Source organism: Primulina eburnea, chromosome 10 (genome assembly GCF_022965805.1).
Source record: "Primulina eburnea isolate SZY01 chromosome 10, ASM2296580v1, whole genome shotgun sequence".
NCBI classification, from domain to species: Eukaryota; Viridiplantae; Streptophyta; class Magnoliopsida; order Lamiales; family Gesneriaceae; genus Primulina; species Primulina eburnea.
Window position 1 is genome coordinate 36,470,948 of NC_133110.1, and position 72,089 is coordinate 36,543,036.

At 34.3% G+C, this 72,089-nt stretch overlaps 5 protein-coding genes and 1 long non-coding RNA gene across 6 annotated transcripts; 4 read left to right on the plus strand and 2 right to left on the minus strand.

Annotated features, from left to right (window-relative positions):
- The first annotated feature begins 10,199 nt into the window (after positions 1-10,199).
- LOC140803413 (uncharacterized) lies at positions 10,200-11,567 on the plus strand. Its single transcript, XR_012111865.1, has 2 exons — positions 10,200-10,547; positions 11,141-11,567. It is a non-coding gene; the product is annotated as an uncharacterized lncRNA (long non-coding RNA).
- Positions 11,568-13,399: 1,832 nt separating this feature from the next.
- On the minus strand, positions 13,400-16,051 carry LOC140803412 (uncharacterized). Its single transcript, XM_073159283.1, has one exon. It carries the CDS (start codon positions 15,147-15,149, stop codon positions 13,872-13,874), a length of 1,278 nt encoding a protein of 425 aa, XP_073015384.1. The 5' UTR covers positions 15,150-16,051; the 3' UTR covers positions 13,400-13,871.
- A 12,738-nt stretch (positions 16,052-28,789) lies between these two features.
- Positions 28,790-29,416, minus strand: LOC140802902 (uncharacterized). The gene has a single exon (XM_073158519.1). It carries the CDS (start codon positions 29,414-29,416, stop codon positions 28,790-28,792), a length of 627 nt encoding a protein of 208 aa, XP_073014620.1.
- Positions 29,417-33,624: 4,208 nt separating this feature from the next.
- Positions 33,625-38,221, plus strand: LOC140803414 (ubiquitin receptor RAD23b-like). The gene is made up of 12 exons (XM_073159284.1): positions 33,625-33,862; positions 35,964-36,125; positions 36,248-36,286; positions 36,356-36,420; positions 36,502-36,546; positions 36,676-36,853; positions 36,934-37,068; positions 37,151-37,216; positions 37,437-37,484; positions 37,573-37,682; positions 37,775-37,853; positions 37,946-38,221. Exons 1-12 carry the CDS (start codon positions 33,797-33,799, stop codon positions 38,060-38,062), a joined length of 1,110 nt encoding a protein of 369 aa, XP_073015385.1. The 5' UTR covers positions 33,625-33,796; the 3' UTR covers positions 38,063-38,221.
- A 1,521-nt stretch (positions 38,222-39,742) lies between these two features.
- Positions 39,743-41,335, plus strand: LOC140803415 (uncharacterized). Its single transcript, XM_073159285.1, has 2 exons — positions 39,743-39,873; positions 40,860-41,335. Exon 2 carries the CDS (start codon positions 40,887-40,889, stop codon positions 41,196-41,198), a length of 312 nt encoding a protein of 103 aa, XP_073015386.1. The 5' UTR covers positions 39,743-39,873; positions 40,860-40,886; the 3' UTR covers positions 41,199-41,335.
- Positions 41,336-45,743: 4,408 nt separating this feature from the next.
- Positions 45,744-50,220, plus strand: LOC140803416 (uncharacterized). Its single transcript, XM_073159286.1, has 6 exons — positions 45,744-46,049; positions 46,632-46,886; positions 46,977-47,150; positions 47,261-47,367; positions 47,806-48,128; positions 49,445-50,220. Exons 1-6 carry the CDS (start codon positions 45,930-45,932, stop codon positions 50,044-50,046), a joined length of 1,581 nt encoding a protein of 526 aa, XP_073015387.1. The 5' UTR covers positions 45,744-45,929; the 3' UTR covers positions 50,047-50,220.
- Positions 50,221-72,089: the final 21,869 nt, after the last annotated feature.

The window sequence follows — 72,089 nt, forward strand, 5'->3', positions numbered from 1 at the left end:
CATATTCACAATAAAAAGTAATACTCTTAGCATAAAAAGTGATACTTTTGCATGGGTGACCCAAATAAGAGATCCGTCTCACAAATAAGATCCGTGAGACCGTCTCACACAAGTTTTTGCCTATTTCAAATTGTTTAAGTCTTTCATTTACTTTTACCATTATGGTATAAGTATCATTTAAATATAATAATTACAAATTGCATTATTGACTTATCATTACTTTTTGTAATTATGATATTAACTCTATTTAAATATAAATAAAAGTAATTTTTAATAAACATCGTACAAGCACGCAAAAAATGCGCAATTACACTATTAGACATTAAATCTCCCCATAGAAGGCTATATTTTCAATTATAAACATGATAAGCACAAAATTGAGTTTTGAACATAGAACTATATCATATCCATAATAATCATTTCATTTATGCGAGTGAACAAAAGAAGGAACTTTACAAACAATTTAGTAAATATTCATGTATCATATTCATGTTCAGAACCAAGCTAGATACTTTGATTCTTTCACTGCTATGAATCTCTAGAACTTTGTGATCTTTATTACTCAATGTTTTCAATTTCTAGTTCACTTTACATTTAATGTATCCAAGTTTTCTGAGTTCTGGGCATTTTGGAGTACCCATCCGAGACCCAGTTCCCTTGTTAAATTATATCTTTCTCTTTGTTGTTTATGCTTACTTTCATTTGGAGTGAGTCCAGTTTAGTTTGAATGGTACAGGGAAAAATGAGCAGTTCATTGATCAAAGATATCGATGCCGGATTTGGCTGATTGGTAAGAAGCTGTTTTAAACTTGAAACTTGTAAAGGCTCTGCCGACTTTCGTACTCAGCTCCATTGAACATCTCTTAGAATGTTACTTCAAGTACATCATGGTCTGTTGTACATGTGATATCTCTTGTCCCACATGGTAAAAATTAAATATTTAACATAAATTTATAATGGGCTTACAATGGACTTCTATAGCTTAATCATTTTCGTAAATCGAGGACGATTACAAAATAATTATTATAAAGGTTAATTGTGCAGTCACGCAGGCGTGGGTCCGAACTCGATGTGTGACAGTACGATTGGGACTCTCATCGATATATCAGATAATCCTACAAGAGTAAGTATAGGGCAAGAATGGGAGAGAGCCGGATATTGCACACATGATTCCCATTATTGTTACTGGAAATGACCTCAGGACTGTTTATGCTCCGTTGATTCGCGATGGAAGGATGGATAAGTTATGCTGGTACCCTCTTATCTTAATGACTTTGTTTGTGCCTGAATTTAACAATTAATTCTCACCGATGATACATATGATGAATATTGAATAGAAACCATTTATTATGTACACAGATGCTAATCCATTTAATATGTACACAGATGCTAATTTTAATGATCTTGCACATATAATATTTGTAGGATTGCAATCAAGAAAACAGATTTCTCTCTTCCCACATGTTGCATCTTGCAAAACACATCTGATTTTGTATACGTTAACTTATGACATGTGAAATGTTGTTGTTGAGCCACTAAACTTAAATTCATACTCTGCAAATAAATTGAGTAAAATGATGGGTAGGATCGAATCCACATGAAACAAGGATGATTTCTTTCAAGGAAAAACAATTATAAATGAGGGATTTGTTGGATAAAGAATAAATAAAATCCTAAAACTAAAATTACCAAGTAAGGAAAATTAATAAATTTAAAGAGAATTAAATAATATAATCAAAATGATGCATTAAAAGAAGAAATTCAATCTTATAAAATTTTGATTAGTTTCACTATTCAATTGTATCACACTTTATCGATTAACATATTATTTATTCATCCAGTTACATAACCTTAGAATTATATATATAGCTGATAAAATCCTTGTGTTTTCTTAATTTAATTGACCAAACCAAGCATCCCGTCAAAACTTATCAATAATTAACTGGGCACGATAATGTTCCATATTGATTTAAAAAACATTTTCATTTTGTGAAAACAGTTTATCCTAAAATCTAACAATCGAGATAGCTGCAACTGATAATTTTAGTTTTCGTCGATTTATTTAGACTAATTATGATATGATAGCACAACACACCTAATCTAGCGCTACTAAGGTACCAATCGTTCATGACAATTACAGATTGCTGAATTCTTAGATAGCAGTAGAAAATTTTATATCACATAAATTGTCATATTAATCAACATACATATCCCTTAAATTAGAAATTTTTTTTAAAAAAAAAAACTTAGCCTAGAGTTACGGAGATAAGATAAAAAATTCCTTGTGTTTCATGTCGAAAAGAGTGGAATTATGTGTAATTTTTGTATCTCCTTGCTTTCACGTAGATGGTTAATTGGGCCAAAGAGAAAAGCTCATTAACTAAAAGAAAACTAATGTTAAAAACATATCAAAAAAGAAAATTAACCATAACTTAAGGTTCTTGCAGAAACTATCAGTGATACCTAGGGGATCATGGACGATGTTACTAGACGCTTTTATCATGATCCGGATGATGCAATCGGAATTAAGGTATTGATGAAAAAAATGAGGTTAATTAGGGTAAGCCCGAATAATAATAAATGTTATTTTGAATCACATGTAGATATAAACCCACAACTAGATGTATCTATCATCTATGAACTATTGAGGGTCACACAAGTATCGAATTTTGTGTTGCCGTTGAGAAAGTCAAAGTTCAATGAATTGAATTTGACGATTGTATTTTGATGGACATCAAACATAATGCTTATAAAGGGGTTTATAAGTTGATTCTATAAGATGAAATGGAAGTTAGCTTGATTTTTAATTGAAAAAGGAGAGAGGAACTGTCTGTATTCGAAATTTTAAATTTTCATTATATGAACAAGATTTGTATCGTTGGTACATCGTTACTGTCGGATCGTCGATCTATGCATATGAGACACACACACACACACATATATGTATGTGAAAATGTCATGCATTATCAAAATTTGATTTACGGATGATATAATCACATGAAGAATTTAAAATAATGGAAATTAGAAATCCTGATGGGAGAGGGATTCCTTGTGAGATCAGGAATCACACTCTATAAATATTTCGTGAAGGGTCAAATGAAATAAGAAAATTTTTGCGCATTGTGTGATGCACAAAATTTCACCTCTCCTCTTCTATAAATATTTTCTCCCATCACAAAATATTTGAAGAAAAATTTCGGCCGTGCTCTTCCTTAAGCTGCCGCCTCGTTGGTTCCGCACCAACTCTGGATTTTTGAAATTTGTGAGTCCTAGTCTCAACGAAAAAATTATTTGTGATTTTTGGTGCAATCCAAATGAGAAACACAGTCTTTGATTTTGGACTTAATTTAACGATAAAAAGAAAGAGATTCATTCGAAAGGACATAAAAGAAAGATCAACTCTGTTAATCTCAGATTGATTTGAATTTACCAAGTCCGGACATATTTGCTCCTGTCTTGATTTGAATCCTTACCCATTTGACTTGAAATAAATGTTGGGATCCGACTTGCAAAAGGGGTAACTAGGAATTGCCTCTACAATTTAATACCTTTTAGACTGATTATTTACAATTTTATTTCATTTACTATAATCTGAATCCTTTCTTTGACCAGTTGTGCATTGTGATTTGGCCTGAGATCAAGGATGATAATGTGATTCATTAACGACGACTTTTTGAATTCCGTCGCTAAATTGAATTAATTTTGTAGTGGTAGAAAAACAATATGTTATGATAGAAGAAGCATATTGCCAACAATAGCATAGGAAATAAAAAGCTAATTGAGATCGACGACGATGAAATATTGGGCGGTTGTAAGAAAATATAAAAACAAATGTTGTCTTGTCCAAAAAAAAACAAATGTTGTATCAAATATCAGGATAGTACTCGTATATTTGTTAAGATAAAAAAGAACATCCAAAGTATATATATTTATGGTCTTTATGTTATGAGTAATATTAAAAAAAACCCATTATTAATATTGTTAATATTATCTTTTTTCTTCGTTATTAATATCGATAATATTAATATTTCATTTATAAAATTTGAATAATGTATATTTCATTTATAAAATTTAGGTTATGATTTCTATATATGTATTCTCGAAACTTTTGGATTGATTGCAATGAAAAATTGACGTGTAAATATGAGGCATAAGTGAGTGAAAATGGGTAGATGAGATCCTACTTATGTAGGCACTACCCTCACTACATTTCAACGGGTAAGATCTTGCCACACATACAATTTAAAAAAAAAAGTGGGCAAATCTTGGTCATCCATCCTATCATGGAGACAATGTCCATAAAAATAGGATGAAATAAACCGTGAAAATGACCTTTGAATGGAAAAGAAAACGAAAGAAAAAAGGAGTTCCAATTTAAAATGACACTTTCTTCTCCAGTTAAAACATTTAAACCTAACTTCTATGTCTTGTCGATAAATGATCTAAATTTTGTGCCGTCTTCAAATTGACTAACACTATGTAATAGCAATATTTTCGTAATCACATATGATCTAATCAGTTTATCTTAAAATAATGGTTCGGCTTGGTTCAACCAGACGGTCGGATCGAACACTGTTATATTATATAAAATAATAATATAATATATTAAATTCTAAAAATCTTAAATGTTTATATAAATAATAAAAAAATTATAAAATTTGAAATCTAAACAACCACTTATATAATCAAAATATCAAATATAATCACATTACAAATAAAATAAACTTTAATACTGCTAAAATTATATTTTTAACAAAGTTCAAATTCCACATAATCATATATATAACCAAAAATAAAGTTTAAGATTTTAAATATAAGAAATAATTAAATTCTAAAAAAAATTAAACCGTTTCGACAAGTTTTTTATCGGTTCACAGGTTCATAACAATTTCAGATATTCGATCAAGAATTGATCGATTTGACTGTTAAAACGATTTTTAAGTATGACGCAAAACAAATCAATGATAGATTCTTGGTTGAACAGGCCGGTCCAGATGTAATTGAATGAAGACGTAATTGCTTGTAACTTATCCGAATAATGTATCCATTTTTATCCAAAAAATATATTATCTTAATAAAATGGAAGTATGAAACTTTTATCCATTTGTTTAAAAAATATGAATTTATGTACACTATTATTGACACGTGTTAAAAAACAAATGATTTTAATCTTATTTGCTAATCAATATTTTTAGCGTGCATGGTTGTGGAAAAATTCGTTTTTTCAACACATAGAGATATCCATTCTATTTTTTGTTCAAAAATTTATTTTATTTGCAGCCAACTAATCTTTTGTGTGTATTGTATAAATCTTTTAAATAATATAATAGCTTGCAAATTTCGTTAGTCAGGTAAATCACATTTGGAAAGTCATGTGTGACAAGATTACTCGAGAAAAGTGTTGAAATGAGGATCGAACTTCTGACTATTGATCAAACATCAATCTAGTCCACCAACTCAAATATCAACTGACGCTTCTTATACTCTTTTTTATTATAAAAGGGCCGAGTTTTTTGCATGGCCTATAACTCGATACTCTTGACTTCTAATTATTACAAATAATTGGTTGAATTAATGTAATGTAGGACCAAACGCTTTCCGTTTTACCAAAAATTATAGTTTTTGGTAACGGTGCAAATCAAATTTTTTAAATCATACATCATTTCAAGCACCACATTTATATTATACTACTTAAAAGAAACAAGTAATGCACCAAAAAATGTCTCTCTTAATAATTATATTCCTTGTAATTAATAAGAATCGAACTTGTGACATTGACTCCGATATCAATTATTGGACCGAGCACTTGTCGTTTTACCAAAAATCATAATTTGTGGCAGTGATGCGACTAAAATATTTTAAAATATAAAGTAGCTCAACATTATATTTTGATTGTTTTATCTAAAAGAGACAATTATTGCACCTAACAAATAATAATCAATTTTTTTGTCATAAATTTAGAGGTAGGGATGGCGAGGTAGGGAATCTTCGTTTTTTCTAAACGGGTATTACCCATTTAATCTTTGCAGGAATTAAATCGCCATCGGGCTCCTAACTCGATTACCTAATTGACTTGAAAATATCCATCGCGACTACATGAATATTAAATTTTTATCATAGTCTTCATCTTCGCTTCAATAATCTAGATGTAATAACGATGTGGACCGTATTTGTCATCATTATCTTGACATGACGTGAATTAAACTTCCTCATCACAGCTTCAAATATCACTTGAATTAAAAAAAAGTTTACAAATTCCCTTAAAAACTTAATATTGATAAAATAACTCAATTATATATAAATATTAATATCACATAAATAATACAAACTTTTTTCATTCATGATTTTCACAAAAACAAAAAATGAAACCACATAATTATCACGAACGAGATTTGAATGTTATGAATTTGAGTTTTTTGTTAGTTATTAATTAAATTCATTATTAGTAGTAGTAATGATATTATCATTAGAGGGATTGAGATGTATAGAATGGAGATATCATTTTCATATTCTTCTATGGTTTGCTTCGGAGATTTGAAAAACCTCAAATCCACCTCATTTCGGGTTCGCAGACAAAATTGTCATCCTTATTTAGAGGTTAAGTCACGTTATTATTATTATTATTATTATTATTATTATTATTATTATTATTATTATTTGGAAAAAGGGTTAAAAATAAATTCCTATCTTTTAAAATATAGACGGTGACAAATCAAAACCCATTTGCATCCCAATTTCAAAATTTAAATTTCATTTGATGCCAAGCATAGTGTGCTCTATTATTATTCAGCCTAAACAGCCAAGACGAGAGACAAATTTGAATGGTACACTTGAAATTTGAAATTCATAAAATATTATGGGACTGAGCGCTTACCGCTTTAAATCGCACAGCAGCTCACGGTTCGATCGCTCTACCAAACAAGAACAATTATTGCACCCAACAATCTTCCTCCCAATAATTGCACTCTTTGCAAGCAATGTGAATCGAACCCGTGACCTTGGCTCTGATACCAATTGTAGGGCCGAGTACTTGTCGCTTTATCAAAAGCTACAGCTAGTAGTAATGATGCAACTCAAATCTTTTAAATCCCACAGCAGCTCAAGTACCACGATTCGGTCGCTCTACCAAATAAAGACAATTATGTATCAAACTTAGGGAACGTCATATACTTAATATATAATAATTGTTGATATTTAAAGTGAGATAGGTAATGTGGAAAATCGAATTTTAGATAATTAAATGAATAAAACAAAACAAAAAAACTTGTGATGTATTGGAGGGAAAGATTCTAGTGGAATTGAATTTTAAATCTTTATTCCAAATTTAACCAACTTCTTTGGACGATTTCATGAATCTACGGATTTGAAATTCTTCAAATTTTAGTATTTTTCGTAAATTTCATTCGTGACAACGGAAATCAATTCTTTCTAATATTATATTAAAATCAAATCCTCTGGTCGAAACACCGATCTATCGTTAATTTCATAATTAATAAATCATCAATAGCCGATGGATCAACTTGTTGTTAAGTTGTTATAATCAAACATATGAGAGAAAGCATTGTATTGATTAGGGATCATTAATTAAACACCTAATTATAATTATAGGCAAAAACTTGTGTGAGACGGTCTCACGGGTTATATTTGTGAGACGGATCTCTTATTTGGGTAATCCATGAAAAAGTATTACTTTTTATGCTAAGAGTATTACTTTTTATTGTGAATATGAGTAGGGTTGACCCGTCTCACGGATTAAGATCCGTGAGACGGTCTCACATGAGACCCACTCATAATTATAATGGCCATCCATCCACATATGCTTCTACGGCACTGTCGGTTGAGGATTTTGAATCAAACATATCTTTAAAGAGTAAGTCTCTTGTGAGACAGTCTCATAAATCTTTATCTGTGAGACGAGTCAACCCTACCGATATTCACAATAAAAAGTAATATTTTTAGCATAAAAAGTAATATTTTTCATGGAGGACCCAAATAAGAGATTCGTCTCACAAAATATGACACGTGAGACCGTCTCACAAAGTTTTTGACATGCGTAAAATAGGTGTGGTTATTTTTTTTAGACATATAATATATATAATCTCGAGTATAGAAAATTAATAATTTTTATAGAATAATTAATAATGTTTATTTATAATTGATATTATTCAATTGACGCATATAATTATGTCATATGATTTTTCTCTATTAATAATATGTATTTGGCACTTTACTTATCTTTAAATTTTATAATTTTTAGCACTTGAATGTCATTTGAAAAATATATTTTTAATTAAATAATATTTTATCACGATCATTTTAATTGTATTAAAATTTTAAACTGATAGATTTTCTTGCATTTTTAGGTCTTTAACCTTATTAAATTTGTAAAATACATATAATTTCTTAGATGCTTTGTTAAATGGTTACTTAATTTAATTAGGACTCATTTTATAATATAATAAAATTATTAATCAACACCTTTTTTATTTAATACAAAATTTACAAAGCCCTTATATATAAAATTATGAAAAATCTCAATTAGTAATATGACATTATAAATAATTTATATAATTATTTTGATGAATCTGTTGTATTTTGTAGCAATAAATGAGATAAATATATATTTATTTATTTGGGCATGGTAATTATTCATTTCATATACATGCATCAGGTGGAAAGACAACGCTAACCCTGGTTTTTTCTTTTTCTTTTTTAAGTTGACTAAGGGTGGACCACATCGACCCTGCCGACACACGATGCCAAATCTACCGCGTAAGCTTCTTTCATAAAATATTCTATCTTGATTTTAAAAATCAATTGTAACATTTTTTTTATTTAATATATATATTTGGCCTACGTTGTTGCATTGTATTTCCACTTTGAATATAAAATATAATTTTATGTATATATAATCATGTCAGGAATAAAAAATAAAATGAAGAAATATAAGGTTAAAAAATCAAACGTAGAGAGAGTTAAACAAAAACTTGTGTAAGACGAACTTACATGTTGTATTTTGTGAGACGTATCTCTTATTTGGGTCATCCATGAAAAATATAACTTTTTATGTTAAGAATATTACTTTTTATTGTGAATATTTATAGGATTACAGATAAAAATTCGTGAGATTGTCTCATAAAAAAAATTATCAATAATCTTCTTTTATGTCCGACGAATTCATTTGTTTTTTATAAAAATAAACAACTGGAAAAAAGGGGTAAAATTTGGTCAATATTTTATTTTGACTATATAAATTAAATGTTCCCCGTTAAGGGTAACGCCAAAGTAGAAATATTTGACATTATTCTCTCTATTTTCAATTTTCGTAGAAAATAATGTATCGGCACATCATATTCGATCCATGTTTTTTTGGCACTTTACAAAATTATTTATTTTGAAATGTAACACTAATTATGTGTAACTTCTAAGTCGACATTCGACAAGACGATATTTTAGATTCAAAATTCTATTATAGCAACATTTTCTTTGGACATCAAGTTTTAGTATTATCATCGATTTCAAAATAATACTTGATACTCAATGAAAATTTAGGGTTCGGTTCCAACATGTGATGGCAATCCGAATGCAGACCTCGAATTTTACTATATGCCTGAAATCACGAAAGTGATCGTTAAAAATGGGCCAGAAGGGTGTCCCGACGTAGCCCCTCCGATACTCAAGTGATAGACTGAGAATATAATTAGAGAGCAACAAATGGTGCTGCTGAAATTCAATATAGTGAATGGATAGTTAGACTTTCAAACTTGATATTTATAAGAGAATACACGACTTCTATCATGGACCTTCTACCTTAGCTAAAAATGGATCGAAAATCCAAGATCTGATTTGGGTTTAATCTTGATGGACTCATTCGTGAGAGATATCACTATTAATACACACTAATCTTATTCTAACATGTCAATTAAAATCAATAATTTTATAGAATAAGAAAGTCTAACTAATTTCGTTACACGTCGATTATACAACACATTTTGCCGCTAGAAAGTTGTAATTTATTTTCAAAGTTATGATTGACTATTTCCCAATGATCCGACGACACGTTCACTTTCAAATTTCCTCGAAAATGATATCTCAACAGTCGATAAATTTCGAATCCGAAGAAAAAGACTAAACCCACACGTGGACCACGTGTCCAAACTTTTTATTAAAAATCCATCGATACCGTCACGTGTCGGTGAGGCAATGACATTATATTATATTATATTATATTCATTCCTTTCCAAGTGAGTGCACCCAACGGCTAAAAGAACAAGCCTGGAAATCGAAAGAAAATTCAAGAATTCCTCGAAAACACACTCTAGGTGTGTTGTTGTGTGTTTCCTCATGTTGATATAGGTGTGTGAGCTGAGGTTTTGGAGGGAGATTCTTAGTTCTGGCCGGGTTAAGGGTGGTTCTGAGTCGACTCGGCGGTGTGAACCGGCGGCGGAAGGTGAAGATTCAGGTGATGGAGTGGTGGCACAGAATGATATTCCCTGTTAGAAGGGCTTGGTTTTCGGTGTCGAATCGTGTTAGGAACCGTAAAAATGGTAAAAATCGCCATTTTTTTGATCGTTTGATGGGGTGATGTTTGTGGTTTTCGAAGCTAATTTTGCTCTCCAGAATTTAAAATGAGATATAAATTTATTAGTCGGAGTGAAATTTTGTTAATCTGAAGTTATTTCTCACAAAAATTTTGGATTTTGCTTACCAAATTTTAAGAATGCAGGAAGAAAATTTTGATCTTTTCATTTGGGGGATTGAGCAATTGGTGGTTCTTTGATCGTTTCAACTCCTTTTCATACGTTGGCTTTGATTCCTAGTATTCTAAGTTTTGACAAGACTAAAGTATGTGTTCTTTTCGTAGGTTGGCTTTGATTTATTCACTATTGTCCAAAGATGAGATAATTGTGTGTATAGCAAGTCAAATAATTATCTATTAAAGTTCATGGGATTGGCTTTGTTTTCTTGAATATCATTTCTGCTGTTTGTTTGACAACAGATTATGCTTTCTGTTTCATCTGCTGAATTCTTACTTCTCGAACATTATGTTCATCCCCATCACATCTATCTATAATTCTATTGATAAAGTTTGTTTCTCGCCTCTTATCTTATGTTCTTTTTGGACTTTTGGTTTCTTCAGGTGCCGGGCTTCTGAAACTGCACAACGACATTCAAAGTTGTGGATACGAGGACGTGCAGATTATGTGGGAAATGTTGAGAAGAACAGAATCACAAGTAATGTCGCGCCATGACAAGCACAAAAGTAGATGGTTTTGGAGGAATTTTTCATGGTCCAGCACCCATTCAAACCATGGTGCAGCGGCAGTTTCCTTTTCTTAAAAATCAAACTTGATGAAGAAAAGCTCTCCATCTATTGCACAATAATATTATACATCCACTCTACCCTTTTTGGAATGTGGTGGATCAGTTATCGATATATATCACAGATACTTTAAAATAATGGAGTCGTTTGTAAATATGCGTGTCATATTTTGTCATGATTCTCAGTGGAGATTTACGTTGGAAAGAACTTTTGAATCAGCCAATTTAATCCAGTTCCTCGGGTGGATCATGATTTTTACTTAATTAAAAATTTATTTTTTGGTGCTTTCAATTAGACATAAAACATAAAAAGAGTAGGAATTAATAAAGTTCTTGGTATAAAAATTGCAAGTGACATGAAGACAGGTTGAAAATGACTCGTATAACATAAAATTTTACCATTTCAAAAAACTCAGAATGAGAAATTTTCTACTGATATAACACGAACATCTTCACCTCACCCATTCCCTGTCCGTAGAAGAGAAACCACTGTTTCATGCCTCTTCAGTGAAGCTTCATGTTAAGCCGAGGATCCTGAACGATTCTTCCCATATGGATCCGAAGTCACGGTCATATCTCAAGTCAAATCTTGATTATAATGCAACACCCAATCGATTTAAACAGTAAAACTTTCCCTCTCTGGTTCCACTGTTCAAGAAAATCTGGCATGTGGCAAGTTTCTTTAGAACTTGTACATCCTTAAGTCTATACTATAGCGACTTTCTGCGTAACACAACTTGGATCACACAAGTCCCACGTAAATCGAGGGACAGACAAATGTATTGATTAATCCAACGTATCAACGCCTTACAAATGTATTGTTCATCACCTCTTTACATAGTATTCTGGTGTCATTAGCATACCACAGCAACAAAATACTAGATGTTTTCGTTATTTGTCTTGGATAATCTTTTTCTGTAAAAAAAATCTTCGTCATTTCAATAATCTGTGATCAATACAATTTTTCAGGGGCATAACATTCTATGAGATATAAAACATTGGCAACAAACTGAAAGGCAACTAAGAAACTACTTCAGATAAACATTCATTCCTCAAGACATGAGATACACGCGGGGGCAGTAATTTGAGTTTGCAGCCGTACAGATTCTTTGACAGTTGATTCACCAGCCATAGAACCACCCCGAAATTAAATGTGACAGTTGATTCACCAGCCATAGAACCACCCCGAAATTAAATGGATGCTGCTCGAGGAGATAGTGGTATCCGTAATGACAATGGTTCTGAAGGAAAAACTTACAGATGCAATTACATGGTGCAGATTATTTGTCTAACAGAATACTATTGACAGAAACCATGGCGATCTGTCGCGAAAACATATATCAGCACAATGATGCTGCAACAGTGCAACTGGGGTAACAATTGGCAATCTTAATAGCAAAATACGAATAACAATAGCAATGAACGGCATACCTGGTACAAGAATCAAAGATTGACATGGAAGGATACTAAAGGCATGTTTTGGATGGTAGGAGTGGGTAACTCTCAGCCCTAAACAAAAGGAATTGGCAACAGAGGAAAGAATATAAACAGCAAATTATAAATGATCTTAGCAGGTTACCTAAACTGTTACATCTGAACATTTCATCTGAAAGTATGCCATACCAGAGGTAGTATAACTGCAACCTACACAGGTCCAACAGAGAAACCGAATTTTTCGGAAGCAGTTAAATTGTTTCATTTATGAGGTGCTGTCAACGCTTCTGAGTGAACTAAAAGGAGTATGCCAAAAAAATAGGAATAAAATAGTATTAAAAACCAAAGAGTAAATTTCACTTCAACCAAACAATTTCAAACCTGTACTTCAATTCAAGTACAGGTATATTGAAAAAAGAGGTCTTCACCCTATCCCGAGGAAAGAGTCATCCTTCAACAGCTAACACTAGCTTCTGTGGATTGAGAACATCTTTAGCCACAAAATTTTAAAATTAGCAACTATTTGCATGTTAAATTCAGAGAGACGCAACAACATGCCATGTGATGCAATTTGGCATCTGAATTACAATACGCAACAAGCGCCAAAAGCAGCAAGATATTTGTCTTAACAAAAAGAAGCATGTAAAACAACTGGTCAAAGAACGGTGTTAATATTAAGATTCCGATCAATTTTGATGGTTGAGGTACATGCACATGACTATTGCATCATGCATGTGTGCCTTTCTTCTGAAGTACCGAACTACATAAATTATTCATGCAAAACTGTTCATGAATTACTAATTGACTGCAAATTACAAGAAAAGGAAAAAATATGAAAACTGGGCATAATGCTAATCATACAACAGCGCAACCGGATTTTATGTTATGCGTATCTGAATGGTCGCTGATAGTGGCTTCCTATTAAAGAAAAGCCCCATAGCAGGGTGGAATAAAGATTCCCTGCTCCGGTCCCTGTCTTCTCGTACTATTCAAGAGGCCATGCATGAAAACATTTAAAGCCATGTTGAGGCCAGAATACCAACACGCAAAGCATGCCTTTTGATCCAGCAGGAACCAATTCATTCGGTTATGAAACCACAGGCCCATATTCCGTGTTATTCTTCAAAGGCACGAGTACATATTTTCTCGAGCAACAATGGCCAGTCTTCACCAAGTTGGCTAGGATTCAGCTCCATGGCAACTCTGAAGTCCTGTAAAGAAATCGGGTAATGGGTCCTCTGTTCTTGCACTTCCACAGGCTTGCCACTTCCAAGCATCTGATAATGATGAGCTGGTAGGACACCATTAATAAGCTTCATATGGTGGTGAAGCTTGTGGGTGTTATTCCTTGTCAACTCATGTCCTGACCTTGATCCAACAAGTCCAACGCAAGACGTAATTAATCTTTTCAGATAAGAATCCAAACCATGGTTCAGTATGTTGGCGCAATCGACTGACACCCCTTCAATCTCCTGCGTCATAGTAATTTGCTCCATTCTTTCCCTTAAGGTAAGACTGTCCAACAAAGCACCATCACTGAATGTACCAATACATCTAAGGGTGCTCTCTGGAGGCAGCGTTCTTCGTGCCCCACCAACGCTAACTGAACATAATGGAACCCCAAGAGGAGCTTCAAGTGAAATTCTTGATGAAAGCTGTTTTCCATCTTCTCTGACCACCAGCTCCAAATGGTCTTTGTTATAGACGGGAGACAGACCATCTGACGATCTCCTTACACCCGATATTTTAGCCTGCTGAGGAACATAGATCTCATTTTCATTCTTTTCCAACTGCACAAGTCCTTGATGATGCTGCACAGGCCGACCTATATGCGGTGGATTGATATCCCCGTTCTCTAAAATGACGTTAAATTCATTTGATTGATTGGATGTAGATACCTGTGAAGCAAAATTGGTCTTCCCATTTGGTCCAAGAGCACTACGACGCTCCCCATTTCTACGATCACGGTTACCAGATCTGGCTTTCCGAGGAGACACAGGTAACACGTCACCTCCATTTGATGAACCTGGTGAACTAGAAGCCTGAACCATGCCGATGTGGGACCCATTCTGGTAACCATCTGCAGATATCGCCTTGCCACCAACTTGTGTCTCGTGCTTCAGAACATCATCTTTGTGAATGGACGGTGGTGGGCCACTCTGGCCACAAGCATTTCTCAGAATAGAACGAATAAACTGATTGTGGAGCGGAATATTTTCCCGCCCGATAATTCCCACACAAAGCTTATCAAACTCGCCTTTGCTCACTTTTAAACTCAATAATTTATTCAAGTAATAAAAATACTGCTTGGACCTCTCTGCCCCAAGTTTCTTCACTATCTGAGCTTTCAACTCAACAAGATTGATCCGTGAATGCTGATATGGTGGTCGCATCTTTCTGCACCCTTCTCTCCTTCTAACAATCAAAATCCATACAACAGACACAGTAGTTCCACAGAAGATACAGAACCCCAATCTATATTAGGGTTGTTTTGCCCCAGTTCCACAAACACATTTTCCTAACAATATTTAATCCATCAAACCACGAACTTAACAATGCAGAACTAAAACCCATCTCCAAAACCTCGATTATTACACATAATATTACTCGGAGGATCGAGTCCAGACCCAGAGATCTAAAACTTTCAATTAAACCAACTCTCCCTCCAAAAACCTAAATTTTCCAACACATTAAAATTCTTCAACACCAAACTCAAAGCCAAAAACTACTACTAAAAAACGGAGTCTTTGTTAAGTTAGACCACCGAGAGCAAATAAAGATACCTCCCTGACACTGAAAGCAACACCGCAAACAATTTATTTTCTGAAAATTCAACAATAACCCAAATGCCACTTCCCCTAGAAACGATTCGAACTTGAATTCCCAACTTCAAGTTCAGATTCTTATGCTTAGAATCAAACTTGATAAATGAATCGTGAAAGAACATAAAGATACAAACTTGAAGAAAAATATGAGTTCAAAACAGGCGCAGAAACGAATGGGCTGACCTTATTGCAGCTACCCAAAATTAGATTCACGAGGAAAAAAACGCAATCACGAAACACTTTTAGCTTTAATTTTCCTTATCTCTTTTCTCTTCAATTGCTCTCTGAACCCATTTTGCTCGTCGAAATATTTCTCCTTACACCTTCAAATTTTTGCTTCGAGCTCTCCCTTTCGTTCTGCTTAAATCCCACAATTTTTTTTTTATTTTTTTTCCTGAATCAGAAAATGGAAGACCCTTCTCTTCGTTTTCTCGGATCGCTCTGCCCTTCGATACGCCCTTTCTCTCTCTTTGTTCGTTTTCTGTCTGATTAAAAGATAATAACTTGTGTCAGAGTACAACTTACGCTGCACAAGGTACGACAAAAAAATGTTGTACATTGTGTTGGGATCGTTGTAACGGTTCTGGCAGTATAAAATTAAGTCTGGCATTATAAATTTCTCTTGATAGAGGCCTTATCGACGTCACGCGACTCGGTGATCGTGAGGTTCACTTGCCGATTTACTGGTTAGCTACTATTGTCGTGGTTGCATTTGATTGGTTTTATGCATTCCTCCTCTAAATCGTGTTTTTTCAATAGCTCAGTCAGCCAGAATTAACGATTTTGAGAGGGAAGAACAAATATCATGGCAAGGGTGAATACAGGATTAACTGTATTCTCATCTAATAAAGTGTTGTGATCAAGAATGTTTTGAGACTCGATGGCAAATTAATGTATATGCCGGATCACGACAATGTTGTTGATATTCATCACGTGATCTATGAATATGTAACAGTTAATATATCTTATTATACTTTCATAACAAGTATGATCATTTATACGATTATTCAAGAATACTAAATATGGAGAAGATATATTTGAAAACATGCCATGCATATGCTAATTTTTGGTATATAATGTTTCAGAGTGGGTCTCTTGTGAGACGATCTCACGACAATGTTATTTTGACATTCAAAGTGTTCATTGAGCGTCGTATGATCTAAAACATCCATATGATGTTTAGATCTGTTTACCTTTGCGTATTTAATGTTAGACATCAAACCAATATGAGATTAGTCGAGTTATCTCTTCTTTCAAATCCTTACGAATGGATCTTCATCCTCCTTCGATCGTCAAATCAAATCAGCGATCAGAAACTTTGTTTCTAATATAGAATTATATTAGAGATTTAAATAAAATTTGCATCGAGATTCGATCATCGGAATTTTACAGATTCGGAAGGTTTGTAACAGCGTCGGGGCGGCGCATGGTGGAAGGGGTGGTGGCCGAAATCTCCTTGTGAAATAAAAAGGGTTGGCCGAAATTTTGCTTGAAGAATGAGATAATTTTGTGTATCTTTTTTGTATGGTTATGTTACATGTTATCAACATTTGATAACATATTAATAAAAATATATTAACCCAATGCTACTAGGATTCTTAATCATAATCTCATTAGGATTGCTTCAATATAATTAATTAAATTCTTATATAGTATATATAATACAAAGTTAACTCTTGATAATACATGAAATATTTATATACACACACACACATACATACACACACGCACACACATATGTATATACATGTAATTTGTAAAACTAAATAACTATTATTTAATTTCTTATTTAATTTTTAATCAATCAATTAATCAATTATAGATCTCTCTAAAATATTTTATGAGAGCCATGTAAATTAGTAGTAATCAGTACGGACATTATTATTTAATAAGTATATTCTAAATTCACTAAATAAATAATTGTGAACTCATTATAACCTCGATCGATGATCAAACTGCATCAATGTATCGATGGTACAAATCTTGTTCAGATAATGAAAATTGAAAATTTCGAATGACAAAATTTCAATTGATTCATTTTTGGCAACTACAAATTTTTTATGAACTCCTTCACTAAAACGGTTTTTTTATAAGCAATCTGTTTAATTTTCATGAAACTACAATCGTCAAATTCAACTCCTTGAATTTGACTATCTCAACGGAAATACAGAATCCAATACTTGTGTTATCCTTAATGGTTCAGAGATACGGTTAGCTGCAGGTTCACAACTACATCGTGATTCAGAATAAAATTTATTCTTCTCCGGTTTCATCAACCCGTTGATCAAGAATGTCAGAACTCAAGTATGATCGCAGTCATCGGATCATGTAAGAGCGTCTAATAGCATCGCCTCATGATCTCCTAGGTATCATTCATAGTACCTACAAGAATCTTAATTTAAGGCTAGAGTATAGTACGATCCATTCAACCCATATATAACGATAAAATCTGCAACCACTCGAGAGTTGCAAATGAATTCGATAGTGATGTGATATATCTTTGAGTAATAATAGTGACATCATATGTGCAACTAAAGAACCGTCTTCCCTAAAGCACATATCTATTATTGTTATTGTTGTTATTATTATTATTTAATTATAACATTAGTATAATTATTTTTAAAAAATTTCAAAAAATAATCAAAATTTTCATCTAATAAATTATTTTTTAATTTTTTTAAAAAAAATTATTTATTCTTTAAAATTTTGTTACACACAGTGTTCTAAATGGCGGCCGCCTAGGCGGTAGGCTGCCCTCGACCGCACCGCCTATGGATGAGGCGGGTGTCGAGGCGGGTTGAGGGGTGTCGAGGCGGGTTGAGGCGACGAGTAGGCGGGTCGAGGCGGCGAACAGGCGGGCGAGGCGGCGAGCAGGCGGGCGAGGCAGTAGTCAACAATTTTTAAAACTTAGTCAACAATTTTAAAAACCAAGTCATAGTCAACTAATTTTAAATATTAAGACTATTTAAAAGTCTTACTTGGAGAATGGTAGTGGAGGCCTCAGGAGCGGATGAAGTGCTACATCCAAGGAGGAGTGCAAGGAACATCCCCATTAGAGAACTTAATGAATATTTAGAAACATCGGAGGAGGAGAATGAAGAAAACGTTGATTGCGTCCGATAATGAGAGGATCGTGGATGTAGTAGATGATGCATATGTAGATGATTTGGAATATTAGTTATGTTTAGTCTACTACTTGTTCTAATGATGGATAATTGATTGAAACTTTGAAAACTTAAACTTAGTTTTTTGGTAAAAAAAATATATATATATTACTCCGTTAGCATAATAACATTAATATAATGATGAATCTTTATTGATTGCACATTATCTAGATGATATTATATTTTGTACTTAAACATTATTTAATTGCACATTTTACATAAAAATTATAATATCACATGATTATCTATAAAAAAATTATTTAAAAAAATCCAACCGCCTAGGCGGCCGAGGCGGTAGGCGGTCACCGATCGCCCCGCCACCGCCTCCCGCCATTTACAACCTTGGTTACACATATAACATACTATTTTTTAATATTTTTTTAGCTTTTTATTAGTAACAGTTCAACTCAATCAATATATCGAATGCAATGGTAAATAATTCAATTTGATAGCATGACTATTATCCTTACTTGAAAACGTAATAATTAAATATATTCATTGTGTCAATAATTTTAAGTAACTATTCAAAAGCTCATATTTATTGATTTCAATACAGAGATGAAATACTAGTTTAAATATAATATAAGTATTTAGATATAGAAAGGATAAAAATGGGTAGAATTTACATATAAACTCAACGGCCAAGATTTAGGAACTCACTAGCAGCTATTGACATACTGATCCACTCTCTCGCTTTCATGTTCCTCCTACCTACTCAATATCTGAGACACTTGTGGCCCTGCAACACTTTCACAGTCACTGACCAATCTATCACATTGAGATATGTAAAACAACATGCTTCTATAATCCCCTCTACCAAATGCCGAGGCCGCGTTCTCGAGTTTGTATGTCAATACCTTATAGTTACTTTCACAACTCTGATAACAATTTCATATGTCTTTATCGGGCTCACGAACTTTCAATATTTGCATGACTGTATGTGTGCTTTCTATCAATGATATAGATTCACCTAGAACTATATAGCACAATCTTTTAATATCAATATTTGGAGAGTAGACGCGATTATGGAAAAAAAATGATGACAAATTTCAAATCTCGAGCTCGACTAAAAATTTGATTGATCAATTCCTCTGGATCACTTGAGGATGGACAAATCAAAATAGAGAGCACCACCACAATTGAGAGGAAGGTAAATGATCTTGGTATAGCAGCCATTTTGCAAATTTTCTCGACCTCTTCTTTTTTCCTTCGCCTCTGATTTTCTTTTGAGAATTTGTCACACACAAAGGAATTCACACACATTCTCTCATTGTAATCTAGAAAATATTGCATAATTTTGACCACCAAAACACAGATTATACAACCTAATAATCCAGTTTGGGTAATTTTGTGATTTTGACTGGATTGAATGTAATTCACTTATTATTTTTTTACAAATAGAAATTTGGGTAATTTTGCATTTTTTCCAGTCAAAATAATTTTGCAGTTTTGCCCCTTGAAGCTTTAAAGAAGTAAAAGATATTTAATAATCAACAGTAAAAGTACATAAAATATTACTGTCAATTGTGATAATTCTATGTTATATGATATTTAATTGGGATAAACAGGGAAAGATATATGATTTTAGACTTGAACATTTTCAATTTTAATTTAGAATTTGGGATTTGAAATTTTCAATTTAAATTTAAATTCGTGTTTATTTCGAATATATGATATTTTAAGATAAAAGTAATCCAACAACATCGTATTGTAGATCTGCCACTCATTGATTACTTCCTTGTCCTTGAGACGTGAGACGATATTATTACAATTTATGTGTTTTTTTTATATAAAGCTTTTATAACTCAATCCCTAGAAAATGTTATATATAGTTCCTCAGATCTTACCACATAATCATATAATATGTTACATAATATGCATAAAAAATTCGACTAGTTCATAATATAATGTATATACGACAAAATAGTCCAATCAACACATTATTTATATAAGTGTATCAAAACAATATAATCATTACACAACATATAACTTTAATTCAAAAATAAACTATAAGGAGACCTCTGCTAGCTTTGCAATAGGGGGAATGGTGCGCAATGACGAGGGCCAACCTATGTTGGCGTTTGGGAAGAAAATTACTAAGCCACAGCCAGTTCTTATAGCTGAACTAACAGCTATTGTGGAGGGACTCTCATTGGTGCAGGATCATCATCTTCAACTTCATCAAATTTGATCAGATTCTCTTCTGGCTGTGCAAGCAGTCACACGTCCAAAAGAGGACTTCAGCTATGTTGGCACTTTTGCAACTGATATTAGACGACTTATGAGTAATCATACTTAACGTTGAGCCATGTGATGCGCTCAGTTAATAAACTAGCACATTCTTTAGCTTCTTTTGCTATTTCTTCCTCATCCTCGTTTGTGTGGATGTCAGGAACTTTTCCTGTTTGATTAGTAAATCTTGTAATCTTGGATATTGACATTATTTGAATAAAATTACAAGTTTTACTGTAAATAAAGAAAACTATATTTTCTCGATCAATAACATGAGTTCTCTGTCTGAATACACATAATCTTTTACCTTTTATCATGTCTCATCATTATTTCTATAACCTATTAAACAAAAATAGTCCTCAAAAAGTTAGCATATGCAATAAAAATCATCTGTTAATTATTAAGGGTCCGTTTGGTTTGAGGGATTAAGTGGGATAGATTATTTTATCCCACTTTATCCGGCGTTTGGTACGGATGATTAGTTAACCCACCTTATCCCTCCTATAAATGATTATGTTATATTAGGTAGGTTAAAATAATACCTCCTCACCCCCTAGGATTATTTATCCCACTCTTAATACCTCCTATTTTTCCAATTTTACCCTTCTCCTAAATTCAAACTCACCACCACTTCCCGCCACCACCGCCGCCTCCACGACCGTCGCCGGCCGACCACCGACCGACAGGCGACGAACTGCCGACCGCCGGTCGAACACTTGACGACAGCCAATTAGCGACGGTTTGTAAAAAACCGTCGCGCATAGCGACGGTTTGAGACAAACCGTCGCCGATCTAAACAAGATCGGCGACTGTTTTTGAAAAACCGTCGCTATTCGCGACGGTTTTTTACAAACCGTCGGTAATTTTCCGGCAATCGTTTCCGGCCATCTCACCCGCCGACCTTTTCCGGCATACCATTTCCGCCCGGCCGCCGGCCGCCGCCACCACTGTCGCCGTCGCGAAGAGGAAGGGCAATTTCGTCTTTTCATCAAAAAATTCAAAATTATCCTACACTTAAAAATCTTACCAAACATAATATTATTTTACACCATATATTACAATCCTACCACAATCATTTTCTTTATCATTTACGTACTAATCATTAGTTTATCCTATCCTTCCAACCAAACGCAGCCTAAAAGATATATTAATAACCTATCATCCGATTTCTCTCATTGTACTAAATTTTGACAGCTAATTATTAGAATATTGAATCTAGTACACAACATGATTTGACCAATTAATTTGCAAGTTGGCTTCCATGGTTTTAAATATCAAAAAGAAAATAACCTATTTTTAAATTATAATTTTCCTTTGATAATATTATACATATTAAATTATATAATTTTGTTTTTTAAATTATTAAGATCTTTGATAAACTCTAAATATAAATATTTATTTTTAAAAAATATTTTTTAATAAAAATTCTTGTTTCCATATCGTGTGAGATTCTATTCAAAGAATAAACTATATGACAAGTGAAACTTATAAATAATCAATGATAGATGTTGTAATGAAGAGATGATGAATATAGACACCGCATGAGAGCAATGACAAAAGTTGGTGATTTACTTTGAATAGATCAAGTGCTCAAACCAAGACGTATTATTATGTTTCCGTGGAGTGCTGAAGATACGCTTACACAATATCTAACCACGATATGTTAATTATTGTGTTAATCATAAAATAAAATTCATCAAATAAAGTTTCGGCTTCACAAACGTTGCATTAGTAGTTTTGGTTATTTGATTTAATAAGTGTTTTGGATTATTTTGCTCCATCACTTTGTTAGTTAGTTTTTCTTTACTCACTAGTATTGGTTTGTAAATCGACAAATTTTTCCAGTGAATCTTTCGCCATGAACCAGCATACACTTGTGCACGATTAATTATGTCTTATTTTATTCATCAAAGTTTAACTGTGTGATAAATTATACCATTTCACTGCATGTTATGACGTTAAGATGTTACAATAATGTACACAATACTTACATATGATTCACACAATCTCCATCTTTTTAGTACTTTCATGTCAAACAACTCTTTCAAATATACCAACCTAGTAATATCTATGCCTTATGTTAATCCAACTGGGATCTTATTTTGTGATTTTGACTACTTTGAAGGTAATTCACTTAATATTTTTACACATAGTAAGTTGGATAATATATATATATATATATATATATATATATATATATATATATATATATTATTTGAATAATTTTTCATCTTAGTCCTATATCTTTCAACTCATAAATAACTTACCACGCTCTCTCTTTCACCAACAACTCTTGACAATCAAGGTAATATCATTTCATTTTCATTTCGGGATAGTATCATTTTTAATTTTATATATTCAGTAATACGAAGGCGACACACGCACACACGCACAAATCAAAATAGTATTTGAATAAATTTTATGGTTTAATAGAGTTTTATAAGTGAAAAAATTTAAAATATATGTTTGGATAAATTATTTTAATTTTTTAAAAAAAGAAGTGATACAATTTTTAAAAAATAACGGATATGTATTTTTAAATATATTTTTAGAATCGTTATTCTAAATACATGTCAAACAGTTAATAAATCTGGTCTTGTTTTAAAATGGATAATTGCTTTTCCCAAAGCTCCCTCCGATTAACCCCACTTTTTTCCAAGCTCTTTTTCATGAGTAGGTTTCTTATAAGACGATCTCACAAATCTTTATCTGTGAGACGGACGGTCAATCCTACCGATATTCACTATAAAAAGTAATACTCTTAACATAAAAAGTAATATTTTTTCATGGATGACCTAAATAAAGATTTGTCTCACAAAATATGACTAATGAGACCGTCTCATACAAGTTTTAATTTTGTCCTTTTTCATCCCAACCCGCTGCCGCGTCGTCCAAACATTGTCAGTTCGATCTCTGGCTGATGTGGTCTCCATGGATCATACGCTCCATTTCTTACCTAGTCAGTTCGATCTCCTGCAATCTCCATGGATCGGTTTTTCTTTCTACGAATTGCGTTGAAACAATGTCATCTTCTGAGGATTTGCCAAATAGGCTGGAGTCCAAGCACGATTTCCTAAAAAATATTGCTCAGAAATTGTATCAGCAGTAAAAGGTGACTTTTTGTTTTATTTAGTTTGCACAAGTATTATAAGGGCCAAGATCTTGATTCTGTTAATATGAGATTTTAATTATATTAACATGAGATTATTGAAGTTGAATTAATGTGATTATGACCGGGCCATTACGAGACCAAATCGCACCAAGCATATAAATTACATAACTGGGGGACAGAGAGTCTGGCGCCCGAGCGGTAGTTTTTGACCGCCCGAGCGCCAGTGTTCATTAAATATATGTCGCGGGCAGAAGAGGCCAAGGGTGCACTTTGAAAATGCTTGGGCAGAGAGGGCCGCGCCCGAGCGGTAAATTACCACCGCCCGAGCGCCCACCGAATTTCAAGAAAATGTGCCACGTAGTCTCGGACATGCAAGTTAGTATATATATATATATATATATATGTATATATATATATACACACACAGATAAACACTTGCAAATTTTCAGAAGAAAAGAGAAGCACCGAGAATCTCCGCGAAAATCCTTACGCCTTTATATTTCAATCCGTCCGTCTGATTTTGAATCCGACTTCGGTATCGAGTTCCTAACAACGTAGGCTTCAACTGGACGTAAGTTTTACTACGTTTTAACATATTTTGAAATTATGATGTTGTTAGAATTGAATACACGTCATATATGTTGTTCTTGACATGTTAGACAGCGTAGAATCGAAGTCAGATTAAGAAACGGACTGAATATGGAATTGTTATGAATTTCAGAGTTGAATTGACTGAGAAATGATATCAGATTTGTACGGTGGTTGATTGTAAATGTTTAGAATAGATATAGACTGATATGGTATTATCAGTATCGCAAGATTGTACTGTTGTACTGTCAGAATTTGATAAAACAGAGACGTTGTGATTTGATTAGAATATTGATATTGTCATTGCCAGATTGAACAGTGACAGACTTTGAGTCGAGATTTCGATTGTATCAGAACGACATCAAGAAAGGTATAAATAAATGTTGATTCGGGATTGCACAACTCGAGTTAGGTTTGACTTGAGTTTCCCTAAATCACATACTTTATTTTATTGAATTGATATTTGCAGATTATCAGATTGGTATGTTAATATATTGACTTAGAGCAGAGTCAGAGTCTAGGGCAGATTAGCCTAGCTAGGGCAGAACCGCCTAGTCTTTGTCAGAACCGATAAGACTCTAGACTTACGGTGTATCGATGAGCTTTAGATATAGATCGACGTCTATTGTAGACACTCGATACAGCATACCAAAGTCTAAATTTAGATCGGAATCTCTAGATTAGAGATAAGATAAGATCAGATAACGAGTCTGTAGGACCGAGTGCTTACCGCTTTACCAAAAGCTATAGCTAGTGGTAATGGTGCAACTCAAATCTTTTTAAACCGCACAACAACACAAGCACCACGGTTCGATCGCTCTACCAAGCAGGGACAATTATTGCACCCAACAATCTCCCTCCCAATAATTGCACTCCTTGCAATCAATGGGAATCGAACCCGTGACCTTGGCTCTGATACCAATTGTAGGACCGAGTGCTTACCGCTTTACCAAAAGCTATAGCTAGTGGTAATGGTGCAACTCAAATCTTTTTAAACCGCACAACAACACAAGCACCACGGTTCGATCGCTCTACCAAGCAGGGACAATTATTGCACCCAACAGAGTCATTGATTCATGTAGTCAGATTAGTACATGTTTTGATGTTTGTTTATGCTTTTATATATGTTTTATATGATTGCATTGATACATTGTTTATACTGGGATATTTATATCTCACCGGAGTTATTCGGCTGTTGTCTTGTTTGTATTTGTGTATGACAACAGGTGGGACATGTACATGGTCACAGAGGTGAAGACAAATCGAGATTAGAGTGGTGATTCCGGACTTGGACTAGAGATAGGGTTTAAACACTTGATAGTTAGGTGTTGAACCTGACATGTAAATTATTGTATGATGTTTGAGATTTATACTTTTATACTGATATGTATAGGAGTTTGATTCCATTACCTTCCGCATTTTAAAAAAAATTTTAGACCCTGTTTATTATAATTGATTAATTAGTCTCAATCACGATTAAGAAGATGATTAGCGTCCGGGTCCCCACAAGTATGATTTGTAAGAATTTTAGTTTCTTGATCTTATTAAATTGGTGCTATAAGGGAAACTTTGGTGCTCTGTATATATGTGTGAACTTGGATCTGCTCTGTTTAGACTGAATGTGAGAACCTTGAATTTCTAGCAACTAGTATTTTTTGCAGCAGCTAACAATATTCAGTAGCAATGAAAATTCCAGCAGAATCTAACAATTCCAGCAGCAGCTTATATTTCAGAAGATGATATTTTCCAGCAGACAGAATCCAGCAGCAGAAGAGTTCAGTAGCGCTAGATTCCAGCAGACAGTTACTGATTCAGCTTATGACTTGTAACTGAAACATTTAACATGGAATAAAAGCTGTTAATGTCATATTATGGTCATTAATGGAGAGGCTAACAGTCAAAAAATTTCCTATAAATAACATCCTCAGATATCTGAAATGGTGTTACACAAATCCTGAGTTATCACTTGAAAATTTGAGTTAAGAGAGTGCTTATTTTTAGAGCAATAGGATCCAGTAGCGAGACAAGCAGATTCCAGACTTCAACAACCGAAACTTCTAGCAAATTACGGTAAGTGGGCGTATGTATAAATATCTTGAAATCAGTTTGATAAATCATGTTTTAAGTATTTCTGATCTCTGATTTTTGAAGCACTAAAACTTAGTGAACTAATGGTAGGAATATATATTCTGAATATTACTGATTACTGGCCTCACCCCTTAGAGGAGAGAACATATAGGGGACTGATATCAGTTTAGTCATTAAATTCACGAACGTGCTCAGTGCTTACTTGCTAAATTTCTGAATACTGATTCCTGAATACTGATTGCTGTTCTGAAAATAAGAATTTATGTATATATTAGTATTATTGTTTCTGTTGAAAATGATTTCGAAAATTGGGAGTTATTCCTGCCCCCTTTTACTGAGTGACAACCATATCACTCACCCATCAAACCCATCTCAGATAAGAACGAGGAAGAATTGTTAGAAGAAGAAGAGCAGACTCAATTTTGGGGCTGGTGAAGAAGACTGTTCTAAACTATGTTCCGCTGTATCTGTTAAGCTGATGTTATGTTTGGTTTTACATTTCCGCTGTAAAACATTTGTTCTTTGAGTTGTATCAGACAATGAATATTATGAATAAAAGACCGGTTTCTGAATTTTGTACTTCTGAGGCTTGTTGTTGTCGTAAATTTAAGAGCAACGTCGGTGTCAACCAACCCTCGTCCCAGGCCATGACACCACCACTGATAAACACCTGAATAAGCGATATTGACGGGGCTAGGTGCACCCCCTCAAGTAAAAGCTTCCACTGCAAAAATGAGGATCCGAAATTGCAAGAACAATAGATCTTACATGTAAAGGGTCATGTACCCATGATTCAAAATTTCCTTGCCAAGCTACATGAAAGAAATTTCCCGAAGTCCACAACTTAGAACAAATTTTTAAATATTTTATATAAAAAAAATATTCTTAAAAAATATTTTACAAGTATTTGTCCTGAATCTAACATAAACATGTGAGTGAATTCACTATTGTACTTTGGTAACAAATGTAATCTTATATGAATATTGATGATATTATCACTTTACTAAACGAGTAAGAATACTTGAAAACCAGTGACCAAGAATATAAATGTAGTAACACTTCAATCATAATTCTGATTTTATTTGATTCTCTACTTGTTCCAAAGATATTTGATCTATTGAATTTAATGTATATTCTCCTGCAAGGAGAAGTTTTTTATTCCGTTTGTATTCGTTGTGACATGTTTCTGTTTTTTTTCTTATCTAAAAAAATGTTCTTTACAATTTTTGTAGGAGTGTCAAAATCCGACACGACCCACCAACCCGACACGGTTCAACCTGAAAAAAATAAGGTTTGGGGTTTTCGGGTTCGGGTCAGATCGAGTTGGACCCGATAGCTGACCCGAAAAAAATGATCGGGTTGGGTTGGATTCGAGTTGACCCGAAAATTTAATTTTTTTAAAAAATATATATATAATTAATAAATATTGCTTATATTATATATTTTATGTATGAAAAAATAGTTATTCGACATTTATATCATAAATTTTTATAATTTAAGATTTATTTTGAACATTTTTTATTTTTTAAATAATTGTTTATTTGATTTATTAAATATACTTTATTTTTCTACGATTAGATTTCCAAATTTAAATCATATATATGAGGAAGTTTTATTATTATGTGCTTAAATTAATATTATTTGAATTTTATTTAATTTTCTATAACAAATTCAAAATCGGGTTGATTCGGGTTCGGGTTGAGAGTTTTCGGGTTGGCTCAGGATCGGGTTGAGCAATTTTTGAATAGTACTGTTGCTCAACCCGATCCGACCCAACCGAATTGACACCCCTACCTTTTTGGATACAAGGAGAAGCTTTGGTTCTGTTAGGTTCCATCTTTTTCTCCATCTACTCTTGACTATTGAGATTATTTCAATTCGTTTTCATTTCGATTCTATTGCCTCTCAAGAACTATTAACATTTTTTTATAATTCCATCCCAAGAATATATTATCGACATTTAAATAAAATATATTTATTTAGGATTTAGAAAGGATAAAAATGTGTAGAATTACATATAAAACTCAATGGCCAGCATTTAGGAACCCACTAGCAGCAAGGGACATACTTATCCACTCTCTAGCTTTCATGTTCCTCTTAATCAATTTTTGAGCCGCTTGTGACCCTATAGCAATTTCACAGTCACTCACCAATCCATCACATTGAGATATGTTAAAAAACATGCTTCTATAATCTCCTCTACCAAATGCCGAGGCCGCGTTCTCGAGTTGGTACGTCAATACCTTATAGTTACTTTCACAAATCTGATAACGATTTCGTATGTCTTTATCGGGCTCACGAGCTTTCAATATCTGTATGACTGTATGTGTGCTTTCTATCAATGTTATAGATTTGCCTAGAACTATATAGCACAATCCTTTCATATCCATACTTGGAGAGTAGACGCGATTACGAAAAAAACGATGGCACATTTGAAAATCAAATGATCGGATACAAATTTTATTTATCAATTGCTCTGAATCGCACGAGGATGGACGAATCAAAACAGAGAGCACCACCACAATGGAGAGGAAGGTAAATGAGCTTAATATAGAAGCCATTTTGCAAATTTCCTTGACCTTTTCTTTTTTTCCTTTCTCTCTAATTTTCTTTTGAGAATTTGTCACATATAAAGGAATTGACATACACATTCTCTCAATGTAATCTTGAAAATATTACATATTTTTCACCAAAATTAAATTATAAAATATGGTCCAAAAATATTTGAGCAATTAATTTGCATACTTGATTTCACGATTTTGAATTCAATTTGCAAGATTATTAATATCTATGTGTTGGTGTTCATCCAATTTGGATTTCATTTTGTGATTTTTACTGGATTGAAGGTAATTAACTTAATTATTTGATATTTATTTATAAATTTTGGCAATATGGCATTTATTTAGTAAAAAATATTATATTTTTACGGTTTATCATCCTACCCATGTGGACATTGCCCTCATGATATGATGGATGGCCAAGATTTGACCATGTATATATAGGACCCACTTTTATTTGACCATGTATATATAGGAACCACTTTTTTTTGAAATTGTATATGTGGCAAGATCTTACCCGTTAAAATGAAATGAGAGTAGTGCCAACATAGATAGGATCTCATCTATCCATTTTTACCTTTTGAATCTTTAAAGAAGAAAGACATTTAATAATTGTGTCTCAATCATTAATAACAATATATTTTATTTTAATCATTTGTTTTAGTTTTTTTTTCTTTATGAGTCCCTCCCAATCCATCTGGTTCTCCATACGCACTTTCACAAATAATAAAGATTTTGTATGACCTTGTCATGTTTGCGAGCTTTCGATCTTTGTATGAATGTTTGTGTACTTTCTATCAATGATAAAGATTCATCGAGAATTATATGACACAATTTTGTAATATTCATAGTTGGAGAGTTGACGCGATTATAAAAAAAAACGAGGACAAATTCCATAATCTTGAGGATGGATGAATGAGCACCACCACAATGGAGAGGAACGCAAATGAGCTTAGTATAGAAGCCATTTTGCATATTATTTTCACCAAAGTCCACGAAGAATTTGATCGTCGGATCGTGCTAATTCGATACGTAAAGCGAGCTACTACGCATGCAACATTGGTGCTAATCCAATTTGGATTTTATTTTGTGATTTTGACTCTATTGAAGGTAATTCACTTAATTTTTTTACAAATAGAAAGTTGGGCGATATTGCAGTTTTTCAGTAAAAAAAAATATGGATTTTATTTTGTGATTTTGACTGCTTTGAAGGTAATTCACTTGGTTTTTTTATAGATAGAAAGTTGGGTGATATTGCATTTTTTTAATCATAAAATTAAAAAAATTGGATTTTATTTGTGATTTTGATTGCATTGAATGTAATTCATTTAATTTTTTTTACAAATAGAAAGTTGGGTGATATCATATTTTTTTCAATAAAAATAAAATCGGATTTTATTTTGTGATTTTGACACTACTTTTTTACACTTTTTCAGTAAAAAATATTGCATTTATTCCACTTAAATCTTTAAAGAATTAAATGTCTTGAAACTCTGTGCTCACACAACCTTTTACTATTATTATTTGCTTCATTTTTATGTTTCATTTGGACGAAATTCCTATATTTTATATTCATGATTATTCTCTTTCAACGACTTATATTAAATATATATTTATATCACTTTTAAAAATTTTAATATGTCCAATTCTTGTTCACAATATCAATTTTTATCATAAAATATATATTTATTTGATTAAATATGCTATTTGAATTACCAATACATTGAACTTCTGGTTCTTATATGGAAAGAGAGAAATATGATTCGTAAACAAATGTGATGAGATTCAAAAATCAAAAGAGATCATATTATAAATTGTTTATGATTCTTTAAAGAGTAAGTCTCATGTGAGACCGTCTCACGGATCACAATCTGTGAGACGGGTCAACCCTACCCATATTCACAATAAAAAGTAATACTCTTAGCATAAAAAGTAATACTTTTTCATGGATTATCCAAATAAAGATCCGTCTCACAAAATACGATCCGTGAGACCGTCTCACACAAGTTTTTGCCTTCTTTAAAGCTTCAAAATGTAAAAATAAAATATTTTTGACCCAAAAAATACCATATTATCCAACTTTCCAATATAAAAAAAATCAATTGAATTACCTTCAATCCAGTAAAAATCACAAAATGAAATCCAAATTGGATGAACACCAACACATATATATTACCAATCTTGCAAAATTGAATTCAAAATCGTGAAATCAAGTATGCAAATTATTTGCTCAAATCTTTTTGGACCAGATTTTATAATTTAATTTTGGTGAGAAATATGTTATATTTTCAAGATTACAGTGAGAGAATGTGTATGTCAATTCATTTATATGTGACAAATTCTCAAAAGAAAATTAGAGACAAAGGAAAAAAGAAAAAGTCAAGAAAATTTGCAAAATGGCTTCTATACTAAGCTCATTTACATTCCTCTCCATTGTGGTGGTGCTCTCTGTTTTCATTCGTCCATCCTCATGCGATTCACAGGATTTGATAAATAAAATTTGTAGCCGAGCTAGAGATTTTGGAATTTGCCATCGTTTTTTTCATAACCGCGTCTTTTCTCCAAGTATAGATATGAAAGGATTGTGCTATATAATTCTAGGCGAATCTATATCATTGATAGAAAACACACATGCACTCATACAGACAATGAAAGCTCACGAGCACGATAAGGACTTACAAAATCGTTATCTGAGTTGTGAAGATAGCTACGAGGTATTGACATACGAACTCGAGAACGCGGCCTCGGCATTTGGTAAAGGAGATTATAGAAACACGTTGTTTTACATATCTCAATGTGATAGATTGGTAAGTGACTGTGAAAGTGTTGTAGGGCCGCAAGTGTCTCAAATATTGAGTGAGAGGAACATGAAAGCGAGGGAATGGATCAGTATGTCACTTGCTGCTAGTGAGTTCTTGAATGTTGGCCTTTGAGTTTATATGTAATTCCACACATTTTTATCCTTTCTAAATCCTATGTAAGCTATGAGCCGATCGTCTTTTTCTTTAGTCCATGCACCTTTGTTTTTGGGGTACTGTTGATAGTGGATATAGTGTTTTTGTGTGTGTATATGTATATAATTTTGATACACTGCAAACCTACCGTGCACACCTATGTGAGCATCGATGAGGTGTCACTCAACCATTGGATGTGATGAACTATAGAAAAATTGCGCATCCAATGAGTGAGTGACACATCATCGATGCTCACATAAACCTACACGGTAGGTGTGCAGCATACATATACATATATATATATATATATATATATATATATATATATATATATATATAAAGTGAGCAAGTTTGGTTGTGCTAGAGAATGAAGGACGGCCAATTGATTTACAAATAAAAAGTTGGGTAATTTTAATTTTTTTCAGACAAAAAATATTGCATTTATTCCCCTTAAATCTTTAATAAGGAAGTAAATGTCTTGAAACTTTGCGCTCACACAACCCTGAAAATTACTATTATTTGCTTCATTTTTATGTATAATTTTAGGGATTTTCAAATTTGGAATAAAACCGAAAATCTAAACCAAAAAACCAAACATCGAACCAAACCGAAAATCGATTTTTTTTTAATTCGAACATAAATATTAAAACCGATATTTATTTGGTTTGATTTCGGATTATATATATCAAGACTCAACCGACCGAAAAAATCAAAATTTCATTAAATTAATAATTTTATTTATATTGTACATTTTTTATATGATATTTAGTGAATGACAAATCATTTGAATAATTTTTAGTTGACTGTTGTTTATCTAATTCTTTCAGATTTTATATTTAATGTTTTACTTAGAAATAATGTAAAAAGATAACATATTTTATTTTACAATATATTTATATTATTGATTTAAATAATTGTATCAAAACATGATTAACCGATTGAAATAACCGAACCATTTTAGCATAAAACCGAACCAAACTGAAAAAAAAAATAGTTCGGATATCGGATTATATATTTCTTAAATTGAAAGCTGACAAAACCGAATAAAAAACCAAAAAATGAACTGAACCGATCGACGAACACTCATGTTTCATTTGGACAAAATTCCTATATTTTGTATTCATAATTACTTTCTTTCAACAACTTATATTAAATATAATAATACTATATATATATATACACACACAAGTAGAGAAGAAACTATATTATATCAAATTAGTAAAAAATATATATTTTTATATCACTTTTAACCAATGTCATTCTTGTCGTGTAATTTCTATCGAATTTGTGTTTGATATAATTGATAATAATATTTTTAATATTTTATTAGACTACTTGCAAGCGAGGATTTGAAATTCTAAACCCCCAAACAAGTCTTTCATGAGTTCTTCTGTACACTTTTCTTATTTTTCTTCATCTCTCCTCCTCTCTGGATCCGTTCTCTACTCTAGGGTTTGATTTTTTTCTTCCACTTGTTTAAATTTTGGTAAGTTGATTGAATTCGATAAAATTAGGTACCATGAAGCTCACCGTGAAAACTCTGAAAGGCAGCCATTTCCAAATTAGTGTCCAGCCAAACGAAACGGTACTTTTTTTTTATTGGATTTGACGGATGCAAATTTCTTATTTGTTTTCAACAATGGCATGCACAAGTTTCAATTTTTTTGGGGAAATTATGGTTTCAGTATGCATCTGATGTGAGTATTTGGGTTAATTATCGTGCGTTGTTTTTAGTTCATACGTTTTTAGTTGTTCAATTTGCACTTATTCGCAAAAGCTTCGTATAACCTCGAAGCATCTGTAGAGCGGGGGCGCAAGCCACTAGGCAAAGCACTCGACTTACATCTATACTTGTTTTAAGAAAATTTATGGGTTAGAATCCAATCCGATAAGCTCGGATTTAGCAGCCCCGCCTTTACGGTGTGCCTGAAGTGCACCAAGGTTTGTGCTTTACGGCCAAGTGCAAGCTTTGTTGAAGGGCTTTTGTGGCTTGGGTGTAGATGCAATGACCGAACCTTGCCATGCCTTAGGCCTAAGCAGCCCCTCTTGGACTAATAACTATTGTTTAGTTGTTTCTTTCTTTTTCTAAAAAGTTTTCAGAATTCAGATGTATCTGGATCAATGGGCGCATTCTTTTAATTACTGTAATGTAGGTAAAAGTTTCAGAATTCTCTCTGTGAATGTTTCAGAAATTTTGGTTTGGATTTTATTTTTTCTGATTTTTGCTTATTACACTGTTGTGTTTGAACAAAAGTTATCATCTTGTTGAATATTTAATATGACGCAACTTGGAGTTTTCATCAGACAACTGGAATGCTATATCATTTTGTTTCATTCCTATGATATCCAGTTGTTATGTGCCGAAACCTTGATAGATGTCGAACATTATACCCTATTTTCAGCAAATAGGCACATGAAAATAAAATGGTGATGTAGAATGTATCAGTGGCTAAAGGGGGTGTGAAATGTCACGTCTCAATTACAATTGACTATCAAATTATATTGTGCATTGTGAAATAAAATAGTACTTTAGTGTTACACATAGTTGTTAAAGGCGCGCCTCAGGCGCTAGGCGGTGCTGCAGCGCCTCAGATGACCACCAGGAGACGTGCATGGCTGGGCGAGCGCCTTTAACGCCTGAGGCGCGCCTTTCTCCAGGCGACAGGCGGTCCAGGCGTTCCGCCTCTTTGCAGCACGCTTCTCTTTTATTTTTTAATGACCCAAGGCCCAATAAAATAAGCCCATAACACATTTCAGCCCATAATTTTAAAAAAATAGCCTAGTTTGCATGTCGTTACGTATTCCTCAATCATCCAGAGGCCCGCCGATTGAAGCTTCACGCTGCGCACCAATCTCTTTTCTCTTTCTGCCGATTGAAGCTACTGCGCAGTGCGCACCATCTCTTTCTCTCTGGTTTTTTGTTTGTCATCGAGTCAATCCACTCTAGCTGTAGGTCTTGTTCATTATAGTTTCTGGTTTTTTGTTTGCGCACCAATGACAGTAAACTTCTGTCTTCTGCAGTAAATAGTTGTGGAGATTAAATGTTTGTCATCGATGAAATGGGGCATGTACTGCCTCAATCTTATTTGGAGATTAACGATTATATGGTGGTTGTTGCAGTAGTATGGGTTTTGACTGTTGTTTAATTATTGCAGATTAATTGTTGTTGTTTAATTATTGCAATATCTTATTTGCAGATTAATTTATTGTTGTTTTGGAGAAATTAAATTGTTTTGGAGAAATTAAATTGTCTAGCATAAGATTTGAATGTGTTGATTTATCGACAATATTGAGATATTTTTGGTTTTTGTTACTTGAAGCTTTATACATTTAGGTTTTCATATAGTTCATTATTATTAATAGTTGATTTTTAGTATAACATAAATATATAATACATTCTCTCTATATTATCGCCTCGTGGCTAGGCGATCGCCTTTTGTCGCCTAGGCGTTCGGGCGCTAGGCAGTGGCTCATCGCCTTGACGTCGCCTAGCGCCTTGACAACTATGGTGTTACATGTATTTATGTATGTTAGAGTCTGTGTCCTTTATATCAATTTACTCAAGTAGTGTTTGCTTTAGTTACAGGTTTTTTGGAAATTCTGTGAGAAGACAACGTGTTCTTGTACTTTATCTTGCATCATTCGATTCTTGTTTGATTGATTGAGATTTGGATTTTTGTTTCTAGATTATGGCAGTTAAGAAAAGCATAGAAGATGTACAAGGCAAAGATAATTATCCATTTGGTCAACAGTTGTTGATCCATAATGGCAAAGTATTGAAAGACGAAAGTACATTGGCTGACAACAAGGTTTCTGAAGATGGTTTCCTTGTGGTCATGCTAAGCAAGGTGACACCTTTGACCCATACCATTATATATAATGTTTTTTTTACAACTATTGACCACTGAACCAAACAGTTGACTCAAAAGTCCTTGTTGAAGCGATTCACATTGTTTCCTGTTTGTTGCAGGGAAAAACTTTGGGCTCGAGTGGGTCAACTTCTGCTCAGGTATGTTTTCATCTGTGCACTTTGTTTGTTTAATTCTTTTTCTTTCCTCAGACCTAGTTTTTGGAGCAGCCAGCTCTTGCAGTTGCACCAGCTTCTAATCCTACTTCTGCTACTGAAGCTTCACCACCAACGCAGTGAGTTGTATAAATATCTTCAGTCGTATTTATGTTGGCGTTTGTTGTATCCAACTGAATGGTGCACTTTTTGACCTGTAGGCCCCCTACGGTTGCGGGATTATCTTCTGTTTCCCCAACACCAATGTATGGTGTCTTTAATTTGTTATTTAGAGTATGCTGAATAAACTACTCTTATCACCTGCAACTTATGGTTCAAGGTTCTTGTATAGTTTCTTGAGGGGGTTGATAACCATTGTAGTATTGTTGTTACAGGGCTCCTACTGGTATTGACGCTCAAAATGCTTCCAGTTTAATTTCCGGTAATAATCTTGAGCATACCGTTCAACAAATAATGGATATGGGCGGTGGTTGTTGGGACAAAGAGACTGTTACGCGTGCACTTCGAGCTGCATATAATAATCCAGAGAGGGCAGTGGATTACTTGTATTCTGTAAGCTGTTACTCCTTTTCTAGTTCCATGCTTTCTCATTAATTGCTAGCAAAGAACACTAATGTTTCACGTCCCATCAGGGAATACCTGAAAGCACTGAAGTTCCAGTGCCATCGTCTCAATCAGCCATGAATTCTGTGGCTGCAACTGCTGCCGCTCAAGCTGCACCTGTGTCTGGAGCACCAAACTCATCTCCATTGAATTTATTTCCCCAGGTTTGTCATTAGCAAGGGTGCTTATATCAATGGATTTGCTTGTTTTGTCATGCTTGATGACAACTGTCAAAAACATTTCCAGGGGACCATTTCTGGTCCTGCTGATGCTGGTCATGGATCGCTTGATTTTCTCAGGAACAACCCACAGGTGTGCTGCTCTTTCTTTTTTTATTTTTTCCCTTTTGCTCATTTGGTTTTGTTGATTATTTGAATTATTCTTTTGCAAAAGCTGTTTTGTACATGCTTTCAACTCTTGTTTTCTTTTTTATACATATCTGCTCGGTCAGAGCAAATTTTGCTTTCGTATGAGGTGTATTCATAGATATAGAAAATTTTACAAAAACTGAATTTCCTTTAATTGGATTCAGTTTCAAGCGCTGCGTTCAATGGTTCATTCTAATCCACAAATTCTGCAGGTAACTTAAACGGAATCCCGTCTGTTTGCACTTGTTAATGATTTTCTTTTAACCATACATGAGCTATAGTTTAGTTTTTCTCTTATAGCAAGTCCTTCAGGAGCTCGGGAAGCAAAATCTACCTCTCCTGAGACTCATACAAGAGAACCATCAAGAGTTCCTTCGACTAGTCAATGAACCTGTTGATGATTCTGATGGGTGAGTTTTGAGCTTATTAAAAGGTTTATAGCAAAACTGACCCCGCACGATTTTTTTTAAATAGCCTTATTAGCGTTTTTATTAATTTACAGGGATATGTTTGATCAGGGAGAACAAGAAATGCCCCATGCAGTTAGTGTCACACCTGCAGAACAGGAGGCCATCGAAAGAGTATGAAACACGCCTTTATTCTGACCCTTCCTTTCCAATTTCATATTGATCCATGTTTCTGTTTTGTCATCGTTTTTCTTGACGTGCTGTAGATGGAGGCCATGGGTTTCGACAGAGCTTCTGTAATTGAAGCCTTTTTAGCATGCGATCGCAACGAGGAATTAGCTGTCAATTACTTGTTGGAGAATGCTGGGGATTTTGAGGATTGAACGGCGATAACAAACCTTGAGCAAATGGCCTTTTAGCACACAGGTTCAAATGACTGCATTGGTTGGTGGGAAATTAAGTTGTATTATTTATGGATGAGGATCAACTTCCAATCTGACTGCTGAATTTATACATTCTATGTAACATTTAAATTCATTGAAGTTGTTTTTTTGAGTCCCTCTACCATAAGCTTTGCACGAGGACATCATCTATACATACACGTATATGTATACGACGTGTGCTATATTATCGATTCAGACATTTTACATATTCGATGTCCAAGACATCACATCATCAGTGTTCACATAGATTCACATAGATGTTTACGATAGACGATTATTATATCAAAACTATATGTATAAGATAAATATTAAAAATGCATTTTTCTCTGTACAAATATTTTTTGTAGAAAAAAATGTATTTTTAATATTTATCTTTAGTTTCTTGCAATTTATTTTTTCTATTGTAAATTTAAGTTAGTATGTAAAAATCGAAAAATATATAATTAAGATTAAATTTTAATAAAATAAATGATCAAAATTATAATATTAACAAACATATAATACCAAAATTGTATTTCTCTTAATCATATATAAATAATTATTAATACTAGTAAATAATGTATATGTATTATTATTATTTTTAATTTTATGGAATATTTAAAACTTCGAATAAATAAAAGAAACTTTAGAGATTATTCCAAGTTGCGATAGTTTCATGTTAGACAACAATAATTATCGTCAGCACCACTTTCGATATTTTCTCCCCAATCACGGGCCTCCAAATGCGGACGTAATTATATATATATATATATATATATATATATATATATATATATATATATATATATATATATAATTATAATTTTGATATCCTGCACACCTACCGTGCACACTTTTGCGAGCATCGATGAAGTGTCAATCAACCATTGGATGCACAATTTTTCTATATTTCATCACATCCAATAGATGAGTGACACCTCATCGGTGCTCACAAAGGTGTGCAGGATATCAAAATTATATATATATATATATATATATATATATATATATATATATATATATATATATATATATATATTATGGAACTCAATTACGTTTTGTGGAATTTAATTTTAAGCTTTAATTACATTTTATAAGCAATTTAAAATCAAAGGAGTTTAGTTATAAATATATTTGTAATTTAATGAATTTAATAATTAAATCCAAATGCAATGAGTTTATATTGAATTTAATTACCAATCCAAATTTAAAATTATATACTTCATTTATTGAATATTGGAATGTTATTTGTTGACCAATTCAATATAACTATATTTCAAATTTGGCCCTACAAAGTTAGAAGGGTCAAAACGCCAAATTCACTTGTCCCCGATCGATCTTTAAATGCCCAAACTCGATAGCCGATCCTGACACCCACCCGTTCATGTGATTTTCAAGAATCAAATTTGTTTTTGCCTATTTCTTCACCCAAATCGAGAAAAAGGAATTGTATTTAGTTAATAATTGGTGAATCCCAGATTGCAATTGGGATTTTTTTTGTGCTTTTTTGAATGGTTGATGTTGATTTGGATTGGATTGGAGACGTAACCCAAAACCCAAATTGTTAAAGGCGTCATTTTCGTAAAAGTCCTGATCTTTTGTTGGAGGATCGTTTCTTTTCCATTTTCTTCATCGGTAAGCTTCTTTCATGCTATAAATTTTCGATTCTTTGCAGATCTGTGGAGTTTCTGTGTTTTTTCATATTTGCGTTTTTTGATTCATCGTTTGGACGTGTTTATGCTATCTTGTTAGCGTTGAGCTCGTGTTTAGAGGTGTAATTTAAAATTTTATGTTTGTTTTAGTAGATTAAACGAATGATTCACACGTTTGAAGTGGATGATTGAGTTACGGGGGTTTGGATTGAGTTAATTTTGTTGATATTTCATTAAGCTTGATTAATTGGGAGTTTCGAACGTTTTGCATGGGATTAGTTAGATTTGAGAATCTTTATGTTCGAGTCGATACCAGCAATTGAAAAGCGATGGGGGATTGCAAATTCTGGACTTGAATTTGCATAAATTTGGGTCTTGGATTTGGAATTGGTTGATGACAATGACTCCTTTGATGATCTGGTTACTGGATGTTTGGATCAGATCTTGCCATCTTGGCATTTCAGCTCGACAGATATTTCATCAAATTTTGTTCTGGAAGATAATCCCAAGGAAATATTAAACTTATGTTAATTTTAGGTAGTGGTGAGATGTTGTCAAGCCGACTGACTTGTGATCTTGAGATGTTTGGTTTTGATATGTCAAATGTTGGATTTCTACTAGCTAAGATTTTCGCGATTTATCTGCCAATGTTATTTTCATTTTTTGTTCCTTAGGACTGCTTCTTTTTACCTAAGCAGATGGATTATTATTATCTCATTGCATTCCTTTAAGAATCTGACTTATTTAGAATGACTTGTAGCTAATGATTTCTCTGTATTGTTCTGTTTTTACTTTGTGGATTCTTATGGGAAAAAGCAAGTTAGCAGTTCATGACATTAGTTTTTTGGCATGTGATTTTGCTTACATACTCCTCCATGCTCAGAATCCGATTTTTTTTTTTTTGTATGAGTGGGGGGATAGAGTATCTTGTGAAGGTTTATTTTAGCTCTGGTATGATTTATGATGTTGCCTCCTGGGAGTTCTAAAGGAAGATTTGTATTCATTTTGTCTGTGCCCGCACCAATTCGTATCTTGTTTTCGGTTGCGTTGAATGAAGATCTTCAGCTTGATACTTACAGATGAATAATCTCTGGAAACATGTACAGGGACTTTCTTGTGGCGTTCACGTAAACATGGGTCTTGACAACGTAATTACTTCTCCCCATCGACGGGCACAAACACAGACCGCTTTCTCTCCACCGACATTGAAGAGACAACACTCCCGAGTCGTCGAGGAATTGGGAAGCTGTTCAACCCTTGTTCAACGACACCGGTTTCTTCTAATCGCTCTTATCCTCCTCGCGTTCTTGTGCACTGTTTATCTGTACTTTGCCGTCACTCTTGGGGCTGGCGATTGTGCTGGATTGACGGGAGCTCAAAAGGCATCGTGCCATTTGCAGCAGGCAAAAGCATCTGTGGCTAAGGGGAAACTGAAATTCTTTTAGTATGTCAAAATTGCTTGCTTGGAATTCTTTCTTGTTTTGTTCTCCTTTCGGATTTAGAGCAGAATATTTTATTAGGAGAGCATATAATTTTGTGCGAATGAAGAATATTTGGAATTAATTATCAATTTTATCCCTTTTATTTTTAAAATTTTCCAACTACATAGATTCTTGTTTGTTTTTTTTTGTACCTCATCAATACTACGTTCCTAAAGAATGTCTCTTGTTTTTTTTCTGCTCGTTCGAATGAAAAATTTTGGACAAAAATTTACGTGAGACGGTCTCACGGATCGTATTTGTGAGACAAATATGCTAAAAGTATTACTTTATATTGTGAATATGGGTAGGGTTGACCCGTCTTATCCGTTAGACCGTCTCACATGAGACTCACTCAAAATTTTGATCGCTTCTCTGTTTCTAATATAAAAAAATTATAACTATACACTGCATTTTTAAAAAGTTTAATGTCAGTAATTTTGAATCAAATCGCCGTTTCATCTCAGCCGTATCCCAAAAATTCATGGCCTGCTTGGCTTCAAAATCCAAAACCAAACATCTTAAAAACATGAATCTACTCAAACTTGAATTTTGAAGATAATATCTATTTGACTAAAAACATATTGTGCTAAATGTTTTGTGAGGTTATAAACTTAATTAAGTACCATCTCAAAATGTTTGTCAGTGGGGTGGTGCAACTTTTTTGGGTTTATAAGCTATGTTTTATTAGTTTTAATATTCGATGTGAGATAGATGTAACATTGTCGAGTTTTGAGAAGTCGGCTTTGGTCGACTCGCAATGTTCCAAATTTCCCACAGAAGGCCTACTATCAACATGAGTTAGATCTTGGGGGTCGCTTACAAACCCACACGAGGCGCATTCTGCATCTAAACCATCCTCTCTACAGTTCGGTCTAAAATCGTTTTCATCCTCATATTTGGATTCCAACCGTTTCTTTCAGACGATTTTCTGCTGGAAACAGAAGGAGACCATACTTCATCATTTGAATTCCAAAAAAAAGAAAGAAAAAGAATTGATCTTGATTTAGTAGCAAAACTGCTAGTTTCTTCTTAATCGTGCACGACTTCTTTATTAGCAATTTTTTTTTCCACGATCAAGAATCAAGGATATCTTATATTGGCGTGTTAAAGGTCATCTCTAACCCAAAACTTTATTTTAAAATAGTGCATTTTCTGCACCAAATACAATATTTATCTCCAACTCATCTACTTCAAATGTGTATTTTTTAATTTTTGAGTAGGTCTCTTGTGAGACGGTCTCACGAATCTTTATATGTGAGATTAGTCAACTCTACCGATATTCACAATAAAAAGTAATACTCTTATAATAAAAAATAATATTTTTTTCATGGATGACCCAAATAAGAATCCGTCTCACAAAATACGACCCTTGAGATCGTTTCACACAAGTTTTTGTCATAATTTTTTTTCTTATTAGTTATTAAATATGTATTTTTTAGATTTAGTGATATAATTATAATTATATTTTATATTTGATATAATTAATATTATATTATTAATAATTACGATAATATTATTAAAATGATTAATTTAATGATTTTAAATATTTTATTAAAATCTATATTATACGAGTGAGTGGGTCGAGCTCTTCACAAAATCTCGATAGGGAGGAGGAGTAGGTAAACTGGGAAGCAAGCTCTGTTAACCGGAATACACTACTTATGTAGAAATACTCGTAGAGGTAGGATGATATAAGTTTCATCATTCTTCTATTAGTGATACTATCAACAATCATCCTCCTAATAATTCTACCAACTTGGAACCTTTAATTGTCGAACATGTAACATTGATTTTAATATCAATTATGATATCACGATTTACGAAAAGTTTAACTGGTATTAGGATAATGTCCAAAACCATCTTCTTGATAATTCCACAATAATGCAAATATTTTAAACAGTATAATAGATCAAATATCAAATTTTAGTAGCTTTTCATTCACGTATAATTTCCTTCCATTGTTTAGATCGGAAAAAAATGGCTAACAAGTTGTGGGGCTGTAAGAGCAAATGCCCTTTTAGGGTATGAGGTGTATATTTTTTTTAACATAAATTGTGAAAAGTATACGAGAGTTTGTGTGTATCAGATTTAAATAAATGTTGTTCCAAATGTCGTAACAGTTGCATAACATGCGGTGAAAAAATATAACATAAATAAATGGCTTAAACTAAAATAACTCAAGATTAATTGTGCACAAATATAAATACTTGTACGGTGCCTCAAGTCAAAATAATCACTAGAAAATAACTTTCAGTTTACAAAAATCAATCACTAGTGATTTTAATGAAAATCAATTTTCTTAACACGTTGAAAAATAACATGCTTTCTAAAATAACTAACAACTCTAAAACAAATTCAAGAAAGCGAAAACGTGATGCAAAAAACTGGAACATCAAAACTCGATCTTCAGCCAACATTTGTGTGTTGTCTGCAGATGTCTCCAACAATCACAGTAACACTTGCAAACTACACCCTTCAAAACAACAACATCCTTGTAAATAATTTTTCTCTGAATTTCACAACGTGCTAAAGTACACCAGTACGCAACTACAAAAACTTCTAAGCGAAGAGTCAAAAGCAAAATAACCGAAGAGCAATAATTGAAGGAGCGTCTTCTTTCTTTGGCTTATTTCTTTTACTTATAATTCTCCTCATCTCACAAAAAAATCTACAAGACATGGAAATCAAGAGTTTTATTAGAGACAACTTCTTTTTAAATTAAGAGTAAGTCTCATGTGAGACCGTCTCACGGATCACAATCTGTGAGACGGGTCAACCCGACCCATATTCACATTAAAAAGTAATACTCTTAGTATAAAAGGTAATACCTTTTCATGGATTATCCAAATAAAGATCCGTCTCACAAAATACGACCCGTGAGACCGTCTCACACAAGTTTTTGCCTTAAATTAATATTACCGTATCATAAAAATAATATCTTGAAAGATAAAATCTTTTAAATCAATATTTTATACAATTTTATTAATAAAAAAATGTAATATAAAAAAAATTATTTTAAAAAATAAAATATATCTTGAAATTCAAAATTATTTTTTCTTTTAGCCTTTTTGTAATTTTCAACCATCGAAGTCCCCCAACTCTCTTTCAGTTTCCAGCCGTCGATTTTTTTGTGTTCATTTTTTGGGTACGTTTTTAGTACCACAATTTTGTGAGTAGAGAATGAATCCAAAAAAATGTTTAGATAAGAGATTTTTCACCATCTTCTCCAAAATCCAACCACCGAAATATTATTTATTATTATTATTTACATCCAAAAATATACGCACATCAATTTTGAACAACAAGAGAAAATATTATCCACTTCGAAATTTAATATTTATTTAAATTGATTTCTGACGTGTCTGAATCTTGCATCTGCATCCTACACGTGTCCAACAAGGAAATCACGGCCGTCCGACGGTGGCAGCCAAGAGAAACTTCAAGATACATGTGGGCCACACTTTTATCCATTGTGCTCACGTGACGGCCAGCCCACTGATCAAATTGCTCACCCAAAGTAAGTCGAAAAGGCGAAAATACCCCTGACCCTAAAATTATTATTATTTTTATTTTCAATCATTCAGGGGAATTTAATTATCATCTTTTGCATGTTTATTTTTTTTGGAGTTGGTTAAAATACCTCATTTTAATTGTAATTAAATGAAAGTATTTATTGAGCATATAATTAAACATATCTATCCAAATTAAAATTGCTTGCGTTATCCTCGAAACAATTGAATGTGATTTGTGTTTCTATTTCAGCATTCAACATATTGTAGGTCAAGAAACATTACTAATTCATAAAATTAATTAGTCAAATATTCATCCATTCTTTCTGCATAAATAGATCTTAAGAGTGTGTTTGGTTGAGTGAATTAAATAAGAATAGATTAATAGTCAAATATCTATCGTTAAAATTTTAAAATGTTTTAATAATCATTTTGACCCGGTTTAAGATCCAATTTTATTAATCAAATAGTTATTCATAAAATTGAATCTTAAATCAGGTCAAAATGATTATTAAAACAACTTAAAATTTTAACGATAAATATTTGACTATTATTTATAATTGAGACCGAGCTTAGCCCAGTTGGTTGGTCTCACCCTCCCCACCCCTAGGTCTTAGGTTTGAGTCCCTTTGTAATACTAAATTTTTTTAAATAAAATTTAGAGTAGGTCTTTTGTGAGACGCTCTCACGAATCTTTATCTGTAAGACGAATCAATCATACTGATATTCACAATAAAAAATAATATTCTTAGCATATAAAATAATAATTTTTCATAGATGACCCAAATAAGAGATCCGTCTCACAAAATACTAAATGTAAAATCGTCTTCCACAATTTTGTTTTGCCAAAAATCTATTCCAAATTTGTACTTGGTTTTTGTCGTATGACCAAATTCGTAATTTCATATCAAAAAGGTAAAAACTATGAGAAAAAAATACCCACCTCAAGAAATGGTAACAGAAGTCGACACGTGTGAATAGCGGTAGTAATATATTCACCATTTTCAATTCCAACACGCATCCATTTTTTGTTTCGTCTTCTTCGAGTCAGAGCTTAGCAATTCTTAAAACTAACCGAGTCGACGCGCCGATCAAGTGTTCCTCTCCGTTTCCTGCTTACAGGGTTTCATTTTTGTTCGATCTGAGCAGTAAAAATCAGGTGGAATAGCAGTTCCTCGGCTTGTTAATGGTTCAGTTGATGAAAAGCGGTAAATCGGAATCACAGAGAGAGAAGATGGCGCCGGTGAAGATGGAGGTGGAGGATCCTTTGGAAGAAGAGTACGGACCGCTCCAGAAGCGCGCCAAAGTAAATTTTTTTTTGTGCTTTATTTTGTTCGTTTTTGTGCTCGCAGGTGCCCCTTTTTCTTTTTTTGCGTTTTTTTAGAAATTTACGTATGTTTGCGGGAAGGACCAGCATGAATATTCTGAAGGAGTGTTGATGCTGTTGATTTATTGATCAAGTTTGATTTTTTTAGCTTTTTGTTTTTTTTACCTGTTCTGTTGCTTAGGATTTTTAGTCGTCGAGGTTTTCTGTTTAGGGTTTTTGCTGATATTGGTGCAAGCTATTATTAATTTTTTTATTGGACTATGAATTTGTTGGTGATGAAATTGGGTTGGTGATTTTTTATACGATGTGTTGATTGGTGAATGATTTACTCGAAAGTTCTCGACTTGCTAAATTCGCGAGCAAAGAATTTTATGTGGTGTGCGTATGCAATTAGATGTGATTGTTATTTGATTATTGTAAAATTAATTGTCCCGTTCTTGGGATTTTATTCAATTTCCTTGAACCCCAGCTTTGAGCTGATCTTCGTGGATTTCGGAATAATAATGTCACTATTTGGTTATTACATTATTCATATGATGTGTGGTTTCATTACTATAACAGAGTCGAGCAATGGGAGGTGTCGAAGTTCCAGCATCACAGTACAACCCGCTTGACGAGCCGAGTCCTTTGGGTTTACGGCTGAGGAAAAGCCCTTCACTATTGGAGTTGATCCAGATGAAACTATCCCAAGCAAATAAATCAAAAGTTGGAAGTCATGGACATGGTAAAAAAGATCCAAAAGGTGGTGCTGCATCTGGAGATAAGCTGAAAGCTTCAAATTTTCCTGCTTCAATTCTTCGAATTGGAACCTGGGAGGTACGGTTTATGTTTCTGTTTATGAAATAAAATTTTAGGTTCAAAATGAAATTTTGGTTGAAATCATGGAAACATTTCCTGGCTCTGCAGTATAAATCGAGATATGAAGGAGACCTGGTAGCAAAATGTTATTTTGCGAAGCATAAGCTGGTGTGGGAAGTTCTTGATGGCGGTCTTAAAAATAAAATTGAATTTCAATGGTCAGATATCATGGCTCTGAAGGCAAATTACCCAGATGATGGTCCTGGAACCTGGGATGTTGTGGTATAAAGCTTTGTTATCGTTTTGCTGGTTTTATTTGTTTCTTGAATTTTAACTGCTCCCACTACAAACACATGGCCATATCATTTTCCCTCCTGTTGTTCCTGATGCAGCTAGCACGACAACCTCTTTTCTTCAGGGAGACTAATCCTCAACCGAGGAAGCACACCCTTTGGCAGGCGACTGCAGACTTTACTGGTGGACAAGCTAGTATAAATAGGTCAGATAAGTCTTTCCTAGGTTTGATTACATATAGTAATGTTTCGCTGCAAGCATTCTTCCACGTATGTTTCTTAGCTTCCTTCAAACAAGCTCTGTATAAATGTCCATGTTAAATTCATGTTCATCCAAGAAAAATGTTTTTGGTGAGATCCTGGATTTGAATCTACGAGTTATGAAGCATCAGGAGTGCTTTTAAATGAAAATTCTATGCTCAATTCACTTTCTTTTGTGCGTTCAGAAATGTATTCATGTGCCACATGGTGCTACCCGGTGTAATATTTTTCGTGTTTCAGAAATTTTGAACCTTTCACGTATGAAGTGGTGACATTTCATATCTTACTATGCTATTCTTCTAGTGCATGTGACGGAATATTGCAGCATTATTATCATATATATGATGTTTAAAATTCTGTGACATTCTAATTTCTTGTTGCAGGCGACATCATCTGGAGTGTCAACAGGGCTTGTTAGGAAAACATTTTGAAAAACTCCTTCAATGTGATCCCCGTTTGAACATTCTTAGTCAGAAAGGAGAGATAACCTTGGAATCTCCTTATTTTGAACCCAGGCACTCTTTGTTTGATGATCAGAATGGGAGCAATGAATTTGATTTGGATAAAGAGGGAAGTCCTTCCTTTTTCACCTTGCATAATGCCACTTCGTCGTCAGGGGTCCAATCTTCTTCCTCTAAGAATGATCAAGATGCTCTTAGCAGAAATTCTGAGTCTTACCCTCGTGAAACACCATCACCTAGCTCAGGTAAAATTGTCACGAATTTGGAAGGCTTTGCTGAAATCTGATTTAAGTTGCTTTTTATTGGTAGGCATGACTTTGTCAATGTTTAAAGTAATTAGTCCTGTGCGGCTTCTTTTTCGATTTGCTTTTTCAAGGCAGTGATATTCTAAGGGCTCTAAAATTCACTATGCGCTAGTCGGCCGCAAGACCAACACCTAGCGGATGCCACGATATCAACATGATAAGATGAAGTATGGTGTGTTAGAACAAGCCAGCAAATCAAATTTTTTTGTTGGACCTTAGTTTATGGCCTATACAAAATATTTTTCATTAAATTAAAATCCCAAAAAACTTTTTTTAAAAACAACCCCCCAAAAAAAATTAATCATAGGGCACCTAAGGCCATCTAGGCGTCCTTGCTTTTTAGGCTGGCGGACTAGCATTTTTTTGGTGTGGTTGGACGGCGCCTAAGTCGAATTTTAGAACACTAGATATTCTCAATGCTTAGTTTTGTTTTATATGTTTCTTTTTGTTAGAAGAGTCAACCACACAAGCAATCTGCAGATTAGATTTGATGAAGGGTCTTTCGTTTTTTACATAGGCAATCTGCAGATTAGATTTGATGAAGAATTTTTTTTATTCAAAATGTCTTCATTTGTAATAAGCCATATTTGCCTTCCCTATGAGCTACAGTGTATAAGCCCCAAAACCGTAGTTTGAGAATATCCCCGTGGCACGTCGCGTAAATGTCTTCTTTACCAGGTCTGCTCATAAGTTTAGATCCCAATAGATCCACTGAAAAGCCGAGGAAATCTGCAGGTCACTATGTTACAGAAAGGCAATATATTGGTCCATTGCATGGTTCCCAGCTTATTGTTCCAACACTTGGTGCAACTCTTGGGTTATGCCAATCGATCATTGCTCTCACATATTATTTTTGGGCAGACAGACAGTTTACACGTTTTAGATCTATATATATGTTTCTCCATTCTGGTATTTCAGCTCCAAAACCTGAAAGTTGCAGCACATGAGTGATTTGTAACCAGCTCCAAATTTATTAGTAGAACATGATTATCAAATTCTTTTTACTGCTTCTACCTGGAAATGCTGCCAGTTCAGTTATTGTTGTTTTTGTGGTTGCAATTTACTTTTTGGTTTCCTATAGGTGGGTAAGTTACTATTGATTCAATCAATCCCTCATTTTTATGTACTGATTGAGGTTCCGTTTAATTATTGTAACGGAATGGTTGATGTTTAACCTTTCTTTGTTTTCCTCTGGAATCCCGCTTCAAGTAGTCAATTTCTGTACTGACCCTATGATCACAACATATGCACTCCAGGTAAGGACACCATGGCTGCTGAAGATTTTAGACATGGTGGAATGGAGCAATTTAAAGCACTCAGCAACTGGGATCGTATCAGGGCACCCGGGCTCCATTCTTCCATGTCCATGAGTGACTTGGTGAACCATCTTGAGAGCAGGATATCAGAGCATGGAACATCCAGCGATCCAGCTCTCTCCATTGAGGATTTGCACAGCCTTGAAATATTGGATGATATAAACCGGTGCCTGTTTAGCGACCTCCAAAACGTGCCAGACTCGGATGAGAAGTTGCTGATGTCCCGGGTAAATTCCCTTTGCTGCCTCCTGCAGAAAGATTCTGCCGTGGTTTCAAACTCCCAATCTAGAAATGACATCAATCCTGATTTCTATTTCGAGCAAAAGAGAATTGATGAATCATACGCTGGTGGTGCATCAACTAGTGAAAACAATATTAACAGGAACCGAAATGAGTCAAATGAAACATCCGGGTACAATCAGGCACCGGCCATGTCCAGGAAGGACTCGGTTGGAGAACTACTGCTCAATCTCCCTAGGATAGCGTCTCTACCACAGTTCTTGTTCAATATTTCGGAAGATTTGGAGAGCCAAGCTAGATAACACTTCTCTGTGTCTTGTACATAAACATATAGCCATAGTGTTGGGGATTCAGAAATTCTGATTGATGAAGAATCCTGTAACTTTATCTATTTACTGGCTTCGAACCTTTGTTTGTGTGTGTTATGTAGTCTATAACATGATCAACGCCGTGCTAAAATATGTTTCTTGTGTGTACTCAAGTGTTGTAATTTTCGTTTTCAAGGTTGTTCGACCCAATTCCATTGAATGGGTTATGACTTCTGCTCCATGACGGCCGACCAGCGTTCTAAAAACTGCATGTTAGCTGAGCTTAAGCTAGATTTATATATATATATATATATATATATATATATCAATCAGTGATCAAAATGATCAGTGGATAAAATGAATAGAAATAAAATTTATTTTGTTACAAGTTATAGCTATACTAATTCGAACGTTATTTTTGTTAATTAACTGGACGATGCGAGATTGAGTTGGATGACATGAATATAACAAAGTCATATCATGCTAAGAAGACTAGTTCAAATTTAATCTTGATCAAACGAGACTTAGCTTGTTAGAACTAATATCATATTGTGATTATTCGATTTGTCTCAAATTTGTGATCTCACTTTGAAACAAATAGTTGAAGGGTTAGCCTGAACCCGGTCAAGAATCTTTGCACAAGCCTTTAACTTGTCGCTCTGAATTGAAAGTCAAATAAAATGCCCACTGTTCCCACTAGAACCAGTCGCGCGGATAAAGTGGTCGTCGCTGAATTAACACATTTTCATTCCAAGATTAATAAAAAAATAGTGGGTCTCATGTGAGATCGTCTCACGGATCCTAATCTGTGACACGGGTCAACACTCAACCATACCCATATTCACAATAAAAAGTAATATTCTTATCATAAAAAATAAGACAAAAAATTGTGTGAGACGGTCTCACGGGTCGTATTTGTGAGACAGATCTCTTATTTGGGTCACCCATGAAAAAGTAATTTTATGCTAAGAATATTAATTTTTATTGTGAATATGAGTAGGGTTGACCCGTCTCACAGATTAGGATCCGTGAGACGGTCTCACATGAGATTCACTCAAAAAATAATATTTTTTCATGGATGACCCAAATAAGAGATCCGTTTCACAAATACGACACGTTGTCTGTTTTTTTTTTCCATTGAAAAGCTCTCTTTTCATTTTTTTTAAAAATTTATTATTTCAAAATGGCATGTTTAATCTCTCGCTATTTTTCACAATGATATGACTCTAATTTACATATAATCAAATTAATCATACAAATGATTGTATGAGTACGCAATACGTGAAAAGTTCGGTAGTGTGTGTGTATATATATATTCCAAGATTAATTGGGAAAATAGCGTAAATAGTACCACTATAACAATTTATTTGAATATATATAATTCCATAAAATTTTATTATTGCTTGCAATTCGAGTGTTTGTGAGTTTCACAGGCTCATTATTTTAATTATCCTTTAACATATTCTTTAGATGAAACTTATTTTGAAATGTAAGTATGTATATATATAATTTATATACACATTATAATGCTTAATTACGCTTTTCAAGATAAATAAAGAAACAAAAATTTATTATAAAAATTATTAGTATTAAGATCGTGAATGATTTAATATAAAAACAATCATTTTTGAATAATTATGAAATTGAATTTATGTTTCAATCTTAAAACGAATTACATAGGTAATTACTTAACAATCTACTCCTAGCAAAACTCAACTAGATTAAATACCAAAACAATTGAATAATTACATAATAAATTATGAACATAAATTTTTTTATCTCCATCAAAATATTATTTTGAGAAAATGATTTTTTGTCCATTAACTTGTCCAATTTTAAATTTTAATCCTTCAGGTTTTTAACAATTTTGTTTTGATGCATTAAATTTTAAAATTTCGAATATTTTGGTACAATTACTGACATGACATCTGATAACTCAACATTTTTCGACGTCATATCATCATTTTTTATTGTCACGTCAACAACTGAACCAAATAACCGAAACTTTGAAAACTTAGCGAACCAAAACCCAAAATTGAATAAATTAATAGACACAGTGATTCGTCTTTTTTTGAAAAAAAATGCGTGCCATGTTATATTAGTTGAATGTGATTATATTTCAAAACCACGCAATTAAGTTCAAACATGAAGGTTATAATCTATGTTTAAATAGTGTTCACACATAATTGACTAAATAAACTCAACCTACTACCCATTCCAAAACTGAAATAATAAAATAAAATTTTAAAAAACCCACTGTCCAGCCTTATAAATAAATGAAGCTATTCTTCAATATTACTCAACGTCTAAAAACTCCTAAAAAAATATGAATCCTAAAACCCAAGTCTTAATAATTATGACATTAATTTTATTGTCTCTTTCAGGGATTCATGAAGCAAGAATTTTGTATGATCTCTCGGCAGATCATGCAAATGGAAGCAGCAACATGAATAAACCGTTGGCAAGTTCCAACTTTCAAGTTCCGAGTTTCTGGACTCATGTAGAAGAGAGGTTGTGCAAATGGTTGGCGATCGCCTCCAATGGGGATTGTATTAATGCAGTTGATTTAAGAGGAGGCTTTGTCAGAAGACCCCCGCTGCCCTCGCCACCACCGCCGAGGCCACCTTCAGGCCCTCGTCCCGCCTTGTCGGCATATTAGGGAATCATGGTGATAGCTAGCTAGCTAACCATCGATACAAATTTTCTACTACTAAGTAACCATATGAGTGTAATATAATTTGTAAAGTTATTATGTTATATATATATGTTCAATAAATTTTAAATAAAATATTGAACATATCCATAAAAATAAAATAAAATAAATCATGAATTCTCTGTATGACTTAAACATGATATAAATTATAATCTCACAATTTTTTTAGATATTAATAAGTTCTACGTGTTGAATTTGAAGAAACTTGATCTTATATAGGTTAACTCGACCCTACCCCTACGGGCAGTGCCCGCAAGGGTCGATCCAACGGCTCGGATTTTTCGAGTCAATATATTTTTTTTTTACATGGAGGACATGAGTGATCCGGGCCGTTCATTGCCCGTGCAGGCACTGTCTGCATGAGTAGGGTGAAACAAACCCTTATATATTGCGTCATATATTTATTTTATTTTATTATATTAATTAATAAATAAGATGTCATCATCATTATCGGAAAATTACCAAATCATCTTGAAAGTGTTTTTTTAGTTAGAATATTATAATTGGTTCGAATTCAATCTTAATACCATTTTTTTTTTCCCATTTTTATTCATTTTTTCGGCATGGTGTTAGAAAAAAAATATTAGAAGTGCCAGAAGAACCAATTCATCTCACTAAAAATAAATCTTGACCAACTAAAAACCAAAACATAAAACAAATTTATGTCCTGACTTTTTTTTTTTAAAAAAAAAAGAAGAAAAAACGATAATATTAATTTCTGTACTTGAAAATTCAGTTTACAAATTTAAGTAGCTCTTGTTTTTATATCTGTAAAACTATTATCTTAAAAGTAGCTAACCGTGGAATGGCCTAATTCAAGAATCTTTTCTAAGTCAACTTGTCACTTTGAATGGAAAGTCTAATGCCAAATCTTAAAGAAAAATTGGCTGATTTTCTCCTCTCCATCGTCAAATTTCTTTGTTTTTCCCTAATTAAATGCCTTCTAGGATGCAATGCATGACATGTCTGTGGCTGAATTTTCATGCCCACGAAAGTTCACACGTGAATTTAATAATACATGTTGATTTTGGTTGGACCTATTATATATGCAATATATATACTACATACATACATAATACAAGTTGACCTCAGAGAATCATAGCAGGTAAATTTAGAAGAAAAAAATAGTTAAAATAATATTATATGATGTATACACGTATCCACGCATAATTGACTAATCCTAACCTACTACGGATGCCAAAACTGAAAAAAGTAAAATAAAATAAAAATCACCAGCCCATTTTTCTGTTTATATATATATATATATATATATATATATATATATATATATATAGTTTTATATGGTGAGTACCTGTCATGAGTATCTATGTGAGCATCGGCTCACATAAATGTACAAAACGTCAGTACAACTACCAGCTGATGCTGATCACATTAGTGTTCAAGATGGATAATTATCATATCGAAACTATATATATCACATCATATATGCACTGTATAAATAATGAAGGTCTTCTTTGCAACTTACTCAGCCAAAACCCTTCATATAATATATCTCACTCAAGAAAAGATGAACTCTTAACACCTACATTATTATTATTATTATTATAATGATATTTTCTTTCTCGGGGATTCAAGCACGAGTTTTGAATAATCTCTCTGCAGATATTGATACAAATGGAACTAGTAAAAGCATAGTGTTAGCAAGTTTGAATTTTTGAGTTTCGGGTTTTTTGACTTGTGTAGAAGAGAGTTTGTGCAAATAGCTGATAACAATCACCGATGATCACGAATGTGTTGGGATCGACTCTAGTGAAGGTTTATCAGGAAAACCCCAAACCGTCGCCACAGCGACAAAGCCGTCAAATGGAACTAGTAAAAGCATACCGTTAGCAAGTTTGAATTTTCGAGTTTCGGGTTTTTTGACTCGTGTAGAAGAGAGTTTGTGCAAATAGCTGATAACAATCACCGATGATCACAATTGTGTTGGGATCGACTCTAGTGAAGGTTTAATCAGGAAAACCCCCAAACCGTCGCCACAGCCGACAAAGCCGTCTTCGGTATCCCACCCACTCGCATATATGCAGGGGCGTATCCAGAAGGTTTTCATCAGGTGGAAAAATTTGTTTCGAGGAAGTGTTTTGACGAGTTATATCACTAAAAAAAACTTATTTTATAGTTCCTCTAAAGAGAGAATGACGACCTCCTCGAAAGAAGATGCACATTTATAATATGATTGTTAGAATAGATTTTTTCCTGTAAGCCAACTGTTGACTAATGAATTTATTGACTCAGTTATAATAAAACAATCTTTATTTTAATATAATTCATTATTTCATGGTTTGTTATTTCTTTATCTGTATATCCATGTGATCAACATAGATAAAGACATTGATTATACTTTAAGACAAATGACTCGTAATTCGATATTGAAACTTATTTGTAAACAATGTATAATCTAAATTCGTTTATAGTCGATTCAGCTGCCAAAAACATGGATAAAGGTCGCTTGAGCTCGAGACTAGCATATGTGATGTTGTATATCACATTTTTAGGTAAGGGCATAGAGATGTACAAACATGTAGATGAGTAGTCATATGATGATTATACCGAACATCCCTCCCTAAGACTTTCCAAGTGGTTATCATTCATCGAGAGGATAAGTCTGTGGTTATGATTGTACACCATTAGTTCTAACGATCCCGGGAGAACAATGAGGCTCTATATGCTAGGGTTGTGCTTTGACTCGTTTACCGACTCCAGAAGGGTCATTAGGTAGCGAGATTGTGTATAGTTGCGACACATATAGGAGCCAGTGTATTGTAGTCGGGAATTTACCGCTCACCTACGGGTGTGGATATCCTGTTTGATCTGATGAAATAATAGTTCATGGAATCTCTAGACAGAGTATGAAATGTACGTTAGAGAAGGAGTTCTCCAATTGTACATGCGATGCCACTACTTATTCTCAAATATGTGTCACATAGTTATCGAATTCTTATGCAACATAACTCTCGATGAACCAATGGTTGCAGATTCGATCGGGATATATGAGATGAATGGATATTATTTTACTTTAATCATAACTGATTGGTTCTTGCAAACACTATCAGTGATACCTAAAGAATCATGAGACGATGCTACTAGACGCTCTTTCCATGATTCGATGTGTTTAATCATAAATATGATTTCTGACATTCTCATGATTAATTGTTGATACATAGAATGAGGCGAATTGGGGTAAGCCCGAATAAAGGATCATGTCCTGAATCACAAAGAGTTGTGAACCCACGACTAGCTGTATCTCTGAACCGTTGAGTGTCACACAAGTACTGGATTATTTTGTCATCGTTGAGATAATTAATTTAAGGAGTTGAATTTATAGAAAACATTGATAAATAAATTCAAGAAATTGAATTTATGACTATTAAATTTTGGAGGTGATAAATTCAAGGAGTTGAATTTATCATTTAAATATTAAATTCAAATGTTGAATTTATAAAATATTTAAATTAAATTTAATGAGTGTATGTATAATGGGCTTGTAGGAGCTCAAGTCCAACATACAAATTATTAAGTTTCTTAAATAGACTTTAAAAGTTTAATTAATTAATTAATTAAACTAGTTGGACTAGAATAATTAATTGATTAATTACATTAATTGTTTAATTTAATTAATGGATTCTAAGCTTTTATATATGTGTGTGTGTGTGTATTAGGTTTATGGTTAAACACAATTGACTCATAATTTTCGAAAACCCTAGCCTCCAAGCCAAGGGATTTTCGAAAAACACCACCTCCCATTCTCCTTGTTTTCGGCCACCATCTCAACGTAAAATTTCTTCTAATTTTCTAGTGTAAGTTAGAAGAGGAACAAGTAATTCGGTCGTATACCTGATTCGAAGATTGAAGAAAGTAGATTTGAAGAACTTACGTGAGATTTACAACAAGAGCTACGTTTGCTTATAACTGCGTAGTTGGAGCCAAGTGAAAATTCACTAATGTAAAAGTTTAAACATCCTATGTATGTTTATTCAATCTAAACCATATGAGCGTCCAAATATATTGAATGTCAAAATAAAATAAAATATCTAAAACCCTTGCTGCGTTTTGGACACGAGAGAACACGAATCACAACAATGAGTAGAATATATCAAATCTTTCAAGCCTTCCTCAACTGCAGAGTCTCTTACCCGAACAGTTTTGGAATCCCTCTCATTTCGGTATTGGATCGATTCATTCATGTCCCCTTTGAATAAAAGCCTACCAAGAGCCTCTCATTATCCATCCAACCTCATGGCACCGACGATCACCCCCACCCTCTTAGGCCCCAAGCGTCACATGCCCACCAGCTTCTGCTTGGTTGGTCCCCGAATCACGACGTACTACAAAAGGTCGGCTCCGATACCATTATGCAATGTCTTAGATTCGAATATTGTGCTCACAGTACCAACACGTATCTTTTTAACATGTTTATATACTCACTCACAAGCACCCTGATAAACTTTCGAGAGGTCATCAATACCATGCAGAGGAAAGATTTGGTTTTGGAGGTTCCAAAGTAAAATGCTCAATTTGGGTAAAATTTTTATTTTACTTACTCGAGGATATGATTTTTTTAAAAAGTTGCCTTTTTGGAGTGGTGATCAAATTAAATGCTTAAATTTTATGTTGAGGGGTCAGATGCCAAAGTTTTAATTTCTAGTTGGCTTATATTTTTAAATTTAAGATTAGATATTTTTTAAGATAATTAACAACTTTATAATTAAGGTAGCACTTTTATTAGTAAATTGGCAATTTTATTACTGGGTTAGCACTTTTATACCCCAATAATAATAATAAAAGGAGAAAACCATACCCCCAAACCCCCATTCAAGTCAAAAAACATTCAAGGAAATTTTGAGAGAGGCGGCTAGAGTTCTCGATACAAGGGCCCAGTTTTTGTGTGAAATTAAAGGGCGTGGTTGTGATGTTTTCTCCTTGCCAAAATCATCTCTACACAATTTTAAAATCCATTCAGGAGAGTTAAGTTAGAAAATATGATGATCTAATCTTGAGAGTCACTACAAAAAAAACGAAGGGCTTAGCGACGGTTTCAAAACAACTGTCGCCAAAATAGCAACGGTTTTTCGGCCACCGTCGCCAAATAGCGACGGTTTTTAATAAAAATATTAGCGACGGTTTGATATTAACCGTTGCTATTATAGCAACAGTTTATGTTAAACCGTCGCTATATTGGCGACGGTTTAAAATAATCCGTCTCTAATATAGCGACTGTTCGATAATCTGTCGCCATATTGTGCGACGGGTTTTATACCTGTCGCCTCGTGCGACGGTCTTATATAAGACCGTCGCACATGGCGACAACTAAAATACCCGTCGCACAAAATGGCGACGGGTATATCTAACAGTCGCTATCTTAGCGACGGGTGATGCTACACCGTCGCGAATTTAGCGACCGTTTAACATAAACCGTTGCTATAATAGCGACAGTTTTTAGCAAACCGTCGCTTAAATTGTTCCCGTCACATAAAATGGCGACGGGATTAATGAACAATCGCTATATTAGCGACATGCTGTGTTAAACCGTTGCTAAAATAGCGACGGTGAAAACAAAACCGTTGCTACAATGGCGACGGTTAAAATAAACCGTTGCTATAATAGCGACAGTTCATATAAACCGTGGCTATATTAGCGACGGTTGCATATAAACCGTCGCTATAGAGTGACGGTTTTAACACATCCGTCGCTATATAGCGATGGTTTGTCACAAACCGTCGCCGATCTAGGCGACGGTTGTATCCCGAACTGTCGCGCATTAGCGACGATTAAAAACTAAACCGTCTAATCGCCACGGTTTTTTCAAAGACCGTCGCTATGAGTCTATATATACCGAGGTTCGCGATCATTTTCTTAAGCGATTTTCACCTATCTCTGGTAGTAGCGAAACTCTATCAATATTTTCGAAGTTTGGGTTTTTTTATTTTGTACTAACATTTTTTCGTATTTATTTCGTAGATTTTCTCGTCAGTGCGATCTTCCAGCGTTACGAGGAGTTGCATATCTTCGCGCACATAAGGTTTTTAAAGCTTTTTTTTTTTACAAAAAATTTCATACGTAATTTAAATTTTTGCGGAGTAGTTTTTTTGAATTTTGTTGGTGCAAACCGTCGCTTCTTAAACGGCGGTTTTTTTAAAAAACCGCCGTTTAATATAGCGACGGATTTTTCAAAAACCCGTCGCTTAATATAGCGACGGTGTTTTTAAAACCGTCGCTTATTATAGCGACGGGTTATTTATAACCGTCGCTTTCTTTAGCAACGGTGTTTATTCGCTGCTGTAGCGACGGTTAAAAAAACCGTCGCAAATAAAGCGACGGTGTTCTTAACAACAACCGTCGCTACATGCGACAGGAGTTGGTAAAGCGTCGCTTTGAGAAGGCGACGCAGCCTTCAGTTACGGTTCTTTAAACCGTCATTAAAACCGTCGCCTTACCCATTTAGCGACGGTTTGGACCATCGCTAATCTCCTTTTTTTTGTAGTGAGTTAAGCTAGAAGAATTACGATCTTGACAGAAAAGTACGAGGATCCATTCTGGGGAATTAAACCATAAGATTTATGACCTTGACGAAGTATTTGCGAGCCACGTTTTGCAAAAGAATTTGAAGTTTTGAGGAAAATGATAATAGTTTATATGTTGCATATTGTAAATAAGTTTAAAGAAAATAGAAGGCGGTGTGCCCACGTCTTGTGCCTAGTACAAGACTGAAATTTTTGAAAAAGAAGTGGCCAAGCCTTTTGTATATTGCAGTAGGGGTGCTTATCGGTTTTAGAGTTCCGGTTCCGACCGGTTCTGGATCGGGTGATGCCAGAACCGGTCGGAACAGGTCACATTCAAAGAAAATATTTGATTCCTTGTAATATATATTTTTACAAGTTGTTTAATATAATATTATATGATATAGAATATAAATAACATATTATTATTTTAATTTTTTAAAATGATTTATTTACTCTCACAAATTCTATAAACCAAAATTGGGAGATGAAATAAAAGTGGTTGTAAATAGAAAAATTAAATAAGATAAGAAAACTAGACAATAGAGAATGGAATAGATCTGATTAATCTTGTAATAATATAGAAATGGCTTAGGGTACATAAGTTAAAACATTTATCTTTATAACATTATGTTGAGGATCGAAGTTGAGTTTAGAGGGGGGGTGAATAAACTCTACTCGTTTTTCTTTCTTTTCTGATGAGGTACTAAAATCCTGTTAGGGATAGTAGTTTATCTTGTGTGTATACTTTCACCTGATTACAATAAAACGTGCGGAAACAATCTGATGAAGTAGTTGAAAGACAATAAAACAGTAGGCAGCAGTTGTTTATGGAAGTTCGAAGATAAACTCTTCTACGTCTCCTCTTCTCCTGTTTCCAGAAGGTATAACTAAAAGACTTTGGATATTACAGTACAACTCTTGTACACACCCACTTCAGAAGGACTTATACCTCGGCCTACTGAAACTCTTAGTTTCTAAACTCACAAAAATGCGAAACACAAAGTTCTGAAAAGACTCTTTTCTGATTACAAACTCTTCTTGATAAAGTATAAGTGATGTAAAGATTGTGAAGAATATAAAAATCAGTAGCACAAGATGATCTTCGAAAGATCAGATATTAGCTATGAAGCGTGTGCTACTTTTCTTTATGTTGAACTTTAAGTACTCAAGGAATTTCGAGATATGTCTGATAAGAGAAAATAGCTTTGTTCCTTGAAAGATGATATTATGCGAAATGTCGTGTCGAATAAGGATTTGATCCAAGTATATATAATCGACTGAGTTCAACGTTAACAATCAGAGGATGTCTCCAGATAACTGATACAATCAGCTTTATTTCCAAAAAAGTTCCTGCAGAAAAGCTATAAAACAATCAGTCTTGTTTTATACTTAATTGGGTAAAATGCATTAAATGACTCCGTATAATATTTAATGCTGCAATTAATACTAGTACTAGGAACTCTTTAACGGTAACAATTAAGGTAGCAACGTTAGGAAACGTCCTCTACTGGTTTTGTATTACTATCCTTTCTACTGGTTTAGTTTTATTAGACCAGTAGCTTCTGATAAATTATACTATTGTTCTGGTCTGCTGGTTTTAGATTATCATCGCCACAATAAAATTCATGTCTAATAATTTCCCCCTTTGTGGTGATGCCAAAACCTAAACAGTAGAAAGTCGTTAAATAAAACAGATAATCATTTAAACAAAAGGATAATGTCAATAAAGTATCAAGGAAAATGATCAATCAGTTTCAATATCCCTGTAGATGACTTCTTCATTTTGAGGTTCTTGAAGTCTTCTGTTTGAGGGTTCAGCTTCATCTTCTGATTGTCTAGCTCCTGCTGGTTCTCCTCTATCTTCTCCCTTTTTAGCATCAGCCGCAACTACATGGGCGAAGATGTCATTCAGTCTTCCGGAGATGTTTTGAATGCCATCGGTTAGCATATCCAGATACGGAGTTTGAGAAGAGATGCGATTATCCAATGTAGTGATAGATTGATTTTGAGAGTCAATCTTGGCATCCAGAAGTTCCACGGAAGTAGAAAGTGATCTGAAGAGATCATCATGCTCAGTGATTCTGTTGAGTATGTCAGTTTGAGCAAGCATGATGTTGCTGTGATTTCTCGATATAGCCTGTCTGAAAACGATGGCTTCAGTATGCATTCTCTCCATGTTTTCCGCCGTGTTATAAATATGTTTCCCCATGCGTTCTCTGAAAGATAGAGCACCACTGAATTCAGAAATGCTTTCACATGACATTCTTTTGACCAAGTCAGATACGTTGTTGAGTTCCCGTTGTAGAGTCTCAATCTGAAATTCCAAGTTGAATGTCTCTGTTTCTGGGGATGGAGTACGCGCAAGCATGCGTTGCTGAAACTCAATAAGACGAGAGTTCCTCTGAGTTGAAACAGCATGAGAGGTAGTCAAAGCTGTTGGAAATCTTATTCCGGAGTTTGACAAATTAACCAACTGAACCAAGTAACTGAACCAAGTAACTGAATCAAGCAACTGATTTACGCATCGAGGTTACTAACTGGTTACGTAACTGATCGTTCAGCTATTATTTAAGCGCCTCAACCATCGATCAGTAAAGTGTGTTCCTAACTGAACACGTCATCAATTGATTGCGACAACCGACATATAGTACAGTCTAACTGCAACAGTAGTAGTGGAACGCCGCATTTCAGAAAGTTGCAGTGTACGATCTGTCAGAGAATATCGACGTGGCAAACAATGGCTGTTATTCAAATAAATGTTACCGTTGACAGAAGCCTATAAATAGTCGAAGAGAGCAGCTGAAGAACTACCGATTCTGAACTACTCATTTTACTTGCTGTTACTCTGCGAAAATATTCTCTCAACTTCGTCAAATCAAAGCTCAAGCTTATCAGTTTTATCAGTAGCATTCAGGCCACGTTTTGAGCTAGAAAAAGCACTTTGTAATCTTCGATAAATTGTACAAGTTGTGCTAAGATCAGTTGTGATCTGTAAAAGAGTTGTTAACTAAGAGTTTCAGTTTTGGCAATAGATAAGTCCAAACTGAAGTGGGTCAGTACACGTTATTGTATTTGATCAAAGTCTTTTAGTGAATATCCTATCTTTGTGATAGAAGGGGTGACGTAGGAGTTATTCAAGTCTCCGAACATCCAGAAACATTTCCTGTGTTATTTACTTTCAGTTATTCATTCTATCTTTCAGTCAGTTAGTTTTCCGCAACTGTTTTATTCAGTTTAACTGATTGTTATCGACCGACGAGATACTTGAGTCAGTTTGTAACAAAACTGAACCCAACCTTTCGAAGAAGTTTTAATTTAGCAAGTGTTTATTCAACCCCCCCCTTCTAAACACTTTCACCTTGAGTTAACCGATCCTATCAAGTGGTATCAGAGCGAAGTTTATCTTGTCATAGAACATATTCTCTCAACTGATTCATTATGTCTTCTTTCAACAAAATTCCTATGTTTTTCAGGGAAGACTTTGACGACTGGAAAATCAGAATGCAGGCTCATTTAGCTGCACAAGATGATGATATGTGGTACGTCATAACTGACGGGCCAATGAAAATTCTGAAAGCAAACACAGCAGTTGCCATCACCGAAGGGGCACCTCATAGAATCGAAAAACCCAGAGATGAGTGGACTGCTGAAGATAAAAGAAAAGCAAACCTTGACAATGTAGCCAAGGACATACTGTATAAAACACTGGACAAGATAACGTTCAGTAAGATCAAGATGTGCAAGACAGGAAAAGAGATATGGGAAAAGCTGATTCAGTTATGTGAGGGAAATGAGCAAACAAAGGAAAACAAACTTTCTGTTGCTGTACAGAAGTTTGACAACATCAAAATGAAAGCTGGAGAATCAATGCTTGAATATGATGAAAGAACCAGTGGAATCATAAATGAACTGAATGCACTTGGAAAAGTGTATACAAATAAAGAAGTGGCTCTCAAGATTATCAGAGGACTTCCCAGGGAATGGGATGTCAAGACAATGGCCATGAGGGAATCAAAAGACTTGAACAAAGTTGAAATTCATGATTTTTTTGCTGATCTGAAAGCTTATGAGTTTGAGTTACAAACTCGAGGAGAAGCAGAACTGAAACGTCCCGTGTCCTTTTGTTTAAAATGTACTAGGAAATTTTTTTTTTTTCGGACCGCCCATGAAAATATTTTAATAAAATATTTTGCCCATGATCTAGAACATTCGCTAGCTAGCATTTTAAAACCAAGTGAATAGACATGAAGGATAAAATCATCGCATTAGTTACCAAACCTAAAAAGCAATAATCGTGAAACATACCCCCTCTCCAAAACCACTCTAAAGCATAAATAAATGATTTTAGAAATCTTTTAACGTAAAATCATAATCCATAATCATGAGTGCGGAAAATAGTAGAAGCGCTGGTCCTTGGGTTGTGTGCACCTTCAGTCCAGTCATCTCATGCGTCAAGTCCTCCCTCAACCTCACCTGCATCCATCACACCTAGTGAGTCTAAAGACTCAACACACCAAATCTTTGTAACGAGTAATAGATATAAAACCACATGCAACAGTGAAAATACTTGTACTTAAAATATCATTTCATGAAAATGCATAAACTTGAGCATGAACATTTTCGTAAATATTTTCATGAAATGCATAACATGAACCTGAACCTTTACCTTTTTCCTTGATCATAACATGACATGATAACATGATATAATAACATGACGTGATAACATGACATGATTTCTTTCATGATCGTAACATTATCTTTTTCTTGATTGAATTCAGATCGTTAATTGTGACTTTCCTGACGTGACATGACATGACATGACATGACGATGGTACCATCTACATGAAACCACAGTACTGGGCGGCGGGGACATCAGCGACACAGGATCGTCAACTGAGCCTTGGCCTATTCTTGATCATAACCTCAAATCCTCAAATCCTCATAGTCACAATTACTTCACTTTCATCAATATTTTCATGTTTTCATCACCTTATAAAATCATGCATGAATATATTTTCTTTTGAAACCAAGCATGCACCATGTATTTTAAATGTCAACTTTAATCATAAAATTTCATGGAAATTTAAAATAAATCATGAACATCTCATAAGCATTTAACAATGATCATAATATCATAAAAACAGCATTTAGGGCACTGCCATGACCGTTACTAATTTTAGGTGTAAAAAGACCGTTTTACCCATAATCGTGCCATTTTACGTTTATGACTTTTTTCTTGATTTCTTGACTCTAACATGTCCCAAATAAATATTTAAGCTTACATGAATTTTTTCGTAATTTTACTTAGCTTAAATAATAGACATTTTCAATTATCTTTTCTTGATTATTTTAACGGTGTTTTAATCCCGAAAAATACCAAACTTTAATATAAAATTCCTAAATTCAAAATTTAGTCTTTTTATATTATTTTAGCCCTTATGGATCACGAGCCGACCCCCGTGAGCCATTTTCCAATTTTTCTTCATTTTAAAACTCATTTTGACACCCTAACTTCGACCCCGAGCCATCTCTTAATTTATTCGAGTTACCCTCGGACCCTATCGAACCAAAACGTGCCCAACATGTTGAAGTACCCTACTGGACTCTAACTTTGACAAGGTAACAACCCAAACCCAAAAACAAGCTGCCCCAAGTTCCCCCCATGTACTGGCCGAGAGTTCAAAGTGCATGACCCTTACGTTTTTGGTGTCTAGCCTCTAACCCATGGCTTGGCTCTCTAACCAGCCTCTCCAGCACTCGCCTAGGACCCTGAGGACTTGCCCTAACCCAGCCCAAGAGCCATGGGCCGAGCCCCTACCCTCTACCGATTGCACGAAATCTGCACAACAATTGTGCAGCTTCTCGGGTGGCAAGGACTCCTCCCTGCCCCTTCCAGACCGAGTCCTAGCCATGCTAGGACTCTCCCGTGACCCAAGGCAGCCCCTCGGCTAGCCCTAGCCCTAAGCCAAGGCCGAACCGTCACTAAACCCATGAACCCGATCGCTACCTGCCCAAGACAGAACTTTCGGTGCTAGCCTGATGCGATTATTTCCCTAAGCCAATGAGTATGGTGCATAAGGTAAGACTTAAATTCATATATACTCCTTATCAGTTCAATATTTAAGGCCATGGCAGCCCCTACACATGATTTTCACAGATTACATGCCACAATAATCCATAGGGCCGATAGCTGTACATGCAATTATTGGGAGTTTCTGAAAAAAACCAACAAGTGTCTCATGCCTCCACAATTTAAATAATTAATATGACATGATGGATGAGAAAAGGGAGATTTAAGGTGTGCCTTTGCGTAGATTACGCTCGAATAAACGTTGACGACGAAGAACGGGACGCAAACGTTGGCTTAACTTTCCTTGCTACCTTCGAAAACTTGCTCCTAAGTTGCTGTGTGTGCACTGCCGTGAGGGGTGAGAGGGGTGGGGGAGAGTTTCAGCTTTTTGAAAGAGTGGTGGCCGATTTCTTTCGGTGCAAAAGTGTAGGGTTTTGATTTAATTACCACTTTAAATACTAATTCATTAACTAAGTAGGCTTTAGGCCTATTAAGCCACCAAATTCAAGCCCATTAGTTTAATTTAGGATTTAATAAGAATATTAGCAAAGTTTTCTTTTAATAAAAAAATTTGAATTTATTAGCCGGGTTGCTAAAAAGCTCGATTTTTAGTTGAAAAACCAACACCGATAAAATTTACGTCCCGGCGTATAAAATCATCTCAAAACCCCTTATTTTTTAAAAATACTAAAAAGCATCGACCATCTTTTAAATAATTAAAAATAATTATAAAAATATTTTACATTTTTCAGCCCTCGTTCCCCGTTCCTCGATCGTCGCTTGAATATTCCTAAAAATTACATTTTATGCATGATGACAAATAAAATCATAATTAGCAATTAAACATATATGTCACATAATTAATTAGCAATTAAGATAAATTAATCAAAATACAACGAATTTAATAATTTATATGCATGTGGTTCGCGTGGCCCTTTAAATTTTTCGGGGCGTTACAAGAACCATCAACACCTTCAGCAACTACTGCTCTAACTGCTATAAGAACAGAACCAACTGGTTCAGTTGAGAAAGCTGCAGATCAATTGAGCAATGATGCTATGTCATTGTTTATCAGAAAGTTTGGTAGATTCATGAGGAAGAATCAGGGAAATTTTCAGAAGAGCTACCAAAGAAATAACTCCAGAGAAGATTCAAACGCTTGCTATAACTGTGGAAAGCCAGGACATTTCATTGCTGACTGCCCAAAACCAAAGAAGGATAGTCAAGTCTCAACTGAACGGAAAAAGAAATCATATGAGCACAAAAGGAGACCTAAGGATGAAAGGAAAACCTATAAAAAGAAGCATGAAGTGCTAGTAGCTGAAGAAAGCAAAGCCAAATGGGCAGAGACTGACAGTGATGAGTCAGAAGCAGAAACTTCATACAGTTCTAGTGAAGAAGAGGAAGAAGTCAAGTGTCTGATGGCTGATGAGACAGAAGATCAATCAGACAATCAGCAGGTATTCGACTTTAGCTCAACTGATTTCACTAGAGAAGAGCTTATTTCGACTCTTCATGACATGGTCAGCGAGTATCAAAAGCTTGCTCTATCATTTGATAAAGCCAGAGCAAAGCAAGATGATCCCTTGGACAACAATACTAAAACTGATCAGTCAGTTGATATGTTGAGTCTAAAAAGGGAAATTGCTGAGCTCAATGCTGAAAAGAGCAGGAATCAATTGTTGATTCAAAAATTGATGCTTGAAAATGCAAAGCACAACGAGCTCATTCAGGCTTGGAATAAATCTTCTGCAGCTCTAACTGATATTCAAAATTCGCAAAAATCAGTTGCTGACAAGACTGGACTAGGGTTCAGTAGTCAAAGTGAGATATCTTCTAATGATACTCAGTCACAACTGAATATGGACAAAGGAAAATTCATTCGCTTTGTCAAATCAGTCGTGGAACAAGAACAGCTTGAACCAAGTAAACTGATTGAACCGCCCATTGAGAACAAGAACAAGGCAAATAGATATGGTATTGGATATAGTCCAAAAGTTTCAACTGACTCTCGTGGTCAAACATCGAAAAGAATCTCAAAACGTTTTTCAAATGAATACTCCAACTACTATAACTGTAAGCCTGTTCAGAAACGATATCGGCTGAACAATCAGTTGGGAAAGGCAAAATCACATATTGTTTCACCTATGCATCACACACAAAGCACACACAAAACGAGAAAGACCATATGGAATACAGCAACTGGACGGTCAGTCAGACTGATCCAAGTTTGGATTCCTAAAGGACTAATCAACTTTGGACCCAAATAAACAAAGGGTACCACAATCTTATTTTGTATTTGACTGCAGGTAACAGGTACAAGCACTGGATCTATATGGTATCTAGACAGTGGGTGCTCACGCCACATGACAGGAGATTCAAGGTTATTATCTCAACTAGTCAAATACACTGGACCAAACATCAGTTTTGGAGATAACTCGAAAGGTAAAACTGTGGGTAAGGGTAAGCTTATCCATGGTAACTTCACCATTAATGATGTTTTGTTAGTCGAGAATCTTAAGTATAATCTGATAAGCATCAGTCAGTTATGCTATAATGGATTCTCAGTTCAGTTTGACAAACACTCCTGTTCAGTCAAAAACTCAACTGATGAGATCATTCTAACTGGCAAAAGATGTGGAAACACATACAAAGTCAGCTGGAATGATCAACCTTATGCACCAATATGTTTTATTGCTTCAAAATCTTCGAAAAACTGGTTATGGCATAAGAGATTAAACCACCTGAATTTCAAATCTATTGCATATTTGAGTAAACATGATCTTGTTACTGGGCTGCCCAAAATGGATTTTACAAAAGACAAAATTTGCTCAGCATGTCAGTTTGGCAAACAAATAAAATCTTCTTTTAAGAACAAGGGTCGTAAATCTTCTTCCCGATGCTTAGAACTGTTACATATGGATCTCTTTGGTCCAATACCAGTCATGAGCTTAGGGGGAATGAAATACACCTTGGTGGTTGTAGATGATTTTTCTAGATTCACATGGGTCATTTTTCTCAAGACCAAAGACCAAACTGCTGCTCAACTGATCAAGCTTTTCAAAAGATTATCAAATGAAAAATCAGTTGGAATTGATAGAATCAGATCCGATCGAGGAACTGAATTCATCAATCAAATTCTTTCAAACTATTTAGAGAATACTGGAATCAAACATGAGCTCTCAGCAGCAAGAACTCCTCAGCAAAATGGTGTAGCTGAAAGGAGAAATCGAACACTTAAGGAAGCTGCTAGAACAATGCTTGCTGATTCTAGTATCTCTCAAAGGTTTTGGGCAGAAGCAGTAAACACTGCGTGTTACACTCAAAACAGATCAATGATTAATAAGAATCATTTGAAAACACCGTATGAGATCTGGCATGGAAGAAAAAGTGTGGTTTCTTACTTTAAAATATTCGGCTGCAGATGTTTTATACTCGACAATGGTAAAACTCATTTAAAAGCTTTTGATGCTAAATCTGCAGAAGGAATATTTCTTGGTTATTCATCAGTAAGTAAAGCTTACAGAGTCTTCAACAAAAACACTTTAAATGTTGAAGAATCTATTAATGTTGTTTTTGATGAAACTGTACTAACTGATAAGCCAACTGATACAGTTGAGCTAGCTGACAGATTTACAGATATCAGTTTGGAGGATGATGATGAAGAAGATATTCATATTAATCAAAGCAATCTCCAAACACCTGAACCTGAGATATTAGATCAGGCTGTTGAATTGGAAGCTAATCAGTTAGTAGAACAAACAAATGAGATTCAGTTGCCAACTGAAACAGCTCCAACTGAAACTGAAACCAATCAGTTACCTACTGAAGCAGTTACCAATTTGGAATCAACAAATGCTGAACTCAGATGGAAGAAATCACATCCTCCAGAATTGGTGATAGGTAATCCATCTGATCCGGTAAGAACGAGAAATCAAATGCTTAACTTATTCATTCATTCAGCTTTTGTATCTCAACTGGAACCAAAGAAAACTGATGAAGCTCTTGCTGATCCTAACTGGATAAATGCTATGCAAGAAGAGCTAAATCAGTTTATCCATAATAATGTCTGGAACTTAGTTCCAAGACCAATTTCCAAAACTGTTATAGGTACAAAATGGGTATACAGGAACAAACTGAACGAGGATGGTTCAGTTGTGCGCAACAAAGCAAGGCTAGTTGCACAAGGATACAGGCAGGAAGAAGGAATTGATTATGATGAGACATATGCACCAGTTGCAAGACTAGAAGCAATAAGAATATTCCTGGCCTATGCATCATTCAAGAATTTCAAGGTGTACCAGATGGATGTTAAAAGCGCATTTCTGAATGGACAGTTGCAGGAAGAAGTCTTTGTTGAACAACCTCCAGGTTTTGTTAATCATCACCTTCCTGATCATGTCTATCATTTGAACAAAGCCTTATATGGTCTTAAACAAGCTCCAAGAGCTTGGTACGAAACTCTTTCAAAATTTCTAACTGATCATGATTTTTCTGTTGGATCAGTTGATAAGACGTTGTTCAAATTTTCTAAGAATGATCATATCTTACTTGTTCAAATTTATGTTGATGATATCATATTTGGGTCAACTAACCCCAAATTATGTGAGAAATTTACTAAGTTGATGCAGGAAAAATTCGAAATGAGCATGATGGGTGAACTGACATTCTTTCTTGGATTACAAGTGAAACAATTGGATTCAGGCACCTTCATCAGTCAAACAAAATATACAAAGGAATTGCTAAAGAAATTTGGCATGGAATCGTGTTCAGCTGCAAGCACTCCCATGAGCTCATCAGTTAAACTAGACACTGATCAAGGGGGAATATCAGTTGAGACGACGCTTTACAGAGGTTTAATAGGTTCATTATTGTATCTAACTGCTAGTCGTCCTGATATTGTGTTTGCTGTCTGTATGTGTGCTAGATTTCAGGCAAATCCTAAGCAATCACATTTTGCTGCTGCCAAACGTATTTTGAAATATCTTAAAGGCACACAAAATGTTGGGTTATGGTATTCTAAAGACTCATCTTTCAATTTAGTTGGTTATTCAGATGCAGACTATGCAGGATGTAAACTTGATCGAAAAAGTACAAGTGGATCATGTCAGTTTCTAGGAGACCGACTGATTTCTTGGTTCAGCAAAAAGCAAACATCCATAGCAACTTCCACAACTGAAGCAGAATATCTTGCTGCTGGAAGCTGTTGTGCCCAACTGCTCTGGATTCAGCAACAACTGAGAGATTATGGAGTTGATGCTAAAGAATCACCTATATTTTGTGACAACACAAGCACAATTGCTATAACCTACAATCCAGTTCTTCACTCTCGAACCAAACACATAGATGTCAGACATCACTTCATCAGAGATCATGCTCTCAAGAAGGAAATCAGACTGGAATACGTCTCAACTGAACAACAAGCAGCTGATATCTTCACCAAACCACTACCCGAGACTAAGTTTTCTCATTTTAGAAATATACTTGGTTTAATTGAGTTATCTTAAATCAGCTCAATGGACGTACATCAGCTGTTCATTTTTTTTGTCGCTTATTAGTTTTGTTTCGTTCTGTTTTAGCATCTTATCTATTTCTGAGACTGATAAAACTGATCTTTGCATAATATAACAAAACTAAAAATACTAGCTTTTCATTAATAACTGTTAAAATTCTTTTTGATTACATCCTTCAGTTCTTGATCAACAGACTCCTTCCAGTTCTTTAACCATGCTCCCAAGTCTTCAACTTGAATGGAAACAAAGCTGGGTGATGCAGCTACATTCTCCAGGAGTTTCTTCTCTTTACGGAGCATTAACTCGTAAAGATTTTCAGGTCTGAAAACGTCTTCCACGTTGAACTCATGCAGTCGGGCTCGATACTTCTCGAGCTTTCTCTGTTGTTTGGGAGTGGTAGCCATTTCATTCTCCCAGAGGAAATGGAGCCCCTGGAGATTTTCTTGATATTGAAGGATATACAGGAAAACTTCGTCTTCTACTTGCATCTTCATGCGCTCCAAAGCTGTCTTCATTATCTCTTCTACCTTCATCAAAGTTTTAGAAGTACCAGCACCTGCCATTTTCTTCTACTAACCTTGTTTCATAAAGATATTTGTTACTGACCGCTTCAATCTTATTTATAGAACAGGATGAGGAAGACGAAAGGACTCTACTTTTTCGACGTCGATCAATCTTCTATATTTCAGGATTTATTTAATCTGGTCTTAAGTGTTGTCTCTCTTATTAATGCTTGTATTAAGGGGGAACATTAAGGGTTAAGAAGTTAACTGACAAGACAACAGTTGATAAATAAGAAACAAGATTCATTCATTAACAGGATCTGAAGAAATTCTCTCTGATTACATCAAGATATTTTTGTTCCATACAGCTCATCCATATGGACACCCATCCTCTTATTGCTGGAGTAGAACTCTTGCCATAGCTGTGTGAGCGGATGAGCTTCCTCAAAGCTCCTCTTTCTTTGTACACCATCAACTGATAGATATGCGGGTCATCAAAGAAATCAAAAGTTTCGGAAACGTGCAAACGTTCCCGGTACTTGCTTATTTTGGCCATCAGTCGTGGAGTATTCACCTCTCCACTATAGTACAAAACTTGAAGTTCCTGCAGTCTTTTCCAAAGGCCTAGCACCTCATCATATATCTGCTCTTCTATAGCAGATCTCATTTTGGCCTCAGCTGCTTCCATGAAAGTCGTAGCATCGTCAGGAACTCTTGAAC

Bases quoted from the DNA above. Each gene is read 5' to 3' on its own strand.
- LOC140803412 (XM_073159283.1), bottom strand. From the start codon at position 15,149: ATGCGACCACCATATCAGCATTCACGGATCAATCTTGTTGAGTTGAAA.
- LOC140802902 (XM_073158519.1), bottom strand. From the start codon at position 29,416: ATGTGTATGTCAATTCCTTTATATGTGACAAATTCTCAAAAGAAAATT.
- LOC140803414 (XM_073159284.1), top strand. From the start codon at position 33,797: ATGAAGCTCACCGTGAAAACTCTGAAAGGCAGCCATTTCCAAATTAGT. The intron at 37,683-37,774 runs GTGAGTTTTGAG...ATTAATTTACAG, and splicing joins CCTGTTGATGATTCTGATGG to GGATATGTTTGATCAGGGAG. The intron at 37,854-37,945 runs GTATGAAACACG...GACGTGCTGTAG, and splicing joins AACAGGAGGCCATCGAAAGA to ATGGAGGCCATGGGTTTCGA.
- LOC140803415 (XM_073159285.1), top strand. From the start codon at position 40,887: ATGGGTCTTGACAACGTAATTACTTCTCCCCATCGACGGGCACAAACA.
- LOC140803416 (XM_073159286.1), top strand. From the start codon at position 45,930: ATGGTTCAGTTGATGAAAAGCGGTAAATCGGAATCACAGAGAGAGAAG. The intron at 46,050-46,631 runs GTAAATTTTTTT...TTACTATAACAG, and splicing joins CGCTCCAGAAGCGCGCCAAA to AGTCGAGCAATGGGAGGTGT. The intron at 47,368-47,805 runs GTCAGATAAGTC...TTCTTGTTGCAG, and splicing joins GGACAAGCTAGTATAAATAG to GCGACATCATCTGGAGTGTC.